Source organism: Xenopus tropicalis, chromosome 3, assembly GCF_000004195.4.
Source record: "Xenopus tropicalis strain Nigerian chromosome 3, UCB_Xtro_10.0, whole genome shotgun sequence".
NCBI lineage: Eukaryota > Metazoa > Chordata > Amphibia > Anura > Pipidae > Xenopus > Xenopus tropicalis.
Window position 1 is genome coordinate 148,491,398 of NC_030679.2, and position 72,089 is coordinate 148,563,486.

Sequence of the window (72,089 nt, forward strand, 5' to 3'; positions counted from 1 at the left end):
CTTCACGTGTATGGCCACCTTTAGTGTGCCTACATCCAGATTTGTGCTACCAGACCTAAGTTGGCCATACATTTCTTGGCTGTAACCTATGCCAATCCAGAAGCCCTGAAACCTCTTTGGCTATTGAAACATACTGGGAACCGGGATTAACAGAGCAGGCCTCCACCTAGTGGGCACTGAGGAGCACACCTCTGGAGAATTGCCCAAGAGCTCTTTTAGTACCCCAGGTAGTGCTACCTGCCCCAGAGTATCTCTCCCTATTGGATAGGCAGTTGCTCCCATGTGGCAGGCAGCTGAGCAGAACCCAGAACAATCTCTTTTTCTATGGCTGGAGCTCAAGGTTGGATCTGGCTGGATGCTGCAGCAGGGGCTCCTTTACAACCTCTGCTGGCCACCCCATGGATTTGGCTCCAAAATCCTCTCTCCCTGGGTCCTCTTTTTCCAGAGGCACATTGGGGCTCCCAGCCAATCAGATTGCTCTCAATAATCTGGTTGGATGATGCCACAGACAGAAAAACAGATGAAAGGTTTGTATGATCCCCTACTTATGATTAGAGGTACCTGTATAGAGGCCTGCCCTTCTTGACCAGTACAGTAAATACTGGTTGGTTTGGGAATGGGGCAGGTTAGACAACACCAGCTGCCACTGCACCATTTTGACCAGTCCAGGAAGTGAGGGTAATCGCATCTTTGAGGCTTGCTAGATGGTTCATTATTTGGCCATTTAACTTATGGTTTGATCAGTCCCATAAAACCAGTAGTGTTGGTGAGAAACAATAAATGAATTATAATCATTATTAGAACCCATAATTAGATCATTGATGGAAAAAAGACAATTGAATGTGAAAATATTTATTAAAGTTGGTGTGGCCAGATGACCAATATATATAACCCCGTCAATTGTCACCTCAATTAATGCAACTTGCTTTATTCCTCAAGCTCTCCCAAAAGGCCACGCAGCATATTGATTGGCTAAGTTATCGAGAATGCTCGGTGGCACGTTGTCCAGTGACTTGTAGGCCCACATGGCTCTTGTCCAATAGGTTTCAAGATATGTTTTGACAATGTTTTTAGATTGGAGGAGCACTCCTGCCTTCAGGAGATGGCTTGCTACAGTAGAACTTTGTTTTTGGGTCTTTATGGACACATGAAGAGTGCTTCAGTTGCACTTCTGGCTAGAAGCTTCTTCTATAAGTGTTATATAAACTTAAGGGTCAATAGGAATTGTCCTCCTAACTTGGGGTCCATCAGGGGCCTTACTCTAGCTGGCCTATCTGACCCATGGCAGGTATATGGCTCTTGCAGATAGATGGTATGCCTTCATCTGGTCTGTAGACCACCTGGCAAACCTGCAGTAAGCACTGGATCTCAGACTTATTTAGTTAGAATTATCTCTCAGCCCACGTGGCTCATCTTGTCCAATAGGATTCAGGATATGTTTTGACAATGTTTTTTGATTGGAGGAGCACTCCTGCCTTCAGGAGATGACTCGTTATGGTAGAACTTTGTTTTGTGGGTCCTTATGGACACGTGAAGAGTGTTTCAGTTGGACAGGAGGACACACTTCTGGCTAGAAGCTTCTTCTATAAGTGTTATATAACCTTATGGGTCAATAGGAATTGTCCTCCTAACTTGGGGTCCATCAGGGGCCTTACTCTAGCTGGCCTATCTGACCCATGGCAGGTATATGGCTCTTGTAGATCGATGATATGCCTTCATCTGGTCTGTAGACCACCTGGCAAACCTGCAGTAAGCACTGGATCTCAGACTTATTTAGTTAGAATTATCTCTCAGCCCACGTGGCTCATCTTGTCCAATAGGATTCAGGATATGTTTTGACAATGTTTTTAGATTGGAGGAGCACTCCTGCCTTCAGGAGATGACTCGTTATGGTAGAACTTTGTTTTGTGGGTCCTTATGGACACGTGAAGAGTGCTTCAGTTGGACAGGAGGACACACTTCTGGCTAGAAGCTTCTTCAACAATTGCAGATGAGTCTACAATGAAGCTACAATGGACTACAAAATGCTATAAGCGTTATATAACCTTAAGGGTCAATAGGAATTGTCCTCCTAACTTGGGGTCCATCAGGGGCCTTACTCTAGCTGGCCTGACCCATGGCAGGTATATGGCTCTTGTAGATAGATGGAGTGCCTTCATCTGGTCTGTAGACCACCTGGCAAACCTGTAGTGAGCATTGGATCTCAGACTTATTTAGTTAAAATTATCTCTCACCATTATCAATTGAGGTTCTCCTGGCCACCATTACATGTGGTCCTTTTCCATAAATTACTTTCTCAATAATTACAATACAGATTATAGATGGAGCTTTTATAGATTGAAGAACGAGGGACCCTGTAGAAAAATAATATACAATGAGTGGGTTCCCTACAGAGAGTTCATAGACAGTCTTGGTTACACGGAGTGTACACTCTAGGGGTGTGTGTCGGGGGTGCCCCTCTGTACAGTGGGCTGGGGGCTGCACTCAGAGCCGAGGGACCCGTAGACAAATCAGCCGTCATTCTGTAGGGAGGAAAGCAAAATGGAATAAAATATCTACTGATCAATGGTTATAAATAAATAATACAGGGATCACGTAATAGATTAAATATCTCATCTCCATATGTACAGCCATGAAATGAGAGTGCTCCTTATAAACAAAAATATCCCAATTTAATTTGTTTATTACAAGCGGCTGAACTGCAGTTCTTTTAGTTACTTCCTTGTCTAGACTGAAGCTCCGCCCCATTTTGCTTTCTGAGCCCTCCTTCTCTCTCTGACTATAAAGACCTCAAAGAGGTGCCAACTGCACATGCCTGATTGATTTCATAGTCAGAGAGAGAAGGAGGGCTCAGAAAGCAAAAGGGGGTGGGGCTTCATGCTAGACAAGGAAGTCAGTAAAAGAGCTGCAGTTCAGCTGCTTGTAATAAAGGTAGGTCATTTTGGGATTCTAGGGTAGGGCTCAGAAAGCAAAAGGGGGTGGAGCTTCATGCTAGACAAGGAAGTCAGTAAAAGAGCTGCAGTTCAGCTGCTTGTAATAAAGGTAGGTCATTTTGGGATTCTAGGGGCTGTACAAAGTTATTGCAGGAGATTTGCTTGGATATTCCTTTACAAAAAAATAAATGAGATGGTCCAGATATAAAGCAATTTGGCCACAGATCTCTAGCCTTAGATACTGTGGCACTTCTGGACAAGAAGCACTACCAATGATCCGCCTCTGCTTTTTTGCCCCGCCCCTAGTTGTGTAGTTTGGAACAGAAAGACATAACCAGTTCTGAATGTTTTTTTCTCAGGTAAACTTACTGTTTGGGGCCTTATTGATCTAAAGTATTGCTCCTCTCAGAACTCTCCATAAACAGGAGTATGGCCTAATCTCACATGGACTGAGCGTTCTTGGTTACTGCTCACGTTTGGGTCAATATACAGGTTTGGGTTACCTTGTTCTTCTTCCTGCAGTCCCCGCACAACACACCCATGAGTCCGTTTACAATCTGGATGGCACAGAGGACAAACTCCAGGGCACCGAACCCAAGGAGCATGGAGAACAGGACAATGTTCCACAGGACAATGTTCTTGGGCTCCTCACAGTCATTCCAAGAAGTCTTATTGAACAGGTAACTCTCACTGCAAACGAAAGAGAGCGGGTAGGTAGTATAGAGAGCGGGTAGGTAATATAGAGAGCGGGTAGGGGTCAGTCGGTAACACGGGGAGGGGTCAGTCGGTAACACGGGGAGGGGTCAGTCGGTAACACGGGGAGGGGTCAGTCGGTAACACGGGGAGGGGTCAGTCGGTAACACGGGGAGGGGTCAGTCGGTAACACGGGGAGGGGTCAGTCGGTAACACGGGGAGGGGTCAGTCAGTAACACAGGGAGGGGTCAGTCAGTAACACGGGGAGGGGTCAGTCAGTAGGGTAATTAGACAGTTGACTTACTTTAGGCTCTTGAAATGATACCTCCACTTCCCATTCATGAGGCACAAAGGTCCATCCGACAGTCCCGTCCCGGCTACTGCCAGGCAGTAGAACCCCCCCAGCGCCCCAAATATGGAGGAGAAGACTGAGCGGAGCATCTGCAGAACCCAACAGAACGGTATTAGGGGTGTCCTATAGCCGGCACAGGGGTCTGCGTGGCATAGGTGGCAGGGGGTTACACAGAGGTATAGGGGGGCACCCAGGGTACAGCCGGCATTGGGGATACAGGGGCACAGGGGGTTACACAGAGTACATTAGATATAGGGGGGCACCCAGGGTACAGCCGGCATTGGGGATACAGGGGGTTACACAGAGTACATTGGATATAGGGGGGCACCCAGGGTACAGCCGGCATTGGGGATACAGGGGCACAGGGGTTTACACAGAGGTATAGGGGGGCACCCAGGGTACAGCCGGCATTGGGGATACAGGGGCACAGGGGGTTACACAGAGTACATTAGATATAGGGGGGCACCCAGGGTACAGCCGGCATTGGGGATACAGGGGGTTACACAGAGTACATTGGATATAGGGGGGCATCCAGGGTACAGCCGGCATTGGGGATACAGGGGCACAGGGGGTTACACAGAGTACATTGGATATAGGGGGGCACCCAGGGTACAGCCGGCATTGGGGATACAGGGGCACAGGGGGTTACACAGAGTACATTAGATATAGGGGGGCACCCAGGGTACAGCCGGCATTGGGGATACAGGGGGTTACACAGAGTACATTAGATATAGGGGGGCACCCAGGGTACAGCCGGCATTGGGGATACAGGGGGTTACACAGAGTACATTGGATATAGGGGGGCACCCAGGGTACAGCCGGCATTGGGGATACAGGGGCACAGGGGTTTACACAGAGGTATAGGGGGGCACCCAGGGTACAGCCGGCATTGGGGATACAGGGGCACAGGGGGTTACACAGAGTACATTAGATATAGGGGGCACCCAGGGTACAGCCGGCATTGGGGATACAGGGGGTTACACAGAGTACATTAGATATAGGGGGGCACCCAGGGTACAGCCGGCATTGGGGATACAGGGGCACAGGGGGTTACACAGAGTACATTGGATATAGGGGGGCATCCAGGGTACAGCCGGCATTGGGGATACAGGGGCACAGGGGGTTACACAGAGTACATTGGATATAGGGGGGCACCCAGGGTACAGCCGGCATTGGGGATACAGGGGCACAGGGGGTTACACAGAGTACATTAGATATAGGGGGGCACCCAGGGTACAGCCGGCATTGGGGATACAGGGGGTTACACAGAGTACATTAGATATAGGGGGGCACCCAGGGTACAGCTGGCATTGGGGATACAGGGGCACAGGGGGTTACACAGAGTACATTGGATATAGGGGGGCATCCAGGGTACAGCCGGCATTGGGGATACAGGGGCACAGGGGGTTACACAGAGTACATTGGATATAGGGGGGCACCCAGGGTACAGCCGGCATTGGGGATACAGGGGCACAGGGGGTTACACAGAGTACATTAGATATAGGGGGGCACCCAGGGTACAGCTGGCATTGGGGATACAGGGGCACAGGGGGTTACACAGAGTACATTGGATATAGGGGGGCACCCAGGGTACAGCCGGCATTGGGGATACAGAGGAACTAGATGGCACAGGGGGTTACACATTGGATATAGGGGGGCACCCCCAGCTAGAACAGGGGGATACAGAGCAGACAGATAACATAGAGGGGTTCCAGAGTACATAAGGGGGGGGGTCACCCTGGGAACAGCTGGTAGAGGGGGTTACACAAGGTATAACTGGCACTGGGGGGGTTACATACCCTGCATCGGTTTCCACAGCACCCAGCCCCGCAGCAGCCCTTCCCCCCCGCACGGATTGCAGCGCAGGACGGACACAGCACCTACAGTACAGAAGAGAAAGAATATTGGATATAGGGGGGCACCCAGGGTATAGGGGGGCACCCAGGGTATAGGGGGGCACCCAGGGTATAGGGGGGCACCCAGGGTACAGCCGGCATGTTTCTGTCACCCTGTAGTGGGATGAGCCACAGTGTCCCATCGCCATCTTCATCCTAACCTGCTTCATTCTGTAGGAGGAGGGGCAGACTCACAGCTCCGCCCACTGCACCCTCCGACCAAGTGCCATGAGTTCTGTACCCAGGGGCCAATAGAAGCCCACGGTGCCCAGGTATAAAGCCTTGTCAATCTGTGGTTCTGCTTGTTCTACTGGATCCGACCTACTCTGGGCCTGGCCCCCCTGCAAAAAAAATTTTCCAGAGGGGTGTGGCACATAGCAGCAAACCCTACCAAGGGGGACACGACCAATGGGGTGGAAGGAAAGGGGCCAAAATACAGGAAGCTGACCTGGAACAATACAGGAATCTGACCATGTGGTCCCCCTGTTCCCTGGGCCCCCCTTCTTCCTCTATGGTTACACCAATGGTAAGGAGATTATAACACTGCAGGAGGGCTAGGGGAGTAGTCAGTCTGGGAACAATGGCAGCTCAGTACTAATGTATTTCTATAAAAAATAGTCTTGGACATGGGGGTTTGGGGGCAGATCAGTGGTGCAATTAAGCATGGTTAGGACTGATAGGGGCAATTAGCTTGAGAAATGTTGACTTCTCTAATCTTTAGATTTCCCATTAGCAAGGCTTGGGGGGGGCAATAGTGCCACCTACATCTGGCTCAGGGCTACAGCAGGGCCATAGGGGCACGATGTGGAGGAACATGGGGCATTGGCACATTCCAGAAATCTTGGAACTTGCCTCCAACAGAACAAATGCTCCAAAAATGACCCAATGACGATTCTCCTCTATGAAACCTATAGCTTTAAGATAAGAAGATGGCAGAGGATGCTGGGAGTTGTGTACACCAGTAGGCTGGGTATGATATTCCTTACCTTCTCTCCCTGGAGAACCTGCTGAGATATTGAAGGACCCAGACTGGCCCCTCCATCTCCAGTTCCCATCACTCCCTGCCAACCACCTTGGTTTCCCAGCTGCCACCCACAGTGAGCACCCATATAACCAAGAGCCGACGGTACTTACCAAGAGGCCACCTCCCAAGATGCCACCCATCAGCCAGACTTGGAGGGTGATGTGGTCGGTGCTGACGACCTTTGCATTAGGGAAGAAGAGGAGGACGTTGGCGATGATGCAGATCAGGGACATGGGGAGCAGGGACAGCCCCAAAAAGCGGGCGCATTTGCCGGTGCACATGGTGGCTCTCGGGGACGGGCGAGTGGAGTGCAGGAGGCTTGGCACCGCTCTGTGGGCGCCCCGGCACGGCGATTGCCTGTTGTTTGAGTGATAAGGAGGGCAAGGTTCACCCCCGTTATCAGTGACAGCCTGGTGACAGGAGCAAATCAATAAGGCGCGGGGGGGGGGGGGGATGGGAACAGAGGGTTGTCCCTTAGAGGGACCGGGAGAGAAAGGTGGGGGGGGGGGGGGGGTGAAACTGGCAGTGACACTACCCTATGGGTGCCCCCACCCTCTGTCTGTCCCATACCTGCCCCCTCCCACCATCTTCTTCTCACCATCCTCTCTTCCCAAGGTTACCCCCCAACGCTCACTCACCCATTCCCACTGCCTGGCACAGTGCCCTATACCTGCCCCCTCCCACCCTCTCTCTCTCATCATCTTCTTCTTCTCACCATCCTCTCTTCCCAAGGTTACCCCCCAACACTCACCCACCCATTCCCACTGTCTGTCCTATACCTGCCCCCTCCCACCCTCTCTCTCTCATCATCTTCTTCTTCTCACCATCCTCTCTTCCCAAGGTTACCCCCCAACACTCACCCACCCATTCCCACTGACAGCCCTATACCTGCCCCCTCCCACCCTCTCTCTCTCTCTCATTATCTTCTTCTCACCATCCTCTCTTCCCAAGGTTACCCCCCAACACTCACCCACCCATTCCCACTGACAGCCCTATACCTGCCCCCTCCCACCCTCTCTCTCTCATTATCTTCTTCTCACCATCCTCTCTTCCCAAGGTTACCCCCCAACGCTCACTCACCCATTCCCACTGCCTGGCACAGTGCCCTATACCTGCCCCCTCCCACCCTCTCTCTCTCATCATCTTCTTCTTCTCACCATCCTCTCTTCCCAAGGTTACCCCCCAACACTCACCCACCCATTCCCACTGTCTGTCCTATACCTGCCCCCTCCCACCCTCTCTCTCTCATCATCTTCTTCTTCTCACCATCCTCTCTTCCCAAGGTTACCCCCCAACACTCACCCACCCATTCCCACTGACAGCCCTATACCTGCCCCCTCCCACCCTCTCTCTCTCTCTCATTATCTTCTTCTCACCATCCTCTCTTCCCAAGGTTACCCCCCAACACTCACCCACCCATTCCCACTGACAGCCCTATACCTGCCCCCTCCCACCCTCTCTCTCTCTCTCTCTCTCATTATCTTCTTCTCACCATCCTCTCTTCCCAAGGTTACCCCTCAACACTCATCCACCCATTCCCACTGCCTGGCACAGTGTCCCGTACCTGCCCCTCCCACCCTCTCTCTCTCATCATCTTCTTCTTCTCACCATCCTCTCTTCCCAAGGTTATCCCTCAACACTCACCCACCCATTCCCACTGCCTGGCACAGTGCCCTATACCTGCCCCCTCCCACCCTCTCTCTCTCTCATTATCTTCTTCTCACCATCCTCTCTTCCCAAGGTTACCCCCAACACTCACCCACCCATTCCCACTGTCTGTCCTATACCTGCCCCCTCCCACCCTCTCTCTCTCTCATTATCTTCTTCTCACCATCCTCTCTTCCCAAGGTTACCCCTCAACACTCACCCACCCATTCCCACTGTCTCTCAATGAAACCTACTCTCTAACCTGCCCCCTCCCATCACCTCTGTCTCGCATCATTTTTGGTGAAAGAAACCACCCTTCTAATCTCGTATCACTTACCAACATCACATTGATGGACCCCTTCCCACTAGTGCTCTACCCGCCGAGCTACTTACCCCCGTACCCAACTTCCATCAACCAAGATGTCTCTCCCACATACACCAAGCCACTTTCCCCATCTTAATCTTAAACCCAATCTCCCACCCACTACCCAGGCTTTCAGCATAATTCTGCCACACAAGGCCACATTCTTCCCACTGTATGTAAGGCTAACCTACCCCCCCCACCTACCTACCATCTCATCCAAGGACATGGCTATTATATTCACCTCTCTCACACACCTACCCACCATCCCTCCCAGCCCGGTTATGTTCCATCTCTAGCTCTCCCACCCTGTGCCTCCCTGCAGTCTCTCAGACATCTCACACTGACTGTCTCTCACACTGACTGTCTCTCACACTGACTGTCTCTCACACTGACTGTCTCTCACACTGACTGTCTCTCACACTGACTGTCTCTCACACTGACTGTCTCTCACACTGACTGTCTCTCACACTGACTGTCTCTCACACTGACTGTCTCTCACACTGCTGCCCATCACTTCATTTCTCTCAAGCAACTTTTTCATATTTACAACCCAACTGAATTTTGGCCTAAAATTGGCCAATGACTCTCTGTAATGGTCCCTGTGTCACATGGTAGGGGGGGGGTTAGGGACAAGGGACAGAGGGAAAGCTGCTAAGGCCCCTCCCACTTGCGCAATAAACAGGTCCTTGATAAACATGGAATAATCCAAGATAAAACATGTCGATAAGATCTATAAATAACTCGTTACAGGCTCCGCCCAGCGCTTTGTGCGTCACACTGTACCATGTTTCTAGCCCTGTATATTGTGCTGTGAGGGGAGGGATCCTGTGGGAGGAGCTATAGGTGCCCCGCCCCCATGGGGATACTGTTAGCGCTGAGCAGGAAATCCCTCCTTATCTGCCTGGAGTTTGGCCGCCGCTCTGTGGGGCAATAAGCGCCTTTATCTGATGGGGAAAAGGAAATGCAGCTTGTGACCCCACTCTGGGAATTCCTGTATGAAACCACTTGTCTGATTATTGTATCCCCCCCCCCTGTGTCACCCTGCAGGGGGAGGGGCCGACTCGCAGCTCCTTCTGTGTCACCCTGCAGGGGGAGGGGCAGACTCACGGCTCCTTCTGTCTGTGTCACTGTGTCACCCTGCAGGGGGAGGGGCAGACTCACAGCTCCTTCTGTCTGTGTCACTGTGTCACCCTGCAGGGGGAGGGGCAGACTCACAGCTCCTTCTGTCTGTGTCACTGTGTCACCCTGCAGGGGGAGGGGCCGACTCGCAGCTCCTTCTGTCTGTGTCACTGTGTCACCCTGCAGGGGGAGGGGCAGACTCACAGCTCCTTCTGTCTGTGTCACTGTGTCACCCTGCAGGGGGAGGGGCCGACTCGCAGCTCCTTCTGTGTCACCCTGCAGGGGGAGGGGCCGACTCGCAGCTCCTTCTGTGTCACCCTGCAGGGGGAGGGGCAGACTCACAGCTCCTTCTGTCTGTGTCACTGTGTCACCCTGCAGGGGGAGGGGCAGACTCACAGCTCCTTCTGTCTGTGTCACTGTGTCACCCTGCAGGGGGAGGGGCAGACTCACAGCTCCTTCTGTCTGTGTCACTGTGTCACCCTGCAGGGGGAGGGGCCGACTCGCAGCTCCTTCTGTGTCACTGTGTCACCCTGCAGGGGGAGGGGCAGACTCACAGCTCTGTCTGTGTCACTGTGTCACCCTGCAGGGGGAGGGGCAGACTCACGGCTCCTTCTGTCTGTGTCACTGTGTCACCCTGCAGGGGGAGGGGCAGACTCACGGCTCCTTCTGTCTGTGTCACTGTGTCACCCTGCAGGGGGAGGGGCAGACTCACAGCTCCTTCTGTCTGTGTCACTGTGTCACCCTGCAGGGGGAGGGGCAGACTCACAGCTCCTTCTGTCTGTGTCACTGTGTCACCCTGCAGGGGGAGGGGCAGACTCACGGCTCCTTCTGTCTGTGTCACTGTGTCACCCTGCAGGGGGAGGGGCAGACTCACGGCTCCTTCTGTCTGTGTCACTGTGTCACCCTGCAGGGGGAGGGGCAGACTCACAGCTCCTTCTGTCTGTGTCACTGTGTCACCCTGCAGGGGGAGGGGCAGACTCACGGCTCTGTCTGTGTCACTGTGTCACCCTGCAGGGGGAGGGGCAGACTCACGGCTCCTTCTGTCTGTGTCACTGTGTCACCCTGCAGGGGAGGGCAGACTCACAGCTCCTTCTGTCTGTGTCACTGTGTCACCCTGCAGGGGGAGGGGCAGACTCACAGCTCCTTCTGTCTGTGTCACTGTGTCACCCTGCAGGGGGAGGGACAGACTCACGGCTCCTTCTGTCTGTGTCACTGTGTCACCCTGCAGGGGGAGGGGCAGACTCACAGCTCCTTCTGTCTGTGTCACTGTGTCACCCTGCAGGGGGAGGGGCAGACTCACAGCTCCTTCTGTCTGTGTCACTGTGTCACCCTGCAGGGGGAGGGGCAGACTCACAGCTCCTTCTGTCTGTGTCACTGTGTCACCCTGCAGGGGGAGGGGCAGACTCACAGCTCCTTCTGTGTCACTGTGTCACCCTGCAGGGGAGGGGCAGACTCACAGCTCCTTCTGTCTGTGTCACTGTGTCACCCTGCAGGGGGAGGGGCAGACTCACAGCTCCTTCTGTGTCACTGTGTCACCCTGCAGGGGGAGGGGCAGACTCACAGCTCCTTCTGTCTGTGTCACTGTGTCACCCTGCAGGGGGAGGGGCAGACTCACAGCTCCTTCTGTCTGTGTCACTGTGTCACCCTGCAGGGGGAGGGGCAGACTCACAGCTCCTTCTGTCTGTGTCACTGTGTCACCCTGCAGGGGGAGGGGCAGACTCACGGCTCCTTCTGTCTGTGTCACTGTGTCACCCTGCAGGGGGAGGGGCAGACTCACGGCTCCTTCTGTCTGTGTCACTGTGTCACCCTGCAGGGGGAGGGGCAGACTCACGGCTCCTTCTGTCTGTGTCACTGTGTCACCCTGCAGGGGGAGGGGCAAACTCACAGCTCCTTCTGTCTGTGTCACTGTGTCACCCTGCAGGGGGAGGGGCAGACTCACAGCTCCTTCTGTCTGTGTCACTGTGTCACCCTGCAGGGGGAGGGGCCGACTCACAGCTCCTTCTGTCTGTGTCACTGTGTCACCCTGCAGGGGGAGGGGCAGACTCACAGCTCCTTCTGTCTGTGTCACTGTGTCACCCTGCAGGGGGAGCGGCAGACTCACAGCTCCTTCTGTCTGTGTCACCCTGCAGGGGGAGGGGCATAACAGCTCTTTCTGTCTGTGTCACCCTGCAGGGGGAGGGGCATAACAGCTCTTTCTGTCTGTGTCACCCTGCAGGGGGAGGGGCACAACAGCTCTGTCTGTCACCCTGTAGGGGGAGGGGCATAACAGCTCTTTCTGTCTGTGTCACCCTGCAGAGGGAGGGGCAGACTCACAGCTCTGTCTATGTCACCCTGCAGGGGGAGGGGCAGACCCTGTGTCACCCTGCAGGGGGAGGGGCAGACCCTGTGTCACCCTGCAGGGGGAGGGGCAGACCCTGTGTCACCCTGCAGGGGGAGGGGCAGACCCTGTGTCACCCTGCAGGGGGAGGGGCAGACCCTGTGTCACCCTGCTCATATCTAAGACAAATACTGATTTGTAGCGACAACTTAAAATCCAATCTTTACTTTTATTCTATAATTTACAGGCCACTCCCAGTCTGCAAGATGATTTCTTGTTGACGGTTGATAAAACCGCCGCCCACAGCCAATCAAGTTCCACGTATGATTCCAGTAGAAACACCTCCTAGTCCCTCGCCAGAAAGCGAATCAAAAACAAGAGATTCTTGGGGCGCCGAGCTTGCAGCGTTTCCGCCTCCGTAACAGTCCGATTCTCAGAATCCCAGGAGGAAAAGCTCGGGAAACCGGGGGGGATGGGCGATATGTGCAAAGGCTCCTCCCCCAAATTCGGGGTCACGCCACAGAACTGGCCCTTTGTGTCCCCATATTGTCCTTATTGTGCAGTTCCAAGGGGGTCAGTGAAAGTTAAATTTAAATTGAAAATTGCCTGAGCCAAAAGGGTTAAACTCGAAAGGCCAATGCTGGTGATGGCCGGACCCCTGCTGGTTTTCTGGGTCCAACGGATCTTCCCCGGCATCCACCTTCTGCCGCATTTCTGAGTGGGAATGATGGGAGTTATTAATAGGGTGGGAGGAGCAATATGTAATGTGCATTTAAGGGGCGGGGCTTGCTGCCATTGGGCATTTGTGTGTACAGAGGGGGCAACGTTCAGGTATGGGGAGTATATGCCAACCCCAAGCTTAAAGGACATGACCAGCCAATCCCTAGACTTTTCTTTTCAGGCCCGTCTAATTATCTCCCTGTTATTCAGCCTACTGCCTGGTTGCTAGGGAAAGTGGCCGTAGAAACCAGACAGGGGTTGTTCACCTTTGAGTCAACTTTACTATGATGCAGAGAGTGATATTCTGAGACAATTTGCAATTGGTCTTCATTACTTGTAGTTTTTTTAATTATATTACTTTTTGTTCAGCAGCTCTCCCGTTTGGAATTTCAGCCGTTATCTGGTTGCTAGGGTCCAATTCACCTTAGTAACCATGGAGTGGTTTGAATGAAAGACTGATATTTGAATAGAAGAAGGGCTGAATAGAAAGATAAGGAATAAAAAGTAACAATAACAATAAAACTGGAGCCTCACAGAGCAATAGGGTTTGGCTGCCGGGGTCAGTGACCCCCATTTGAAAGCTGCAAAGAGTCAGAAGAAGGCAAATAATTCAAACACTATCAAATATAAATAATGAAGACCAATTGAAAAGTTGCTAGGAACAGGCCTTTCTATGACATACCAAAAGTGAACTGCCCCTTTAAACTGCCATTTTGGAATGAACAGGGTCCAATTCACCTTAGTAACCATGGAGTGGTTTGAATGAAAGACTGATATTTGAATAGAAGAAGGGCTGAATAGAAAGATAAGGAATAAAAAGTAACAATAACAATAAAACTGGAGCCTCACAGAGCAATAGGGTTTGGCTGCCGGGGTCAGTGACCCCCATTTGAAAGCTGCAAAGAGTCAGAAGAAGGCAAATAATTCAAACACTATCAAATATAAATAATGAAGACCAATTGAAAAGTTGCTAGGAACAGGCCTTTCTATGACATACCAAAAGTGAACTGCCCCTTTAAACTGCCATTTTGGAATGAACAGGGTCCAATTCACCTTAGTAACCATGGAGTGGTTTGAATGAAAGACTGATATTTGAATAGAAGAAGGGCTGAATAGAAAGATAAGGAATAAAAAGTAACAATAACAATAAAACTGGAGCCTCACAGAGCAATAGGGTTTGGCTGCCGGGGTCAGTGACCCCCATTTGAAAGCTGCAAAGAGTCAGAAGAAGGCAAATAATTCAAACACTATCAAATATAAATAATGAAGACCAATTGAAAAGTTGCTAGGAACAGGCCTTTCTATGACATACCAAAAGTGAACTGCCCCTTTAAACTGCCATTTTGGAATGAACAGGGCCGGGACGCAGTCTCTTTCTCTCATACCTGGATCTGTTAACACTTCTTTGGCCGCTGCGATGTCGATAAATTTCTTTTCCGCTTCTTTCTTCTCTTCCTCCGACTGGAAGTTGTCGGGGTGCCACTGCTGCGCCAGCTTCCTGTACGCTTTGATCACTTCCTGTTTGTTGGCGTTCCTGCATAGACACAAGAATCCCACCCATGATCAATGCCACTTAGTCACGCAGACTGGTATCTAATCGGGGTCCCCGGGGGGGGGGGGGAGGAGTGCATTGTGGGTACCTTTTGACACCCAGTATTTTGTAGTAATCTCGCTTCTTGGACTGTTTGAGCAGCTTCTGAGCCCTCTCTAAACCTTCCTTCATCTCCTCGTTCTCTCCGTCCAGCTCTTTCGCCTGCTGGAAATCCTCCACAGCTGTAAATACAACAGAGAAAGCAGGGGGGGTCAATGAGAATGGAGACTGGGTGGGCATCGGGAGCAGCCAATAGAAACATCCCATATAGCAGCAGGCCCATAAGGGAACCAATTAGTGAGTCTGTTAGTGGGATGGAGGAAATAGGAAGAGGGGCTTTTCACCTTTGAGTTCACTTTTAATATGATTTAGAGTGATATTCTGAGACAGTTTGCAATTGGTCTTCATTTTTTATTATTTGTCGTTTTTTAGTTATTTCATTTTTTAAAGAGTTTTAGCCGCTATTTGGTTGCTAGGGTCCAGGTTACCTTAGCAACCAGGGAGTGGTTTGGATGAGAGGCTTGTATAGGAATAGGGGAGGGGCTGAATAGAAAGATAAGGGATAAAAAGTAACAATAACAATAAAACTGGAGCCTCACAGAGCAATAGGGTTTGGCTGCCGGGGTCAGTGACCCCCATTTGAAAGCTGCAAAGAGGCAGAAGAAGGGAAATAATTAAAAAACCTGTAAGAAAAAAAATAATGAAGACCAATTGAAAAGTTGCTTAGAATTGACCATTTTATAACCTACTAAAAGTTAACTTAAAAGGTGAAAGCTCATTAGGTTGCTAGGGCAGCAGACACCGGCAACCAGGAAGCAGACAGCAAGCAGGGCCAGCTATTGTAGCTCAGGGTTAGAGGCCTGTTCCCCCCATGTAGTTGAGGGATGGAAGATATTCTTGTTGCACCTTTTTCATATTCCTCGTTGAGAATATAGGCCTCGGCCCGGTCCCGCAGGATGAGGGGGTTCTGTGGGTCTCTCTCGTGCGCCTCTGTACATACGGATATGGCTTCTTCTGTGCGCTGGCTCTGGGGGGGGGGAACCGGCAGGGTGTGAGTATAGGGGTACAGTCTGTATTCAGATGAGCACAAATGTAATCCCTACGTGCCCCCCAATCTAGGCTGGAATAATCCCTACGTGCCCCCCAATCTAGGCTGGAATAATCCCTACGTGCCCCCCAATCTAGGCTGGAATAATCCCTACGTGCCCCCCAATCTAGGCTGGAATAATCCCTACGTGCCCCCCAATCTAGGCTGGAATAATCCCTACGTGCCCCCCAATCTAGGCTAGCATAGTCCCTATGTGCCCCCCTAATCCATGATAGCATAATCCCTACGTGCCCCCCAATCCATGCTACCATAATCCCTACGTGCCCCCCAATCCATGCTACCATAATCCCTACGTGCCCCCTAATCCATGATAGCATAATCCCTACGTGCCCCCCAATCCATGCTACCATAATCCCTATGTGCCCCCCAATCCATGATACCATAATCCCTACGTGCCCCCTAATCCATGATAGCATAATCCCTACGTGCCCCCCAATCCATGCTACCATAATCCCTATGTGCCCCCCAATCCATGCTACCATAATCCCTACGTGCCCCCTAATCCATGATAGCATAATCCCTACGTGCCCCCCAATCCATGCTACCATAATCCCTACGTGCCCCCTAATCCATGATAGCATAATCCCTACGTGCCCCCCAATCCATGCTACCATAATCCCTATGTGCCCCCCAATCCATGATACCATAATCCCTACGTGCCCCCCCAATCCAGGCTGGAATAATCCCTACGTGCCCCCCAATCCAGGCTGGAATAATCCCTACGTGCCCCCCAATCCAGGCTGGAATAGTCCCTATTTGCCCCCCCCCTAATCCATGATAGCATAATCCCTACGTGCCCCCCAATCCATGCTACCATAATCCCTATGTGCCCCCCCAATCCATGCTACCATAATCCCTACGTGCCCCCCAATCCATGCTACCATAATCCCTACGTGCCCCCCAATCTAGGATAGCATAATCCCTACGTGCCCCCCAATCTAGGATAGCATAATCCCTACGTGCCCCCCAATCCATGCTACCATAATCCCTACGTGCTCCCCAATCCATGCTACCATAATCCCTACGAGCCCCCCAATCAATCTATGCTAGCATAATCCCTACGTGCCCCCCAATCAATCTATGCTAGCATAATCCCTACGAGCCCCCCAATCAATCTATGCTAGCATAATCCCTACGAGCCCCCCAATCAATCTATGCTAGCATAATCCCTACGAGCCCCCCAATCAATCTATGCTAGCATAATCCCTACGTGCCCCCCAATCAATCCATGCTACCATAATCCCTACGAGCCCCCCAATCAATCCATGCTAGCATAATCCCTACGTGCCCCCCAATCCATGCTAGCATAATCCCTACGTGCCCCCCAATCCATGCTACCATAATCCCTACGTGCCCCCCATGTTGGCTAGCATAATCCCCATGAGGGCTGCCTTTGCCCCTATGTACCCCATTGTTCTGGGCTGCCCAGCTGAGTTCCCTGTACCCCTATGCCTGGGGCCAGTGCAGTTGGCAGGCAGCGCTGTAGTTGGACTATGTACTCCCTGTACTGACTGTATCCCTAGCGTTGGGGAGGCTGAGCGCCCCCTAGTGCCGCCCCGTGGGATTGGCTGGGGCCGCTGAGCAGTGAAACAAGCAGGGAGGGGCCAGACCTTGGACAAGCAGTGGCAGATTCTCTCCTTGGCCCTCCTGCTGTACTCCTCCACTCGGGGTTCCGTTTTTATCGAGGCTTCGTATTTCTCTATGGCATCTTCGTACCTGGAGAGAAGGAACAGAGTCACATGATTACATCCAACCAACAGGAATAGTTGCACACTTGCCTTTAGCTCATCATTAACTAGTAGTTAGGCAGGTTATATATAGGCATTATGGTTGAACTTGATGGACGTATGTCTTTTTTCAACCCAACTTACTACTTAAGGGGAACTGTCACCCTATGAAATAATTGCAAATCCCTTTCTATCAGGTTAGTTGAGCAAAATAAACTTTACTGACACTATATATGTTATTATTTTTCTTTCCCCTTCAGTCTTGGAATTTACAGTCACAGCCGGCAGGCCGGCGCCATTTTGTGAACACTGTTATTAAGGCGGAGCTTTGTATCCCCCCCCCAAAATCTTATACATTTCCCATCTAGGTGATATCTAGGAAGTGCTGAATGGAAAGTTAAAGTCATTGTAATTAAAAATCTGAGCTGTCAATCATACATTGCATGCCCCGCCTCTATGCCTGCGGCATTCATTTATAGAAGCAAGATTTCAACTGGTCTTCATTTTTTTATCTGCCTCCCTCCTCTCTATAAGCACCAACCTCTTGTTGGGGGCCACTCACCCCCAGTGTGATCCATCATTCACAGGCTCCGCCCACATACCAGTGTGTGTCACATGATGTAAGCTCACCTCTGCTCCTGGATGAATTCCTCGGCCATGTCTAGCTGTCTGGAGAGTTTCTTGACTTGTTTGTAATGGGAGAAGCAGTCTTTATCGTCCTGGTCCAACTTCAGGCACTCGCGCACGTGGCTAGGGGCAACAGGGTAGTTTTTTTTAATTATTTGCCTTTCTCATCTGCCTCTTTTCAGATTTCAAATGGGGGTCACTTACCCCGGCAACAAAAAACTATTGCTCTGTGAGGCTCCAGTTTTATTGTAATTGTTACTTTCTATTCCTTATCTTTCTATTCAATCCCTCTCCTATTCATATACCCATCTCTCATATACCCACTGCCTGGATGCTAGCATAAACAAGACCCTAGCAACCAGATAGCTGGTAAAATAATAAGTGTAGGTAGCCATCTCAGTGCATTGTGCCTGAGTCTGAGCTTTCAGCCAGCGCTACACATTAGAACTGCTTTCAGCTAACCTATTGTTTCTCCTACTCCCATGTAACTGGAGGAGTCCCAAGCCGGACTTGGATTTCTTACTATTGAGTCACACAGGACACCCCCCTCTGGGCGCACTCACCTCAGACTCTCTCCATGCTCCCCCATGCTGTAGTACAACTTGCTAAGCTTCAGGAAGGCAGCCCTGTTGTCATTACGCAGCTTTGTTGTAGGTTTCAGATCCTGCACAGCATTGCTCAGCTCTCCCACTAGGAGGTAACACTCAGCCCGCAACTCCCGGGCACTGGGGTCCCACGGGGAGAACTAGAGTAACGGCAAAAACTGTACATAAGAAACTCATAAAAAAAAATATGCAGGATGTGAGTCTGCCCCTCCCCCTGCAGGGTGGCACAGTGACACAGACAGAAGGAGCTGTGAGTCTGCCCCTCCCCCTGCAGGGTGACACAGACAGAAGGAGCGGTGAGTCTGCCCCTCCCCCTGCAGGGTGACACAGACAGAAGGAGCAGTGAGTCTGCCCCTCCCCCTGCAGGGTGACACAGTGACACAGAAGGAGCTGTGAGTCTGCCCCTCCCCCTGCAGGGTGGCACAGTGACACAGAAGGAGCTGTGAGTCTGCCCCTCCCCCTGCAGGGTGGCACAGTGACACAGACAGAAGGAGCTGTGAGTCTGCCCCTCCCCCTGCAGGGTGACACAGTGACACAGACAGAAGGAGCTGTGAGTCTGCCCCTCCCCCTGCAGGGTGACACAGTGACACAGACAGAAGGAACTGTGAGTCTGCCCCTCCCCCTGCAGGGTGACACAGTGACACAGACAGAAGGAACTGTGAGTCTGCCCCTCCCCCTGCAGGGTGACACAGTGACACAGACAGAAGGAGCTGTGAGTCTGCCCCTCCCCCTGCAGGGTGACACAGTGACACAGAAGGAGCCGTGAGTCTGCCCCTCCCCCTGCAGGGTGACACAGTGACACAGAAGGAGCCGTGAGTCTGCCCCTCCCCCTGCAGGGTGACACAGTGACACAGACAGAAGGAGCTGTGAGTCTGCCCCTCCCCCCGCAGGGTGACACAGTGACACAGACAGAAGGAGCCGTGAGTCTGCCCCTCCCCCTGCAGGGTGACACAGACAGAAGGAGCCGTGAGTCTGCCCCTCCCCCTGCAGGGTGACACAGTGACACAGACAGAAGGAGCCGTGAGTCTGCCCCTCCCCCTGCAGGGTGACACAGTGACACAGACAGAAGGAGCTGTGAGTCTGCCCCCCCCCTGCAGGGTGACACAGACAGAAGGAGCTGTGAGTCTGCCCCTCCCCCTGCAGGGTGACACAGTGACACAGACAGAAGGAGCCGTGAGTCTGCCCCTCCCCCTGCAGGGTGATACAGTGACACAGACAGAAGGAGCTGTGAGTCTGCCCCTCCCCCTGCAGGGTGACACAGACAGAAGGAGCTGTGAGTCTGCCCCTCCCCCTGCAGGGTGACACAGTGACACAGACAGAAGGAGCCGTGAGTCTGCCCCTCCCCCTGCAGGGTGATACAGTGACACAGACAGAAGGAGCTGTGAGTCTGCCCCTCCCCCTGCAGGGTGACACAGACAGAAGGAGCTGTGAGTCTGCCCCTCCCCCTGCAGGGTGACACAGTGACACAGACAGAAGGAGCTGTGAGTCTGCCCCTCCCCCTGCAGGGTGACACAGTGACACAGACAGAAGGAGCTGTGAGTCTGCCCCCCCCCTGCAGGGTGACACAGACAGAAGGAGCTGTGAGTCTGCCCCTCCCCCTGCAGGGTGACACAGTGACACAGACAGAAGGAGCCGTGAGTCTGCCCCTCCCCCTGCAGGGTGATACAGTGACACAGACAGAAGGAGCTGTGAGTCTGCCCCTCCCCCTGCAGGGTGACACAGACAGAAGGAGCTGTGAGTCTGCCCCTCCCCCTGCAGGGTGACACAGTGACACAGACAGAAGGAGCCGTGAGTCTGCCCCTCCCCCTGCAGGGTGACACAGTGACACAGACAGAAGGAGCCGTGAGTCTGCCCCTCCCCCTGCAGGGTGACACAGTGACACAGACAGAAGGAGCCGTGAGTCTGCCCCTCCCCCTGCAGGGTGACACAGTGACACAGACAGAAGGAGCTGTGAGTCTGCCCCCCCCCTGCAGGGTGACACAGACAGAAGGAGCTGTGAGTCTGCCCCTCCCCCTGCAGGGTGACACAGTGACACAGACAGAAGGAGCCGTGAGTCTGCCCCTCCCCCTGCAGGGTGATACAGTGACACAGACAGAAGGAGCTGTGAGTCTGCCCCTCCCCCTGCAGGGTGACACAGACAGAAGGAGCTGTGAGTCTGCCCCTCCCCCTGCAGGGTGACACAGTGTGAGACAATGCCCTGGACCAATAGGGAGACAGACTTTGGACCCGACAGTACAGCAGTCAGTACCTCAATGACTTTCTCTAGAAGTGCGATGGCTCCATAGTAATCTCTCCTCTCATAGGCTTCCGAGGCTCCTCCCATACTGCTCTCCACTTCCTTCACGCGCTCCAGCTGGTTCTGTGCTTCCTCATTGGTCGGGCTACTCTGCAACTGGAGTAACATACGGTTATTGCACCGGCGAAATCTCACCCGCGTTAATTTCATTGGGATGAACTCGATTGCTAAGATAAAGAAGACCCTAGCAACCGGATAAGCTAGTGAAATTCCAAAATGGGAGCAGCTGCTGAACAAAAAGCTAAATAACTGGAAAACCACAAAAAATACAAAATGAAGACCAATTGCAAACGGTCTCAGAATACGGATTTCTACAATATATTAAAAGTTAAGTTAAAGGTGAACTACCCCTTTAACTACCCCTTTTAAAGGGGAACCTGTCACCCTAAGAAATAATTCCAAATCCCTTTCTATCAGGTTAGTAGAGCAAAATAAACTTCACTTCCACTATATAAATTATTTACATTTTGTTTCCTTCAGTCTTGGAATTTAAAATCACAGCCGGCAGGCCGGCGCCATTTTGTGGGCGGAGCTTTGTATCCCCCCAAAACCTTGTTTATGCGCCATCTAAGCAACATCTAGGAGGTGCTGAATGAAAGGTTATTGATATTAATAATCTGATCTGTTAATCATATCTTGCCTGCCCCGCCTCTCTAAGGCATAGAGGCGGAGCAACCGATATATGATTGACAGATCAGATTTTAAAATGCATTTATACCAAGTATGGATGATTTAATAAAAAAAAGAATTTGGGTTTCATGTTTAAGATGAACAGGACTTTTATTATACAGGTTTTTACGTCTGGGCGACAGATCCCTTTAATGAATACATATAGGAATGACCGTCCCTTTAAGAGTATGGCGGTACTTACCACTGATAGGAAATCTTCCCGGGCCTCCTGCACATCTCCCTGCTTGAGGAGGATATTGCCCCTCTGGAGCCGCGCCTGGGCAACAAGATAAAGTGGGAAGAATTGCACCAATGAAATAAGAATAAGCCCCGCCCCCTTTAGCCATGTTTAACCCATTCAGAACCAAATCACAGTGCTTACGGCCAGGAAGTCCGGCTTCAGCTGGATGGCCCTGCTCAGGTCGGGGAGGGCGGATCTGAACTTGCCCATCGCCAGGTACACCGCCGCCCGCTTGTAATACGTCAGGTAATTATTGGGGTCTCCATCTGCACAGGAAAAGAGAGGGTTAATTTAAAGTGGCAAAACCCATTTTCATTTATTTTTTAAAGGGATAGCGACGCTTTTTATTTCTATCAGGAAAATATGGGGCAGATTTAGGAATAGTAGGACCCTGACCCACCCAGACCTGCCCAATCTCTGTCCCCCGGCGCCCTCTAGCTTTGGCCACTGGGCAACCTAGGACTTGCATGAACCCGCCCACAATTTCCAGCCGGCCAATGGGGTGGAAGTTGTGAATGTAAAGTCTCTGCCCGAGTTAAAGGCGATGTTCACCTTTGAATTAACTTTTAGAACGATGTAGAAAGTAATAATCTAAGACAAATTGCAATTGGTCTTCATTTTTTATTATTTGTGCTTTTTTTTTTTTCAACTATTTGACTTTTTGTCAATGTTGAGTTTAAGCAGTTGAACTTATTGAAACCACTCCCTGGTTGCTAAGGTAATTTGAGCCCTAGCAACCAGGGAGTGGTTTCAATAAGAGATAAAGAAAATAGGGATGCACCGAAAAACCAAAAAACCTAACAGTAACAATGAAATTGGAGACTCGGGAAGCAATAGTGTTTTGGCTGCTGGGGTCAGTGACCCCCGTTGGAAAGAATCAAAAAAGGCGGCAAATAATTCAAAAACAGTAAATAATAAGGACCAACTGAAAAGCTGCTTAGAATTATACATTCTTTAATATACTAAAAGTTAGCTTAAAGGTGACCTGGCCCTTTAAAGGGACATCTCTGTATAACTGGGCGGTCACATTATCCATCTCTTTTTCTCTCTCTCTCTCTCTCTAAGGGCCGCCCATCTCAATGCCGGAGCACTCACCCACAGCAGCATGGTAGTGTGAAAGGGCCTCGGCCAGCTGCCCGGCGGCTAACAGCTTGCGCCCCATCTCCAGGTGCCCCTCGATTTCTGCATGGTTTGCAGCCAATAACCCTGTAACAGCAAACACATTAGTATAGTATTATGGTATCTCTCTGTACAGGCTATGAGCAAACTTAGGGGGCTGTTCCTGCTGAATTGTGCTTAGTACAGGGGAATCCCTATGTGCCATAGTTTTATGGTATCTCTCTGTACAGGCTATGAGCAAACTTAGGGGGCTGTTCCTGCTGAATTGTGCTTAGTACAGGGGAATCCCTATGTGCCATAGTTTTATGGTATCTCTCTGCACAGGCTATGGGCAAACTTAGGGGGGTTGTTCCTGCTGAATTGTGCTTAGTACAGGGGAATCCCTATGTGCCATAGTTTTATGGTATCTCTCTGTACAGGCTATGGGCAAACTTAGGGGGCTGTTCCTGCTGAATTGTGCTTAGTACAGGGGAATCCCTATGTGCCATAGTTTTATGGTATCTCTCTGTACAGACTATGAGCAAACTTAGGGGGCTGTTCCTGCTGAATTGTGCTTAGTACAGGGGAATCCCTATGTGCCATAGTTTATGGTATCTCTCTGTACAGGCTATGAGCAAACTTAGGGGGCTGTTCCTGCTGAATTGTGCTTAGTACAGGGGAATCCCTATGTGCCATAGTTTTATGGTATCTCTCTGTACAGGCAATGAGCAAACTTAGGGGGCTGTTCCTGCTGAATTGTGCTTAGTACAGGGGAATCCCTATGTGCCATAGTTTTATGGTATCTCTCTGTACAGGCTATGAGCAAACTTAGGGGGCTGTTCCTGCTGAATTGTGCTTAGTACAGGGGAATCCCTATGTGCCATCGTTTTATGGTATCTCTCTGTACAGGCTATGAGCAAACTTAGGGGGCTGTTCCTGCTGAATTGTGCTTAGTACAGGGGCATCCCTATGTGCCATCGTTTTATGGTCTCTCTCTGTACAGGCTATGAGCAAACTTAGGGGGCTGTTCCTGCTGAATTGTGCTTAGTACAGGGGAATCCCTATGTGCCATAGTTTTATGGTATCTCTCTGTACAGGCTATGGGCAAACTTAGGGGGCTGTTCCTGCTGAATTGTGCTTAGTACAGGGGAATCCCTATGTGCCATAGTTTTATGGTATCTCTCTGTACAGGCTATGGACAAACTTAGGGGGCTGTTCCTGCTGAATTGTGCTTAGTACAGGGGAATCCCTATGTGCCATAGTTTTATGGTATCTCTCTGTACAGGCTATGAGCAAACTTAGGGGGCTGTTCCTGCTGAATTGTGCTTAGTACAGGGGAATCCCTATGTGCCATAGTTTTATGGTATCTCTCTGTACAGGCTATGGGCAAACTTAGGGGGCTGTTCCTGCTGAATTGTGCTTAGTACAGGGGAATCCCTATGTGCCATAGTTTTATGGTGTCTCTCTGTACAGGCTATGGGCAAACTTAGGGGCTGTTCCTGCTGAATTGTGCTTAGTACAGGGGAATCCCTATGTGCCATAGTTTTATGGTATCTCTCTGTACAGGCTATGGGCAAACTTAGGGGGCTGTTCCTGCTGAATTGTGCTTAGTACAGGGGAATCCCTATGTGCCATAGTTTTATGGTATCTCTCTGTACAGGCTATGGGCAAACTTAGGGGGCTGTTCCTGCTGAATTGTGCTTAGTACAGGGGAATCCCTATGTGCCATAGTTTTATGGTGTCTCTCTGTACAGGCTATGGGCAAACTTAGGGGCTGTTCCTGCTGAATTGTGCTTAGTACAGGGGAATCCCTATGCTGGGAGGATATTATGGGATGCGGTACTGACCATCCAGCTGCAGATCCAGGATGACACAGAAGAGGGAGAGGGATGACAGGACCCCGCTGAGCCGGCGTTTCTCCCTATCCATTCCTGCTGTACCTGCAGTGCCAGGGGGAGGGGAGGGTTAGCGCTGTATCTCTCACACACACACAGCGGTACATACTCACTATTACATACCGCCCAACAGCGCCGCTTCCTGCGGGACACTCCCAAGTTCCTCCCTGCCCGCTGCGGTACCGTCCAGACACTCAGTTCCGGCAGGGAAACGGTTCCGGACATGCCAGCTCTCATCTCGCGAGAATGTGACGTCACCACTTCCGTACGGACAGCCGTATAGGAGCGCAATGACGCCGAAACCGAGTAAGAACGGTTTATACCAGCGATGGGGATATAAGCGCTAGTGTGTGCAGTCAGTTGACAAACTTTTGCTCATTCTAAATCATACCAGCGGCTCCCGTCGCTCAAACCGGAAGTGTCCGTACAAGGAACAACACTTCCGGGTTCCATAATCAAGCCTCTGCCAACTGTTATCCCACACGCAGCTTCCATCCCTGCCAGGGCGTACCGGCCAATCAGCGGAGGGCTAGTAAAAGCGTGGGCCCCGCTCATTGGCGAACTATTGCCGTTTGGGCGCGGCCAATGTCTGCGGTGCTTTCAATTCTGCCTTGTTTACGTACGGTTGCTAGGCACCGCCGGGGGTTTCTATTTGTGGGCGGCACCAGTAGGGCGTGGCTCCCAATTCTCCTGTCTATAATCTAACGTAACAAGGAACAGTCGGAATCGTGCTTGTCTCTCATTGGCTAGTTGCGTTTGCCGCCCTTTTCTCACACGCTGACGTTATATAAACTTTCTGTCAGTCTTCCTGGCAGTTGTTCTTCATGAAAGTTCTTATTAACCCTCCATTAGGGTCACAGTGTAATGGAACCCCTTTCCCACTAATTCCATTGTGAACTAATAGGTTATGGGAAATCCCTCTGCTTTACCCGATAGGGCTGTTCTGCCCCCAATAAGGGGTAATTATATCTTAGTTGGGATCAAGTACAGGTACTGTTTTATTATTACAGAGAAAAGGGAATCATTTAACCATGAAATAAACCCAATAGGGCTGTTCTGCCCCCAATAAGGGGTAATTATATCTTAGTTGGGATCAAGTACAGGTACTGTTTTATTATTACAGAGAAAAGGGAATCATTTAACCATTAAATAAACCCAATAGGGCTGTTCTGCCCCCAATAAGGGGTAATTATATCTTAGTTGGGATCAAGTACAGGTACTGTTTTATTATTACAGAGAAAAGGGAATCATTTAACCATGAAATAAACCCAATAGGGCTGTTCTGCCCCAATAAGGGGTAATTATATCTTAGTTGGGATCAAGTACAGGTACTGTTTTATTATTACAGAGAAAAGGGAATCATTTAACCATGAAATAAACCCAATAGGGCTGTTCTGCCCCAATAAGGGGTAATTATATCTTAGTTGGGATCAAGTACAGGTACTGTTTTATTATTACAGAGAAAAGGGAATCATTTAACCATGAAATAAACCCAATAGGGCTGTTCTGCCCCAATAAGGGGTAATTATATCTTAGTTGGGATCAAGTACAGGTACTGTTTTATTATTACAGAGAAAAGGGAATCATTTAACCATTAAATAAACCCAATAGGGCTGTTCTGCCCCAATAAGGGGTAATTATATCTTAGTTGGGATCAAGTACAGGTACTGTTTTATTATTACAGAGAAAAGGGAATCATTTAACCATTAAATAAACCCAATAGGGCTGTTCTGCCCCAATAAGGGGTAATTATATCTTAGTTGGGATCAAGTACAGGTACTGTTTTATTATTACAGAGAAAAGGGAATCATTTAACCATTAAATAAACCCAATAGGGCTGTTCTGCCCCAATAAGGGGTAATTATATCTTAGTTGGGATCAAGTACAGGTACTGTTTTATTATTACAGAGAAAAGGGAATCATTTAACCATTAAATAAACCCAATAGGGCTGTTCTGCCCCAATAAGGGGTAATTATATCTTAGTTGGGATCAAGTACAGGTACTGTTTTATTATTACAGAGAAAAGGGAATCATTTAACCATGAAATAAACCCAATAGGGCTGTTCTGCCCCAATAAGGGGTAATTATATCTTAGTTGGGATCAAGTACAGGTACTGTTTTATTATTACAGAGAAAAGGGAATCATTTAACCATTAAATAAACCCAATAGGACTGTTCTGCCCCCAATAAGGGGTAATTATATCTTAGTTGGGATCAAGTACAGGTACTGTTTTATTATTACAGAGAAAAGGGAATCATTTAACCATGAAATAAACCCAATAGGGCTGTTCTGCCCCCAATAAGGGGTAAAAAGGGCAATATTTACTGATATATATATTAAAGTTGGGCAAGATTGTTTAATAGGTCACTTATATAGGGATATATACGTACGTGCGTGGTTACATATTCATTTTGGGGGTATAGTTTTCCTTTAATAAGGCAGTCCGCTGGGTCCTTTGTTCATGCCATGCTGCTTTGAACAATTGCTTCCCAATCTCGAAACCCAAATGTACTCAATTGTGTTTAATAAAGAGATAAAATACAATGATTTTATTGCAAAACAAGAACATTTGGTACAAGCAATCAAGTTCTCTGAAGTGGAAAACATATATACATACAGATTCGCTCTAACGTCACTTTTTCTTGTTAAGTGCTAGCAAATGGCAAGATGCAAAAAATGTTGTGAATCATAAAATAATTATGTTTCCCTCATTTCAAAGAGCGCCCTTGATCATTTCCTGGTCAAGCATTTTGCAAAACCAATCACATCGGAATAAGATTTTTCCTATTTTTTTTTTTATTAACGTTTTACAGCATCAAACGGCCTCAAACTACTCGCTGAAGTCTTCAACTGTCATAGAAGCCGAAGAAAATGGATAGTTTGTTTAAAAAAAAGGAGCAGAAAATGTTTTTGTGAGATAAAGTACGCCTTGATAGAGTCCAAATATCTCTAGCGGGAAGCTTTTTGGATACTTTGTGCCGCTCCCGTCTCTTCTTTCTTCTCATTGAGGCCATGGACTTCTCCGGCAACGTTCCCAAGGTTTCCCGTCATAGAAATGCCATTCACTGTGAATGTTTTTTTGGTTTCTTTCAGAATAGTGCAAAACTATTTACAAATACGTAGAATGACAATGCCGGTGGACCATGAGCCAAGGGCGTTGGAAGCACTGTCGTGATAGGATGTAATATGGATGGAATATCCTCATTGGCCGAGCCTGGAAGAAGCCAGCGATGGTAAAGCCCTTCCAAGCCTCGGAAGTTCTATACATAAGCGTTCTTTCCGTATTTACAAATACTGTTGCTGGATTCGTATCGAGGTAGAGTAGCTTGAGGTGCGGCCTTAGCAGAGGACACCGTCATTGGCGCTCGATAGTTGTACGTGTATTTACTGTTAAAGAGAAATAGAGAACATATTCATTAAAGAGCTGTACAAAGTGGGTGATGTCTGGCACTTTATGGCTTTGGAGAGAAGACTTTTGGGTGAGTTTTAATACTAATCAGCTCAGGCGAAGAGATGGTTGACAAGTCTTTACTGCAGCGGTCCTCAAACTTCTGACCCAAGGGGCCGGATCAAGGGCCCCTCAGACTGTTGGGGGGCCGGACTGCCATCACCGGGGGGGATTGCTGGTGAATTAGCCCACATCCTCTTTCATATCCTGCCACCACCATCAAACCAGACTGTTCACATTACCTCCCAACTCCTCCCCCCCCGGTGCTACGTTCATTAACGCTGATGAGTCCCACCTGTACCAGTCCCCCCGGTCCGCAATCCGTCCCTCATCTCAGCTCCCCTGTGCCGCTCCCCGCTGAGTCCTCTCTCTCCACTGCCAGGTTGGAGGACGCAGCGGGGGGCCGGGTAAATTCCTCTGGGGGGGGCCGTAGTTTGGGGACCGCTGCTCTATTGGTTCAATACAGGCAATGTGAAATACTGCACCCATAAACCATATTTTAGAACTGATTGAAACCCCCCGCCCAATGGAAAGCTTCTTGATATATACATATATCAAATAAATATCACTTACTTTTTGGCTGCAGACACCTGAGTCTTGTAGGAACAACAGAGTATAGCTCCACCAACTATATCCAAAAGCGCCCCTGACCAACCAAGGTAAAGTGCAGGCCCGATCTCATACCTGCAGGGGGGGTCAAAACACGTTAAATAACTGAATATGTAATTGAAAATTTGTTTACTGAATATATAATTGCTTCATCTTAACGCTGCTTAGATGTCCATGTTGCCCAATGGATCGATAGCTTGGGATGCACAGTGCTTCTTTACATAGATTTAAGTACAGTTACCCATAATATACAATGAAAAAATGAGCTGGCCTAAAGATGGCTGAATATATAAAGATACGGGAATCTGGTCTGATGGACATATCTTGGATGCTTTGCCAACGTGACTCTGAACTTTTGGTGCTTGACCCAAAGATCTGATCACATAATATGATGCATATACAGGATTATGTGGTCTTCAACCTACTGGATTTCCACCCAGCCCACTGCATTTTCTTCCCAACCTGATTAATATATCAAGACTTGGTATCCTTTTTCGAATACCTAGACCACAAGAACCAGTAGCCTGCAAGTCATGAAGGCTAGATAGCTTCATGTTGCTTCCTGCAATTGTGATTGTTGCCGTTATGTTAACACATATGTTGTCCCTCATTTTGTCGCACTTACTTTGTTCCTGGGTAAAGAGGGTTGAAGAAATCCTTAGTGATGTTGAACGCATACCATGAAACAGCGATACCGGCACAGAGTCCTAGTGGGAAAGAAACAGAAAGTTCAGATGAGAAGCTTGTGATCGAAGGGTCACATTGGTGCTTTATCTCCCTTCCCTCAGCAGTCAGCCATGGATAGCCTATTGAGATGTCTTCTACACACAAGGGCTAAGGTATCCTCTACAGGCAGATAGATCATCAGAAACAAACTAGGGCCATGGGGTTGGTAGCTCTTATTTCTCTTCAGAGCTGACTATTCAGGTGGAGACCTGACCTTCATGGTCAGTCTTGTGGAAAGACAAATCAGACAATATTCAGCTCCATCAGGACCAGGACCCATCAGTTGTACTAAATGTTATGGTTACCTTTTTAAATTGTAAGCTTGCTGCAGACAGAACTAAAGAAAGTAATTGGCCAGCAAGAGATGAGCAAGCCCAGTCAACCCATAGGATCGGAGTATTCCCATGACTAGACCAACCTGAAGCCAATCAGAGCGTTAGGATGTTAACAAGACAGTTTTGACTCCATGTACCTCCTCCTGAGATCAAAGTGACAGAATGACCAGAAGACCCATGCATAAAGAATTGAACCATGTGTAACCTCTGTTCAATCTAATTAACTTCCAAGATCAATCCACATGGTGGTTCACCTTCATATTACATCTTGAACCAAATGAACATTGAAACCATAAAACGTTAACTAAAGTGAAAGTTCCAAGTTCTAACCTTGTGGATTTATCACTTCAATATTTCTTTGGTTCTAAATGACCAGAAGACATAATATCTTACCTCCGAAAATTGAGATTGCTCCTGCTGCAGTAGCCAGCTTGCCCTTTACCACGGGGTTGTCTTCTGCAACCTTGGTGCACTGCAACCCGATCATCCCCAACAGGCAGGAAAAAAATCCAAAAACCAGCGATGTGATCATCAGTGCCCGAGAGGCTTGAAGATATCCTAAGGAAAGAATTGTCACCGTTACTTCTCAAACCTTCTACCAAGTCACGTGGCAAACTTCAACTAGTGTGGGCCGCTCTGAAGGAACATCGAAAAACTACAGTATGTACAAATGGATATATATGCAGCAGTTTTTCAAGTTTTTTTAGGAACTTCTACCATCACATGGATGCCATTTTATCACAGTGATATCGGTCATTAGCTGAGGGTTTTCTAAGACTAGGCAGTTAGAGATCTGGCTATGGATATCAGTCATGTTTTCCGGATTAGGGTTTTTTCCCGTAATTTGGATCTCCTACCATAACTCTGCCCAATAGGGCTGTTCTGCCCCAATAAGGGGTAATTATATCTTAGTTGGGATCAAGTACAGGTACTGTTTTATTATTACAGAGAAAAAGGAATCATTTAACCATTAAATAAACCCAATAGGGCTGTTCTGCCCCAATAAGGGGTAATTATATCTTAGTTGGGATCAAGTACAGGTACTGTTTTATTATTACAGAGAAAAGGGAATCATTTAACCATGAAATAAACCCAATAGGGCTGTTCTGCCCCAATAAGGGGTAATTATATCTTAGTTGGGATCAAGTACAGGTACTGTTTTATTATTACAGAGAAAAGGGAATCATTTAACCATTAAATAAACCCAATAGGGCTGTTCTGCCCCAATAAGGGGTAATTATATCTTAGTTGGGATCAAGTACAGGTACTGTTTTATTATTACAGAGAAAAGGGAATCATTTAACCATTAAATAAACCCAATAGGGCTGTTCTGCCCCCAATAAGGGGTAATTATATCTTAGTTGGGATCAAGTACAGGTACTGTTTTATTATTACAGAGAAAAGGGAATCATTTAACCATTAAATAAACCCAATAGGGCTGTTCTGCCCCAATAAGGGGTAATTATATCTTAGTTGGGATCAAGTACAGGTACTGTTTTATCATTACAGAGAAAAGGGAATCATTTAACCATGAAATAAACCCAATAGGGCTGTTCTGCCCCAATAAGGGGTAATTAGATCTTAGTTGGGATCAAGTACAGGTACTGTTTTATTATTACAGAGAAAAGGGAATCATTTAACCATTAAATAAACCCAATAGGGCTGTTGTATCTGTTGCTGCCACTAGGTGTCAGTGTTTGTAACTATTACAGATCAGTACATGGGTTTTGGGAGATTCCTTCCATTGAGATGATGAAGCCTTGGCATTGGGAAGGGACAGTATTATTCCATTCCATACACGATGGCAAAGGGCAGCAGATATGTTAGATCAGAAGGGATCGCTGGCTCGGGTAGCGGTACAGCGGCGCCGGAGAGGAGTTTCCGTAACTTTACTGTACTTTGCCCAGCATAAAGCAATAGAAACATGTTTATTACCCAATACTGAATAGAACTATAAAGCTGTCAGGGAATTAAAGCGCTTCATTATAAATAAAACGTGATAAATTGTGTCTAGAACTAAATATTATTAATCAGTTTAACATTTGTCTTGGAATATTAACTTCTAATGACAGCAAGGTGTTTGCTTAATACTCTTGGAGTATGTGAACTGTGTAACGGCATCGGCCTTGTGCCTTTATATGGGGGGCACAGAACCCCTCAGTGACTGCTAATATCCTTATCATTTACAGTAGGGGGTACATTATCCCTTATAATACATGAGTGATACTCAGAGTTCCCTGTATAACTCAGCCTGCAGCCTTGTGCCTTTATATGGGGGGCACAGAACCCCTCAGTGACTGCTAATATCCTTATCATTTACAGTAGGGGATACATTATCCCTTATAATACATGAGTGATACTCAGAGTTCCCTGTATAACTCAGCCTGCAGCCTTGTGCCTTTATATGGGGGGCACAGAACCCCTCAGTGACTGCTAATATCCTTATCATTTACAGTAGGGGGTACATTATCCCTTATAATACATGAGTGATACTCAGAGTTCCCTGTATAACTCAGCCTGCAGCCTTGTGCCTTTATATGGGGGGCACAGAACCCCTCAGTGACTGCTAATATCCTTATCATTTACAGTAGGGGGTACATTATCCCTTATAATACATGAGTGATACTCAGAGTTCCCTGTATAACTCAGCCTGCAGCCTTGTGCCTTTATATGGGGGGCACAGAACCCCTCAGTGACTGCTAATATCCTTATCATTTACAGTAGGGGGTACAGTATCCCTTATAATACATGAGTGATACTCAGAGTTCCCTGTATAACTCAGCCTGCAGCCTTGTGCCTTTATATGGGGGGCACAGAACCCCTCAGTGACTGCTAATATCCTTATCATCTACAGTAGGGGGTACATTACCCCTTATAATACATGAGTGATACTCAGAGTTCCCTGTATAACTCTTGGGGCAGAGAAAGAGATATTATCAGGCTGGATTTTTATGAGACCTTTGCCACTCTGCTTTCTAGAAGACCAATTAACATTATCAACTCTGGTTGGACTTTAGGCCCGTGGAACAGATACCAATACTTGGCTTAGATTCCAAGTGAAATTAAGAAATAGTCGGCCCCAAACTCCATTTTGAATTAAGAACCACAGAACTATCTTTAGGTATGCCTTTCCCTGGTCACATTTTTGACTTCGGACTTTCCTTGTCTTTTAAATGGGGTTGTTCCCCTTTGAGTTAGCTTTTAGTAGGATGTAGAGAATCATATTCTGAGACAATTTGCAATTGGTCTTCATTTTTTATTATTAGTAGTTTTTTAATTATTTTACTTTTTGTTCAGCAGCTCTGCAGTTTGGACTTTCAGCAGTTATCTGGTTGCTGGGGTCCAATTTACCTTAGTAACCAGGGAGTGGGTTAAGAGAGAGACTGATATATAAATAGGAGAGGGGCTGAATAGAAAAATAAGTAGTACAAGATACCTGGGGGTCCCACAGGTTGGGCGGGTTTGGGGCCCACCTTGGCACATCACTTGGGGGTCACCGCCCGTCACCTAACATTGCCGGCTGCCTCTTCCGGCTTCTGAATATACAGGCACATGGCCGCAAGGCCCCGCCCCTTTTGTCACATCATTGCGGTTGTTTTGCCTTCCTCCATTACAGCTCTCTTAGCAGTCAGTAACCAATCAGTGACATGAAGGGTGGCCATATGGGTCATAACTGTCAGTTAGTTTGCATTTGAATCTGACTTGCAGGCTCATAAACTAACTGACAGTTATGTCCCATGTGGCCACCCTTCATGTCACTGACTAACTAAGAGGATAGAGAGCTGAAAGCAGGAAGGAGTGTTCTGGCTATTATGTTAGACTCCAGCCTTTATAGATGAGAGTTTTGCCTAACTAACTACTGTATATTAGAAATATTTTTTATTTTGCGCAGTCTGTCTGTTTAACCCAGTTTAATTTTTACACTGAACTGTCCCTTTAAGTGTTTACATTTCCACATCACCTAGCGATATAAAGTCACCTTCTCGTACATCGTCTTAACACCACTCGGGCCCATAAACATTTTATTGCTCTGTGCATCTTCACTAACACAACAATTGCTGTTTGTTCACGTATCAGTCATACACAAGAGCTTGCTCACACCATTATATCTGTAGTCGTGCCAGTAGGTATCAGAATAGCACTCAATAGTAAGAAATCCAAGTCCGGCTTGGGACTCCTCCAGTTACATGGGAGTAGGAGAAACAATAGGTTAGCTGAAAGCAGTTCTAATGTGTAGCGCTGGCTGAAAGCTCAGACTCAGGCACACTTTACTGCTGCGCTGCAAGTTGGAGTGATATCCCCCCCTCCCCCCCAGCAGCCGATCAGCAGAACAATGGGAAGGGAGCAAGATAGCAGCTCCCAGTAGGTATCAGAATAGCACTCAATAGTAAGAAATCCAAGTCCGGCTTGGGACTCCTCCAGTTACATGGGAGTAGGAGAAACAATAGGTTAGCTGAAAGCAGTTCTAATGTGTAGCGCTGGCTGAAAGCTCAGACTCAGGCACACTTTACTGCTGCGCTGCAAGTTGGAGTGATATCCCCCCCCCCTCACCCCCAGCAGCCGATCAGCAGAACAATGGGAAGGGAGCAAGATAGCAGCTCCCAGTAGGTATCAGAATAGCACTCAATAGTAAGAAATCCAAGTCCGGCTTGGGACTCCTCCAGTTACATGGGAGTAGGAGAAACAATAGGTTAGCTGAAAGCAGTTCTAATGTGTAGCACTGGCCCTACCCCTTTCTTTAGAGGCCAAATTTTGGTCAAGGCCCTCTTAGCTCAGAGTCCTCTTAGCTCAGCTTAGCATCAGGGCCCTCTTTGAACAGCTTCTTAGCTCCAAGAAGGTTACAGAGATATGAAACCATTGTTTTTACTGGCCAATGAAACATAGTTGCAAGGATATTTAGGTCTACAGATATGTGTCCACCCTGAACAGGCTTTGGGCTGGGTTTCCCAGCTACTACCACTGCTCCCCAAACCCCTAGTTGGGAACCTTAGGGGATGGTCCCTCAAGAGCTGAAAAAGTCTAAATACCATTGCTCAAATAGGACCTCCTACAACCGCGGAACTGGTTCAAACTAAACAAGGTCTACAAAGAATAATGCCATACAGACAGAAAAATAGGCCTAGTAGTCCTAGTCCTAAAGGGGAACCTTAGGGGATGGTCCCTCAAGAGCTAAAAAAAGACTAAATACCATTGCTCAAATGGGACCTCCTACAACAGCAGAACTTGTTCAAACTAAACAAGGTCTACAAAGCCATAAACAGAAAAATAGGCCTAGTAGCCCTAGTCCTAAAGGCCGTTCCCCATGATTATGTATCTCCACTTGGCATTCTACCGAAGAGCAACCCACCAAGGGGGCCATGCCAACGCTATAATCATTATCTCTGCAAGACAATCGTCTCAGCAGAGCGTGTCCAACTCCTCCATAGGCCGGCCCGGAGCATGTGAAATAGTTTATGAGATAATAAACATTGCAGACTCACTAAAACAATTTATTTTATTGCAGGTTATAATAACGCTCTGCGTTTCGCCGCTCGTGAAACTTTATGTGCTTATTCTAGAGTTTCACTGATATCAGCGTGTACCCGGCCAAGGTCACAGGCCTGTAACAGCTGGTGGGAAAAATTAAACATGCCTCACTCTAAAATGACTTGCAAAAAACAGGGCATTTATTGGTGGCACACATAAAAAAATCCCCATCGCGTTTCGGCCCAAAACAGGGGCCTTCTTCAGGGAAACATGCAAAAAGGTGCAGGCCCTGTTTTTTGCAAGTAACTGTATAATATATGGAGGCTTTCAGGTATCTGCACCTTTTTGCAAGTGCCCCAGATGAAGGTCCCTGTTTTGTTAGGGCCGAAACGCGTTGAGTTTTTTTTATGTGTGCCACTAACACATTTTGAAAGGTTTTTCTAAGCCTCCGTATTAGCTACAGTTACTTGCGAAAAACAGGGCCAGCGTGTACCCGGCCAAGGTCATGGGCCTGTAACAGTTGGAGGGGAAAATAAAACATGCCTCACTCTAAAATTACTTGCAAAGAAACAGGGAATTTATTGGTGGCACACATAAAAAAAACCCATTGCGTTTCGGCCCAAAACAGGGGCCTTCTTTAGGGGACATGCAAAAAGGTGCAGGCCCTGTTTGCAAGTAACTGTAGCTAGTATGGAGGCTTTTAGGTATCTGCACCTTTTTTTGCATGTCCCCAGATGAAGGCCCCTGGTTTGTTAGGGCCGAAACTTTATGTGCTTATCCTAAGGCTTTTAGAGTTTCACTGATATCAGCGTGTACCTGGCCAAGGTCATGGGCCTGTAACAGCTGGTGGGGAAAATGAAACATGCCTCACTCTAAAAATACTTGCAAAAAACAGGGCACGCATTAGAAAAACTTTTTAAAATTTAATGGTGGCAGACATTAAAAAAAAACCCATCGCGTTTCGGCCCAAAACAGGGGCCTTCTTCAGGGGAAAACATGCAAAAAGCGCAGGGCCTGTTTTTTTTTGCAAGTAACTATAGCTAATATGGAGTTGTTCAGGTATCTGCACCTTTTTGCATGTCCCCAGATGAAGGCCCCTGTTTTGTTAGGGCCTGAAACGCGTTGACTTTTTTTTATGTGTGCCACTAACACATTTTGAAAGGTTTTCTAAGGAGGGTTTTTTCTAAGCCTCCATATTAGTGACTTGCAAAAAAACAGGGCCTGCACCTTTTTGCATGTGCCCTGAAGAAGGCCCCTGTTTTGGACCGAAATGCGTTGTTTTTTTTATGTGTGCTACTAACACATTTTGAAAGGTTTTTCTAAGCCTAAATATTATCTACAGTTACTTGCAAAAAACAGGGCCTGCACCTTTTTGCATAGCCCCTGAAGAAGGCCCCTGTTTTGGGCCGAAACTTTGGGCCGAGCTTTTTTATATGTGCCACTAACACATTTTGAAAGGTTTTTTTAATGCGTGCCCTGTTTTTTGCAAGTAATTTTAGACCGAGGCGTGTTCATTTTTCCCACCAGCTGTTATAGGCCCATGACCTTGGCCAGGTACAAGTTTCAGCTTTCTATAATAAGACTCTGGGTATCTGTAGACTGATTAGCAATGTTGGTATTACAACACTACGGGCACATTTAATAATCAAATTTTCAAAAAAAAAGTTGATTTTTTTCACTTCTAGATATTTTAGAGATTTACGAATAGGTTTTTTTTGCCAGTACTCGATTTCTCTGATATTGTTTCTCGAAAAATTTGAGTTTTTTGGAAATTTTTCCTAAAAAAAATAACAAACAATTCGACAGGTTTGATCTGTCGAGTACCATTGAGCCCTATGGAGGCTCAGAATAGTAGAGGAGGGACAGCCTGTCCTGGACACATAATGGAAAAATAAAGAGTATTCATGAAAACGAACGTGTGTTGAAACTCGAAATTTTAAGATTTTCGAATGTAAACTCGTAATTTTAGTACGAACGATTCAAGCATTATTTTATAAATACAACAATGACCAAGTTTAATTGAAATTTACATCATGTCGAGTTTATACGACTTTCAAGGCAAAAAAAACCCCTAATTTTAGTAAATCAGCCCCCAAGTCTATGGGTCCCATTTATCAAAGTACGATCGCTTCCGAATACAAAAAAATCGTATTTTTTCAAAGTTTTCGTACCTTGCATATTTTTTGCAGTTGGAGCTGCAGAGTGCCATTGAGCCCTATGGGAGACTTTCCTTGGGCCGGGTTGGAGCTGCAGAGTTCCATTGAGCCCTATGGGAGACTTTCCTTGGGCCGGGTTGGAGCTGCAGAGTGCCATTGAGCCCTATGGGAGGCTTCCCTTGGGCCGGGTTGGAGCTGCAGAGTGCCATTGAGCCCTATGGGAGACTTTCCTTGGGTCGGGTTGGAGCTGCAGAGTGCCATTGAGCCCTATGGGAGACTTTCCTTGGGCCGGGTTGGAGCTGCAGAGTGCCATTGAGCCCTATGGGAGACTTTCCTTGGGCCGGGTCGGAGCTGCAGAGTGCCATTGAGCCCTATGGGAGACTTTCCTTGGGCCGGGTTGGAGCTGCAGAGTGCCATTGAGCCCTATGGGAGACTTTCCTTGGGTCAGGTTGGAGCTGCAGAGTGCCATTGAGCCCTATGGGAGACTTTCCTTGGGCCGGGTTGGAGCTGCAGAGTGCCATTGAGCCCTATGGGAGACTTTCCTTGGGCCAGGTTGGAGCTGCAGAGTGCCATTGAGCCCTATGGGAGACTTTCCTTGGGCCGGGTTGGAGCTGCAGAGTGCCATTGAGCCCTCTGGGAGACTTTCCTTGGGTCAGGTTGGAGCTGCAGAGTGCCATTGAGCCCTATGGGAGACTTTCCTTGGGCCGGGTTGGAGCTGCAGAGTGCCATTGAGCCCTATGGGAGACTTCCCTTGGGCCGGGTTGGAGCTGCAGAGTGCCATTGAGCCCTATGGGAGACTTTCCTTGGGTCGGGTTGGAGCTGCAGAGTGCCATTGAGCCCTATGGGAGACTTTCCTTGGGCCGGGTTGGAGCTGCAGAGTGCCATTGAGCCCTATGGGAGACTTTCCTTGGGCCGGGTCGGAGCTGCAGAGTGCCATTGAGCCCTATGGGAGACTTTCCTTGGGCCGGGTTGGAGCTGCAGAGTGCCATTGAGCCCTATGGGAGACTTTCCTTGGGTCAGGTTGGAGCTGCAGAGTGCCATTGAGCCCTATGGGAGACTTTCCTTGGGCCGGGTTGGAGCTGCAGATTGCCATTGAGCCCTATGGGAGACTTTCCTTGGGCCAGGTTGGAGCTGCAGAGTGCCATTGAGCCCTATGGGAGACTTTCCTTGGGCCGGGTTGGAGCTGCAGAGTGCCATTGAGCCCTCTGGGAGACTTTCCTTGGGTCAGGTTGGAGCTGCAGAGTGCCATTGAGCCCTATGGGAGACTTTCCTTGGGCCGGGTTGGAGCTGCAGAGTGCCATTGAGCCCTATGGGAGGCTTTCCTTGGGCCGGGTTGGAGCTGCAGAGTGCCATTGAGCCCTATGGGAGACTTTCCTTGGGCCAGGTTGGAGCTGCAGAGTGCCATTGAGCCCTATGGGAGACTTTCCTTGGGCCAGGTTGGAGCTGCAGAGTGCCATTGAGCCCTATGGGAGACTTTCCTTGGGCCGGGTTGGAGCTGCAGAGTGCCATTGAGCCCTATGGGAGACTTTCCTTGGGCCGGGTTGGAGCTGCAGAGTGCCATTGAGCCCTATGGGAGACTTTCCTTGGGTCGGGTTGGAGCTGCAGAGTGCCATTGAGCCCTATGGGAGACTTTCCTTGGGCCGGGTTGGAGCTGCAGAGTGCCATTGAGCCCTATGGGAGGCTTTCCTTGGGCCGGGTTGGAGCTGCAGAGTGCCATTGAGCCCTATGGGAGGCTTTCCTTGGGCCGGGTTGGAGCTGCAGAGTGCCATTGAGCCCTATGGGAGACTTTCCTTGGGCCAGGTTGGAGCTGCAGAGTGCCATTGAGCCCTATGGGAGACTTTCCTTGGGCCAGGTTGGAGCTGCAGAGTGCCATTGAGCCCTATTTATTGGCCAGGTTGAAGTGCCATTGAGCCCTATGGGAGGTTTCCAAAATCATGCACTGAAGGTTCAACGTCAGAAAGATTTTCCCGCTATTTATGATTGTTCGGATATGAAAATTTTGTGACTTTCGGATCGCCGATACGATATTATCGTGACTAATACGATTTTTTCATAAGCATTTTTGTGACATTTCCGATCATCAGAAATTATCGGATCTAATCCGAATTTTACCCATTTCGGGATTTAAACTCTGTGATGAACCAACCCCTAGGTATAGGGATAATGGTGTCTATCAGTGTAACACAAACATGTCCTTAGGGCACCCATGAAAACCAGGGCATCTTTATCACTTTGCTTCTGAACTGGTTGGCACCTACTGAATAGCTGGAAGACTCCCATTGACACCCAAGCACTTGTTCCCACTTGTAGAGAGGGTTACACACTGTAAGCACACACTGACGAACGACTTGCCTTTTGAGGCTTCCGGAAAAAGATGCTTGAGTTCTAGGTTGGGAAAATACTTACAACTAATAAACTACAGTTCCTATGTTAGTCATGGACTCCAAAAATATTAGCACCGTAAATAGAGATGGCTTCAAACAAAATATGCGGGTTGGGCATTTCAATGCATTGTGCTAGCGCGAGAGAATAACACAACTAGATCATCATTATTCTATGCACAATACACACAGTGAAAGTGCTCTAATGAAATGTTATTGGAACGAGTTCTGGCCCAGATCCAGCCATTCATCTGCAAAGAAACACGTGGAAGCGTAGGGTGAATTGGTTGAGCGTGTATAGGCTAATAATGTTCTTTCTGTATAACAGAACTGGTATTGGATGTGTTATCTGGAACGCTTGGGACCTTGAGTTTAAGGGGGTCGAGTTCTTGATTTGACTTTTCCTAAGCGTAAAAAACCTAAAATATGGTTATGGTTCAAAAACTCAAATGTCTAGTATTTATTGAATGCAAAAAACACCAAAAACTCAAATGTAAAATGTTCTTTCCTTTCTGTATAACAGAACTGGTATTGGATTTGTTATCTGGAATGCTTGGGACCTTGAGTGTGAGGCGGTGGAGTTTGATTTTTTTTTTCTTGATTTGACTTTTCCTGTGCATAAAAAACTCAAATTATGGTTATGGTTTGAAAACTTGAATGTCTACTATTTATTAAATACAAAAAAACCCCCAAAACTCCATTGTAAAATGTTCTTTCCTTTCTGTAAAACAGAACTAGTATTGGATGTGTTACCTGGAATGCTTGGGACTTTGAGTTTTATAAGGGGGTTGAGTTCTTGATTTGACTTTTCCTGCGAGTAAAAAAACTCAAATTATGGTTCGAAAACTCGAATGTCTAGTATTTATTGAATGCAAAAAACACCAAAAACTCAAATGTAAAATGTTCTTTCCTTTCTGTATAACAGAACTGGTATTGGATGTGTTATCTGGAATGCTTGGGACCTTGAGTTTAAGGGGGTCGAGTTCTTGATTTGACTTTTCCTTCACGTAAAAAACTCAAATTATGGTTATGGTTCGAAAACTCGAATGTCTAGTATTTATTGAATGCAAAAAAAACCAAAAACTCAAATGTAAAATGTTCTTTCCTATCTGTATAACAGAACTGGTGTTGGATGTGTTATGTGGAATGCTTGGGACCTTGAGTTTAAGGGGGTCAAGTTAGATTTTTTTTCTTGATTTGACTTTTCCGTCACGTAAATAACTCAAATTATGGTTATGGTTCAAAAACTCGAATGTCTAGTATTTATTGAATGCAAAAAACCCAAAAATTCAAATGTAAAAGTTTGCCATCTAAATGCTTGCGAGTTTCAATAGAAGTCAATGGGAGTTGTCATAGGCAAAGTCAAGCCACATTCTCAAAATCAAATTTTTTCGAGCTCATAAACTCGAAAACTGAAGCCTTCTTATAAAATAAACATCTACATGCGAGAAAGTCTACCAGGAACTTCATACCCAATGGAAACATGATTAAAAGCAGAAAACACGCCAACAAATTACTCCAGATGCACAAACCCCTTAGAGCAGGGGGTCTTCAACCCTTTTTACCAGTGAGCCACATTCAAATGTAAAAAAAGTTGAGGAGCAACACAAGCATAAAAAAGTTCCTAAGATGCTGTTATTGGTTACTTGATAGACCCAATATGGACTGGCAGTCTACATGAGGTTCTGTTTGTCAATACACCAGTTTTTACGCAACCAAAACTCTGCCTCCAAGCCAGATTTAAAAAATAAGCACCTACTGGGAGCAACATCCAAGGGATTGGTGAGCCACCGGTTACGGATCACTGCCTTAGAGAATCAATTAAAGACTTTTGGTGCTGCAAAAACGTCACCATCTATACCGAAATGCAATGTTGGAGAAACTCTGGTAGCACAGGAGACTACCTGCATGTACCAGTCAGTAGCCATAATTATAAGCTAAAAGAAAAGTCTCTAAATAAAATGCCCAGTGATCCCTTAATAAGCACAATGAGTAAAGAATATAACTATAGGCTTAGCCCAAAACGTTACAGCAGATCAGCAGAAGGTGAAAGAGAGGATGTAATGCCTCATGATTCACCGTTCCAGATTATTATGATATTTTCCGGTACATTGTGCAGTACAGCCCTATATAGTAACATAGTAACATATCCCAATCCCTATATATGGGCGATCTCTGCCACTGCCTAATCTAGAAAAAAGGTGCCCGATGTTGTCCTTTCTAGGTGAAGGCAACGTTTTCTTCTGCTTTGTTTGTGAATGTGTTGCTCTGTCTCCACCAGGAAAGAGGGCCACATTTTTTCTTGTAATTAGTGCCGTTGCACGGACTTGCACTAAAATCTGGCACTGTCGTGCTAACCCCAATTACGCCTCCATGCTGAGCATCCCGAAAATAGAGATAGCCAAGGCTTAGCAATGATGAAAGATGACAAGTTAATGCATTATATGAAGTGAGCAAAACATCGACCATGCTACGTAGGGATTACTTCCGTCAAGGCAGAAGAATGATTAATGTTCCATAGCTACAGCCAAGAAAATAGGAGCATTCTAAGGAAGGTCGGAATTATAATAAGCCTGATTTAGTAGAGTTCCAACTTGGCCAACAAATAGATATGGAATGCTTTTCAGTTCCAGTAGTAAATATATGAATTGACGATAGTAGTGATTAACGTGTTTAGTTGGGTCACCACATCTCAGAGGCCTACTATCTCATCATCTTCTTGCAAGAAACTAGCAGTAGGTATGAGCGAGATATCAGTGGTAACGTTGGCCGCTTAGAACCTTGAGTCATGGTTCATGCTCAACGTGACTAGTTGTGTCACCACATCTCCGAGGCCTACTATCTCATCATCTTCTTACAAGAAACTAGCAGTAGGTATGAGCAAGATATCAGGGGTAACATTGGCAGCTTAGAACCTTGAGTCATGGTTCATGCTTAACGTGTCTAGTTGTGTCACCACATCTCAGAGGCCTACTATCTCATCATCTTCTTACAAGAAACTAGCAGTAAGTATGAGCAAGATATCAGGGGTAACGTGGCCACTTAGAACCTTGAATCATGGTTCATGCTTAATGTGTCTAGTTGTGTCACCACATCTCAGAGGCCTACTATCTCATCATCTTCTTACAAGAAACAAGCAGTAGGTATGAGCAAGATATCGGTGGTAACGTTGGCAGCTTAGAACCTTGAGTCATGGTTCATGCTTAACGTGTCTAGTTGTGTCACCACATCTCAGAGGCCTACTATCTCATCATCTTCTTACGAGAAACTAGCAGTAGGTATGAGCAAGATATCAATGGTAACATGGCAGCTTAGAACCTTGAGTTATGGAAGAGGGACATAACCATCCTAAGAGGAACGGAGAGAGCAAGAGGCCAGTAGAGATTAGGAAGATGATACGGAAGATAATCAAAAAGGCAAAGAAGAAATACAAATATGTTGCGGTGTATAAGCCAGGCTTCCATAATCAGTAAAATAAATATAAATGCTGTGAAGTGCAGAGCAATGAGAACCACAATGTTTCCAGCAATGCAAACTACTGCTAAATGAACACTCATAGGGCTCAGTTACTACGGTAATAATGGACAAATTTACCACGTGCAGTAATGTGTAGAAACACGCTTGCACCTTGCACTTGGTACCTGCCTCCTGTTCCAAATCATGCACAAGTGGGCCTACTGACGCGGGTTGTGTCAATGGGCGCCGTCTACTTGCACCTAAAGAATCAGGCACAGATGTCGAGCAGCAGAAATAATAAATTGCCCAATTAAATTTTCAGGACAGTTGGGTCCGATGCGCACCAAAGCACAGTTGCACAGGTTTTGACACATTGGACACAATTGAGTCAGGTTGTGGTCACAATTACCCTGGAAATCTGGGGAAAATGCTGCATTCTGAGTAAAAAAAGATGGCAACTAGTGTGAAACTGAACCCAACCATCAACAACTGGGGCATGTATAGAAAAGGCATAAGTACTCCATTCATCTGAGGTGCAAGAAGAACTAGCCTTAACCTTTTCTTACGGAATAAAAATGCAGCATTGTGGAGAGGCCACACAGTCCCAAGGGTGAAGGCAGCGGTTCTCAACCTGTGGGTCGGGGCCTCTTTGGGGGTCGACCGACCCTTTCACAGGGGTCGCCTAAGACCATCGGAAAAAACATATGTCCCGCGGTCTTAGGAATAATTTTATGGTTGGGGGTCACCACAACATGAGGAACTGTATTAAAGGGTCGCGGCATTAGGAAGGTTGGGAACCACTGGGTTAAGGGGTCTTGAAGAGTGCTGGAGTGGTGGAGCTAATTGTGCCCCAAAGTTTATGGGCTGTTATGCAGAAACTGATGCATAGGAACTAAAGTGTGGCTATTTAAGAAGTGGCAGATTTCCTTCAAGATGTAGGAGCACTGAGCTAGGCTGGAGAAAGCTGCCCTACCTTTAAGATCTTGGTGTAGAGTGGGAATCCTGATAAAGCTCTAAGTAAGCTCCATCATATTAAATACACGCCAGAGCTGCTTTCTGCCCAAGTGTTTCTGTTCAAATGATTATTTAGTGCATGAAATGTGTGAGAACTGTCAAGGCCTGAGGGCCCTTACCGGGTTAAAGTGATTTCTAAGGGGGTTAAGAAGGCCCTTAGTCATATTCAGACAAAGGTTGAAGGTAGGTCGCAACCAATCATAAGGTGGCCATACACGTTAAGATCCGCTCGCTTGGCAGATCTTCTCCCGATATCCCCACCTACGGGTGGGCGACATCGGGGTAATTTAGGCTAATTCGGTCATTTGGCCCTGGGGCCAAACGATCAAATTGGAACGCCGTAATAGGCCGTAATAGGCGCAGTTGGTTGGGGGACCGCATCAATGAGATAACATCACATGGGACGTCGATGTGACAGTGCGGCCATGGGTGCCACCATCTTGATGAAACAGTGCACTCCTAACTGGAGCTCTTCTGACAAGAACATACTGAGATCCCTTCTTTGGCTGCTCATTCAAACTAGTTAGGACCAATCAGTTCATAAAGCAGACCCTCAGCCCGATATCGATCAGGGAGGCTTGTCAGAGTGCCCCATACAGGGGCAGATAAGCTGCCAAGTCGCTCTTAAGGACCCGAACTGGCAACTAAATTCTGCTCAGGTATGGCCTAAACTCTATCATTTCTAATTTTTTCAAATTCGACTCAACTTATTTCCTCGAATGTCTAACATTTACTAAAAAAATCCGACATAGAAAAGTCCTTACAAGAAAAAGTCACAAAAAACAAGAATTTTTCAAGTTGATGCTCCGAAACCGGGCCTTTTCCGAATTGTCGAACAAAAACCAACGTCAAAAACAAAAGAAGGATCTTCCAGGAAGATGGCCCTCTATATCGTGATGTTGTAATACAAGGTCTGTTCTAAGTTGCCACCAGTTACACATTAGTCCCAGAGAAAAAGGACGAGAGCAAAGGAGATAACATGGCCGATATACAAGTGAGATATTCCTGATTAACTGATATGAAGACAGATGCAAAGGTTACTTATTGATCCTTTGTTTCTATGGCAACGCTGAAACAGATACAAAGCCTTGGGCAATCCAGTGAAAGCACAAGTCCAAGGGGCAGTTTGAATCCCGAAATGGGTCAAATCGGATTAGATCCGATAATTTCTGATGATCGGAAAAACGCTTACGGAAAAATCGTAATAGTCACGATAATATTGTTTCGGTGATCCGAAAGTCACAACATTCTCGTATCCGAACGATCTTAAATGGAGCAAAACCTTTCTAACTCTAACCCTCAGAGATCAGCTGACAGGAAGTGATGCAGCTCTAACTGTAACAGGAAGTAGCGTGGGAGCAAAAGGCAGAACTCTGCCCTTTCATTGGCTGATGGGGCCTAGCATGTATGTGTGCCTTGGCTTGTTTGTGTGCACTGTGACTCCTATGATCCCAGGGGGCGGGGCTTAGTACATAAAATGGCAGTTTCCTATTTAGGATTACCCAATGGCACATACTGCTAATAAAGTATATTTATATGAAAATGGTTTATTTAGATGAAGCAGGGTTTTACATATGAGCTGTTTATGAATTATATTTTTACAGAGACCTGGGGTATAGTTTCCCTTTAAATAACCAGCACAAATGAACCCCATCAGGGTTTTTTCACTCACTCCGTACCTACTTCAGTAGAGCATTTTTCTTTTTAGATGAAATGTGTTTCGATAAAGGTTTTTCAGGTCGACGTCTATAAAATACGTATATTCATTAACAAACTGCTGTATAGGTTGCGTTACAACTCCTTTCATAAACCTGATCCTGATTGCTCAACAGCTGCAGTTCCTTATTGCCTAAGGCAGTACATCCTATGGTGGCCTAGCACGATAGGCACAGCTTGCCCCAGTAATGGGGCATGGGTTCTCAAGAAACGATTTGGCCACTTTATAGAGGATTGGATTTATATGTTCTCTGGGTTCTCGAGTGGCATGGGTTCTTGAGCTTGGCGAGAAGAAGAGAAACGATTTGGTCACTTTATAGAGGATTGGATTTATATGTTCTCGAGTGGCATGGGTTCTTGAGCTTGGCGAGAAGAAGAGAAACTATTTGGTCACTTTATAGAGGATTAGATTTATATGTTCTCTGGGTTCTCGAGTGGCATGGGTTCTCGAGCTTGGCGAGAAGAAGAGAAACTATTTGGTCACTTTATAGAGGATTGGATTTATATGTTCTCTGGGTTCTCGAGCTTGGTGAGAAGAAGAGAAACGATTTGTTCACTTTATAGAGGATTGGATTTATATGTTCTCTGGGTTCTCGAGTGGCATGGGTTCTCGAGCTTGGTGAGAAGAAGAGAAACAATTTGGTCACTTTATAGAGGATTGGATTTCTATGTTCTTTGGGTTCTCGAGTGGCATGGGTTCTCGAGCTTGGCGAGAAGAAGAGGAACTATTTGGTCACTTTATAGAGGATTTATATGTTCCCTGGGGTGTTAGAGCCGACAAGGTGCATAGCTCTGGGCTCCCTGCCTAATTCGTTGCAAGCTCATTACACACAGAACAATGAAGTGTCAGCTCTGGGGCGAGCCACACCTGGCACCTTTGCCTGATGAATAATGCCCAAGAGAAGTGTCTCATTTCCTGGGCGCTGATGCCTACAGACTGCCCTAGGTGCGCCCTATTCTGCCTCTATTGAAAGGCTGCCTCGTATCCACAGAGAATCCTAAATTCCTTTGGGGTTAACAGGAATGCCAGCAGAATTCTTAGTGAATTCTTGTTTCCTGATCAGCTTTTTATACGCACAAAATAGTGCAGAATGTTTTACGAGGGGAATCCAGAGCCGGGCCGAGTAGTATGGGCACCCAAGGTAATCTCACACTCACCCTACTGGCTGACCCTAACGTCACTTCCCAGGACACTCAATTTAAAGCTGCATCCTCCAATACGGTGGTAGGTTGTGGGCCCAGACTGTAAAAATGGTTCTTTATTCTAATGTTATAAATAAATGGAATGTTTGTTTTGTTTTTTTTTTTAAAAAAGGGTGAGAAATCTAGTCCAATAGAAATCTAGTCCAATAACCCAACAACCAATCCAATAACCCAACAACAACATATCCAATAACCCAACAACTAATCCAATAACCCAACAACAATCAATCCAATAACCCAACAACCAAGCCAATAACCCAACAACAACCAAGCCAATAACCCAACAACCAAGCCAATAACCCAATAACAACCAAGCCAATAACCCAACAACCAATCCAATAACCCAACAACCAAGCCAATAACCCAACAACAACCAAGCCAATAACCCAACAACCAAGCCAATAACCCAATAACAACCAAGCCAATAACCCAACAACCAAGCCAATAACCCAACAACCAAGCCAATAACCCAATAACCAAGACAATAACCCAACAACAACCAAGACAATAACCCAACAACCAATCCAATAACCCAACAACAACCAAGCCAATAACCCAACAACCAAGCCAATAAACCAACAACCAAGCCAATAACCCAACAATAATAAATCCAATAATCTAACAACCAAGCCAATAACCCAACAACAACCAATCCAATAACCCAACAACCAATTCAATAACCCAACAACCAAGCCAATAACCCAACAACCAAGCCAATAACCCAACAACCAATCCAATAACCCAACAACAATCAATCCAATAACCCAACAACCAAGCCAATAACCCAACACCCAAGCCAATAACCCAACAACAATCAATCCAATAACCCAACAACCAGTTCAATAACCCAACAAGAACCAATCCAATAACCCAACAACCAATCCAATAACCCAACAACAACGAATAATACAACAATCAATTCAATAACCCAACAACCAATCAAAAGCTATCACTAGTTTGAAAGGCCCACTAGGTCATTGGTCAATAAATCCAATAATCTAACAACCAAGCCAATAACCCAACAACAACCAATCCAATAACCCAACAACCAATTCAATAACCCAACAACCAAGCCAATAACCCAACAACCAAGCCAATAACCCAACAACCAAGCCAATAACCCAACAACCAAGCCAATAACCCAACAACAATCAATCCAATAACCCAACAACCAAGCCAATAACCCAACAACCAAGCCAATAACCCAACAACAACCAATCCAATAACCCAACAACCAGTTCAATAACCCAACAAGAACCAATCCAATAACCCAACAACCAATCCAATAACCCAACAACAACGAATAATACAACAATCAATTCAATAACCCAACAACCAATCAAAAGCTATCACTAGTTTGAAAGGCCCACTAGGTCATTGGCATGGATGGAAACTGTCAACTGGTGTTGAAATGTACAGAGCATTGAACACATCTTGTCTGGAGTGGTGACAGTTTCCATTAATGTCAATTACAGGAGCCATGGGAACGGTATTGAGCATCCCTCTGCTGGCAGAGAAGAGATATCTGTAGAGGAGACAGTGGCCAAGGTGGCCACCACTGGGTAGTACCAAGTTGTTAGCCCCCCCCTGTGATTCTAGTTACTTTCCTGCTACCCATGGGTAGCGCTACTCTTCTTTAGTGATGAGTGCATTTTTTTCTCCAGTTATGCAGTCACACAGATTCGCTCATCACTATTCTTCTTAAAAAAACAAAACACCAGTCCAGGGAACTGTTGGCTGAGCACCATACCCACATCCTTTTCTGGTCTTCCAGGTGTCCATATTGGCAGGGTCAGACTGGGCCCTGCTGACCCAGACCCGATTCCTGCTGCGGGAGGAGGGCCAGGGGGATCAGGTCTGGGCCGGTGGTGCTCAGGGACACCTGGAAGACACTCTGCCTATTGGGCAGAAGGAGATGTACCTACTGAACTATACTGAGATTTCTGTATCGCCCATGTTCCATACTACAAAAGAAAAAAGATGGCGGCAATGTCTTCAGCAAACAGTTCCTTGGGCTGATGCATTTTTTAAAGAAGAAAATCCAGGGTGCCAGGTAAGTGACTAGGAACACGGGGGGGTGCCTAACAACCGGTGCCCCCGATGATTTTACCCTTTCCTACTCCTGAAGGTTGGACAGAAAGTTGACACTCAACCAGGCAGAGTCCAAGTATATTTTCTTTCCGACTCTATTCCCTCTTAGTGGTAGGCAAAGCTTTATCTTTTGAGGGCACTGTCCCTTTAAGTTGTTTAGGGACTGGAAGAAAGTGCTCCCTTTGTGTCGCTTTTTTTGGCACAGACCTCCGTAAGGGCACTTTGAGGAAATCCACACCGCAAAGCAGATTATGTTTGTTTGTTTTTTTCTGTTTCCCCCATTGTTGGCGTTGGGAAACACAAGCAGCTGTACATCGCTGAGCCTCCTCCATAATGCGCCGAGGCAGCCAAAGCATCTCAATGTGGTCTTTATTTAGCTTCCGCAGTCTTCCTTTTGGCTGCAGCTATACACACCGTAAGCTTCCGAAGCTTAACCGCGTTAACCTCTTGTTGTGTGGATTATCCCTTCCCATAGAAAAGAACATTACACTGCACTGTCTGTGCAAGCCAGACAAATATGTTGAGCAAATAATGGAATAACATACTGGGAACAATGGGTAACCCTTTGGCCCTGGGGGAGGAGGTACCACCACTTTCTCCCCTAGTCTATGGAAAGAGATTGGTTGGCCACATTCTCCAGGAGAGGTCCATAATGATCCTAATGGATCACTTAGCTCTCCACAGATGCACCATGAAAGTTCTTCCTCTGTGGGGGGCAATAGGAGAGGCCGAGGCATCTCTGCCTGAAGGTGAAGGTACACGGATGTTTTGGATCTGCGATCCTGAGTTGGCTGGCACAAGTCCAACGCTCTTCTCTCTCTGTGGATCGGTTATGACTCCATTGCTTTCTCCCTTAGTCTGTGGAAAGAGATTGGTTGGCTACCTTCTCCAGGAGAGGTCCATAATGATCCTAATGGATCACTTAGGTCTCCACAGATGCACCATGAAAGTTCTTCCTCTGTGGGGGGCAATAGGAGAGGCCGAGGCATCTCTGCCTGAAGGTGAAGGTACACGGATGTTTTGGATCTGCGATCCTGAGTTGGCTGGCACAAGTCCAACCCCTTCTCTATCTGCGGCTGCTTCCCGATGACCTGAATGGGAAAAATGTGGCTTTTCTTGATGTTGCCCTGGGCCGTTGGAGTAAAGTTGGACCTTGCCAAGGATATAACCATATGAGTGTTTGTGCCGTGCCAACTCGCTACTGTGTTTACCCAAATAGAAGGGCAAGGGGGGATGTCAAGTTCCAGTAGGGCTGTAGTTCCTACCAGATAGATTAGAATCCACAGTTTGGGGGTTTGAGGGAAGGTAAACAGGGATTGGTTATGACTCCACTGCTTTTTCCCCTAGTTCTTGGAAAGAGATTGGTTGGCTACCTTCTCCAGGAGAGGTCCATAATGATCCTAATGGATCACTTAGCTCTCCACAGATGCACCATGAAAGTTCTTCCTCTGTGGGGGGCAATAGGAGAGGCCGAGGCATCTCTGCCTGAGGGCGATGGTACACGGATGTTTTGGATCTGCGATCCTGAGTTGGCTGGCACAAGTCCAACGTTCTTCTCTCTCTGTGACTGCTTCCCGATGACCTGAATGGGAAAAATGTGGCTTCTCTTGATGTTGCCCTGGGCCGTTGGAGTAAAGTTGGACCTTGCCAAGGATATAACCATATGAGTGTGCCGTGCTGACGCGCTACTGTGTCTACCCAAATAGAAGGGCAAGGGGGGATGTCAAGTTTCAGTAGGGCTGTAGTTCCTAGCAGATAGATAAGAATCCACAGTTGGGGGGGTTTGAGGGAAGGTCAACAGGGATCGGTTATGACGTACCTACGGGATCATCTCATACATGATGCTGCCCATGCACTAAGCAAGACGAAGCACAAGAAGATATTTGGCACAAGAGCTCGATGCCGAGAGAGTCGGTCTGGGCAGGAACTAAGTGAGACTTTATAGGAGCTTTTTACACAGAGACCATGTGTGGGCAATTATTGCCCCGATTATTCTCGTACCAAGGCGATCGGTCGCTTAGACAAACGGACAGGTTAGAAAATATGGGTCGGATAAGGGTAAAATCTGTACATGCATAGTAACATAGGTTGAAAAAAGACATACGTCCATCACGTTCAGCCATAATGCCTATATATAACCTGCCTAACTGCCAGCTGATCCAGAGGAAGGCAAAAAACCCCATCTGAAGCCTCTAGAATTTGCCGCAGAGGGGCACATTGTGTAAGTGCCGATACCCTCGGGGGACCTACAGGGAGAGTCCTTTCCTGTGATTGGTGCCTGTAACTATTTCATGCTCAGAACAGCCCCCCATTGGTTATATTTAGGGCTTAACCCTACAGTTTCAGGCTGAATGTGAGATTGTTGCATCGATATCCAAACATTTGTCGAAAGACTAAAATCTATATTGATATTTCTCCTGTTATTCCATTAAGAGAAACTACCCACCCCCAGGCCTTGGTACTCAGTTTGCCCCAGGGCCCTCCATTCTACATGCCACCCAGTGTTCTGCCAATCAGCACAGCCCCTGCACTAAGTGCCACCCCCATGGGGACCCAGATACCTCTCAGGATGTACATGGAGCACTATAGCAGGGGGGGCAATTAATACAATGTTTTATACACAGTGACATCCCTATTGCAAATACAAAATGAACCTGAAAAAGCAACTAATTCTACTTTTATATTGATTAGTGAATTGTACTTATTATCCCATAGTGTCCCCAAGGCATCTCCATTCACTCTCCAACCATGTGTCACAACTTATACCCCACTGTCACCCACCGTCCAACCCCACTGTCACCCACTGTGACCCACTGTCACCCACCGTCCAACCCCACTGTCACCCACTGTGACCCACTGTGACCCACCGTCCAACCCCACTGTCACCCACTGTCCAACCCCACTGTCACCCACCATCCAACCCCACTGTCACCCACTGTGACCCACTGTGACCCACCGTCCAACCCCACTGTCACCCACCGTCCAACCCCACTGTCACCCACTGTCCAACCCCACTGTCACCCACCGTCCAACCCCACTGTCACCCACTGTGACCCACTGTCACCCACCGTCCAACCCCACTGTCACCCACCGTCCAACCCCACTGTCACCCACCGTCCAACCCCACTGTCACCCACCGTCCAACCCCACCGTGACCCACCGTCCAACCCCACCGTGACCCACCCTCCAACCCCACCGTGACCCACCGTCCAACCCCACCGTGACCCACCGTCCAACCCCACCGTGACCCACCGTCCAACCCCACCGTGACCCACCCTCCAACCCCACCGTTACCCACCGTCCAACCCCACCGTGACCCACCGTCCAACCCCACCGTGACCCACCGCCCAATCCCACCGTGACCCACTGTCCAACCCCACTGTGACCCACTGTCCAACCCCACTGTGACCCACTGTCCAACCCCACTGTGACCCACCGTCCAACCCCACTGTGATCCACTGTCCAACCCTACTGTGACCCACTGTCCAACCCCACTGTAACCCACTGCCCAACCCCACTGTGACCCACTGTCCAACCCCACTGTGACCCACTCTCCAACCCCATTATGACCCACTTTCCAACCCCACTGTGACCCACTGTCCAACCCCATTATGACTCACTTTCCAACCCCACTGTGACCCACTGTCCAACCCCATTATGACCCACTTTCCAACCCCACTGTGACCCACTGTCCAACCCCACTATGACCCACTGTCGAACCCCACTCTCAAACTCCACTATGACCCTGTTTTCAAACCCCACTGTGACCCACTGTCCAACCCCACTGTGACCCACTCTCCAACCCCATTATGACCCACTCTCCAACCCCACTGTGACTCACTGTCCAACTGCACTGTGACCCACTGTCCAACCCCACTGTGACCCACCGTCCAACCCCACTGTGACCCACTGTGCAACCCCATTATGATCCACTTTCCAACCCCACTGTGACTCACTGTCCAACCCCACTGTGACTCACTGTCCAACCCCACTGTGACCCACTGTGCAACCCCATTATGACCCACTTTCCAACCACTGTGACCCATTCTCCAACCCCATTATGACCCACTTTCCAACCCCACTGTGTCCCACTGTCCAACCCCACTATGACCCACTGTCCAACTCCACTATGACCCAGTTTTCCAACCCCACTGTGACCCACTGTCCAACTCCACTATGACCCAGTTTTCCAACCCCACTGTGACCCACTGTCCAACTCCACTTGACCCACTGACCAACCCCACTGTGACCCACTGTTCAACCCCACTGTTCAACCCCACTGTGACCCACCCTCCAACCCCACTGTTACCCACTGCCCAACCCCACTGTGACCCACTGTTCAACCCCACTGTGACCCACTGCCCAATCCCACTGTGACCCACTGTCCAACCCCACTGTGACCCACTGTCCAACCCCACTGTGACCCACTGTCCAACCCCACTGTGACCCACTGTCCAACCCCACTGTGACCCACTGTCCAACCCTACTGTGACCCACCATCTAACCCCACTGTAACCCACTGCCCAACCCCACTGTGACCCACTGTCCAACCCCACTGTGACCCACTCTCCAACCCCATTATGACCCACTTTCCAACCCCACTGTGACCCACTGTCCAACCCCACTGTGACCCACTGTCCAACCCCACTGTGACCCACTGTCCAACCCCACTGTGACCCACTGTCCAACCCCACTGTGACCCACTGTCCAACCCTACTGTGACCCACCATCCAACCCCACTGTAACCAACTGCCCAACCCCACTGTGACCCACTGTCCAACCCCACTGTGACCCACTCTCCAACCCCATTATGACCCACTTTCCAACCCCACTGTGACCCACTCTCCAACCCCATTATGACTCACTTTCCAACCCCACTGTGATCCACTGTCCAATCCCATTATGACCCACTTTCCAACCCCACTGTGACCCACTGTCCAACCCCACTATGACCCACTGTCCAACCCCACTCTCAAACTCCACTATGACCCTGTTTTCCAACCCCACTGTGACCCACTGTCCAACCCCACTGTGACACACTCTCCAACCCCATTATGACCCACTCTCCAACCCCACTGGGACTCACTGTCCAACTGCACTGTGACCCACTGTCCAACCCCACTGTGACCCACCGTCCAACCCCACTGTGACCCACTGTGCAACCCCATTATGATCCACTTTCCAACCCCACTGTGACTCACTGTGCAACCCCATTATGACCCACTTTCCAACCCCACTGTGACCCATTCTCCAACCCCATTATGACCAACTTTCCAACCCCACTGTGTCCCACTGTCCAACCCCACTATGACCCAGTTTTCCAACCCCACTGTGACCTACTGTCCAACTCCACTATGACCCAGTTTTCCAACCCCACTGTGACCCACTGTCCAACTCCACTATGACCCAGTTTTCCAACCCCACTGTGACCTACTGTCCAACTCCACTATGACCCAGTTTTCCAACCCCACTGTGACCCACTGTCCAACTCCACTTGACCCACTGACCAACCCCACTGTGACCCACTGTCCAACCCCACTGTGACCCACTGTCCAACCCCACTGTGACCCACTGTCCAACCCCACTGTTACCCACTCTCCAACCCCATTATGACCCACTGTCCAACCCCATTATGACCCACTCACTATCCAACTGCACTGTGACTCACTGTCCAACTCCACTGTGACCCACTGACTAACCCCACTGTGACCCACTGTCGAACCACGCTGTGACCCACTGACCAACCCCACTGTGACCCACTGTCCAACCCCACTGTGACCCACTCTCCAACCCCATTATGACCCACTGTCCAACCCCATTATGACCCACTTTCTAACCCCACTATGACCCACTGTCCGACCCCACTGTGACCCACTGTGCAACCCCATTATGACCCACTTTCCAACCCCACTGTGACCCACTGTTCAACCCCATTATGACTCACTTTCCAACCCCATTATGCCCAACCCCACTGTGACCCACCGTCCAACCCCACTGTGACCCACTGTGCAACCCCATTATGAACCACTTTCCAACCCCACTGTGACCCACTGTCCAACCCCATTATGACCCACTTTCCAAACCCACTGTGACCCACTGTGCAACCCCATTATGACCCACTGTCCAACCCCACTGTGACCCACTGTGCAACCCCATTATGACCCACTTTCCAACCCCACTGTGACCCACTGTCCAACCGCACAGTGACCCACTGTTCAACCCCATTATGACTCACTTTCCAACCCCGTTATGACCCACTTTCTAACCCCACTATGACCCACTGTCTGACCCCACTGTGACCCACTGTCCATTTCCACTTTGACCCAGTTGCCCAACCCCACTGTGACCCACCGTCCAACCCCACTGTGACCCACTGTGCAACCCCATTATGACCCACTTTCCAAACCCACTGTGACCCACTGTGCAACCCCATTATGACCTACTGTTCAACCCCACTGTGACCCACCGTCCAACCCCACTGTGACCCACTGTGCAACCCCATTATGACCTACTGTTCAACCCCACTGTGACCCACCGTCCAACCCCACTGTGTCCCACTGTCCAACCCCACTATGACCCACTGTCCAACCCCACTGTCCAACTCCACTATGACCCAGTTTTCCAACCCCACTGTGACCCACTGTCCAACTCCACTATGACCCAGTTTTTCAACCCCACTGTGACCCACTGTCCAACTCCACTTGACCCACTGACCACCCCCACTGTGACCCACTGTCCAACCCCACTTTGACCCACTGTCCAACCCCACTGTGACCCACTGTCCAACCCCACTGTGACCCACTCTCCAACCCCACTGTGACCCACTCTCCAACCCCATTATGACCCACTGTCCAACCCCATTATGGCCCACTCACTATCCAACTGCACTGTTACTCACTGTCCAACTCCACTGTGACCCACTGACTAACCCCACTGTGACCCACTGTCGAACCACACTGTGACCCACTGTGCAACCCCACTGTGACCCACTGTCCAACCCTACTGTGACCCACCGTCCAACCCCACTGTGACCCACTGTGCAACCCCATTATGACCTACTGTTCAACCCCATTGTGACCCACCATCCAACCCCACTGTGACCCACTGTGCAACCCCATTATGACCTACTGTTTAACCCCACTGTGACCCACCGTCCAACCCCACTGTGACCCACTGTGCAACCCCATTATGACCCACTGTTCAACCCCACTGTGACCCACTGTGCAACCCCATTATGACCTACTGTGCAACCCCACTGTGACCCACTGTGCAACCCCATTATGACCTACTGTGCAACCCCACTGTGACCCACTGTGCAACCCCATTATGACTCATTGTTAAACGCGACTGTGACCCACTGCCCTGCCAGGTTACAGAGAAGCTTGGAGCCTGAGGGGCAGGTAACTGTTGCTTGCCCACCCTCGCTACTTACCTGAGAGAGCCAGCAAGGATGGGAATTCTCGGCAGTTGTAGACCCCGGTGGAGTCCGTGGCGCAGCTCATCCAGAGGTTCTCAAAGAGCGTGGAGGTGGTTATGACATTGCCATCGACCGATGACACCCGCCAGTTGGCATTGAAGAGGGTGATCCCCAACATGGTCGATCCTATCACCCCAAAGAAGAAACCGATTGTCTCCAAAATGACCGACATGTCTTTGAGTTGAGTTGAAGGGTGCAAGTCAGAAGTTCTCTCTTGCCCAGCTGCTTGCACTCTCTTGCCCAGGTGCCTCTCACTCTCTTGCCCAGCTGCTGGCAGTCTGTTGCCACGTTCCCTCGGCTAATCCTGCTATTCAGTGGCCACTTTATCCCAACCTTGTGCCTTCCATGCCTCTCTCACTGCCTGTACGTCTCACTGCCGCTTCTCTAACCTGTCCTGTTTGTATCTTATCAGACTGCTCTCTTCTTTATCTGTCTCGCTGTGATCTCTGATGTCAGTGCTCTGTGACTCTCTCCTTGCTCTCCGTATCTGCCCCAGCCTCTCTGCTCCTCACTCATCCAATGCTGTGTGGCAGCTGGTGTAGGTGTGCGCTACCTCCGCTCCTTCCCTCCCTCCCCTCCCCTTGCATAATGTTCCCGTCAGCTTCATAAATACCCAGCCGGCAGCTCACACAACTATGGGCAGCACAGGTCTTGCCAAACAGCTCACACTCTATTATTATTACTCTCTATTGCGCTCTGATTGATTCATCAAACTGATACACATAGCTGTGGGATTCTGGGTAAGTCTCGTGTAGCCAAAATGAACGCAAAATGGTAAAAAAAAGTGCTTATAAAGTGCGAGACGTCCATTAGTTTATTTAACACAGTTAATAACAATTACCCACAGCAGCTAAATATCTATGTCTGTGAGTAACTCAGCCCTGTACTATAATGAGCTACTAATCTGTTCTTTGGTGTAAAGGGCAAGTCTCAAGGGAAGATTGTGGTATTAAAGAATAAACTGGAGTCAATTTTTTGACCCCCACTGTGACCCACCGTCCAACCCCACTGTGACCCACCGCCCAACCCCACTGTGACCCACCGTCCAACCCCACTGTGACCCACCGTCCAACCCCACTGTGACCCACCGACCAACCCCACTGTGACCCACCGTCCAACCCCACTGTGACCCACCGACCAACCCCACTGTGACCCACCGTCCAACCCCACTGTGACCCACCGCCCAACCCCACTGTGACCCACCGTCCAACCCCACTGTGACCCACCGTCCAACCCCACTGTGACCCACCGCCCAACCCCACTGTGACCCACCGTCCAACCCCACTGTGACCCACCGTCCAACCCCACTGTGACCCACCGTCCAACCCCACTGTCACCCACCGTCCAACCCCACTGTCACCCACCGCCCAACCCCACTGTGACCCACCGCCCAACCCCACTGTGACCCACTGTCCAACCCCACTGTGACCCACCGTCCAACCCCACTGTGACCCACCGTCCAACCCCACTGTGACCCACCGTCCAACCCCACTGTTACCCACCGCCCAACCCCACTGTGACCCACCGTCCAACCCCACTGTGACCCACCGACCAACCCCACTGTGACCCACCGCCCAACCCCACTGTGACCCACCGCCCAACCCCACTGTGACCCACCACCCAACCCCACTGTGACCCACCGTCCAACCCCACTGTGACCCACCGTCCAACCCCACTGTGACCCACCGTCCAACCCCACTGTGACCCACCGACCAACCCCACTGTGACCCACCGGCTAACCCCACTGTGACCCACCGCCCAACCCCACTGTGACCCACCGACCAACCCCACTGTGACCCACCGTCCAACCCCACTGTGACCCACCGTCCAACCCCACTGTGACCCACCGACCAACCCCACTGTGACCCACCGACCAACCCCACTGTGACCCACCGTCCAACCCCACTGTGACCCACCGTCGAACTCCACTGTGACCCAATGTCCAACCCCACTGTGACCCACTGTTCAACTCCACTGTGACCCACCGTCCAACCCCACTGTGACCCACCGTCCAACCCCACTGTGACCCACCATCCAACCCCACTGTGACCCACTGTCCAACCCCACTGTGACCCACTGTCCAACCCCACTGTGACCCACTGTCCAACCCCACTGTGGCCCACTGTCCAACCCCTTTTGACCAACCTTCCTGGACTCTGTTCATTGTCCCCTGCTATCACCTTTGCTCACCAGTAACCCTACCCAGGGTGCCATAATGAATTCTGCATAGGGCTCATTCGATCATTTGGCCCTAGGGTGGGCATATGGGTTGCCGGACCGAGGACTGCATCAATGAGCTGAAAATCAAACCTGCCCAGTCAAAATCTGCCCAGAAGGCACAGCCAAGTATCTCAGATCCATTTGCTACTGGCCAACGTCCTACACTTTTCCTGCTGCCCTACCAAGAATATCTGCTGCCCTCCACACTTATCTCATATAAGCATTTGTTAAGGCTACATTTCTTCAACCCAAACTTTAAAGGGGCACTAAACCCAACCGTAAAGCTGCCCCTAGTTCTCTATAGGAGTTGATGAAAAACATAGTTAGACATGGAAACCAATTCACCAATGAGAATTCTACTGACTCAAAAACTCAAAACTTAATTAAACTTCATTAAAGATGGAAAAGAAATGACCAATGAGAATGCTGATGTTGCTAGTATCTTACATAGTATTTTCCCTTCATTATATTGCATTATATTAAGCTTTCTTCAGTGATTTGCTGACAACTTGTGATTTGCCCTCTTATCCCAAAGATAAGGAGATGTGACCATTTAGCTTAATCTGGACAGAGGAATCTATAATCTGTTTCCTTAATGACACTTTGGCAAAATCCTAAGTAGCTGGCAGTCTGTCCCTAAACTGACAGCTGGGAGCTCCGACTCCCCTATGGGATCAATGGATCCCTCCCCAGCAGGGGGAGTTATGGGATTGTTTCTCCCAGGGAAAGGCTGAAACAGAAGGAGCTGCCTGTATCTGTCAGGACGGCCAAAACAAAGACCATTAATGGCTAACTGTCGGCTGTAACTGTTACATAGTGAAGGTCAAAACCAAGGAGAATAGGTTGGCACTTAAACAGGACCAAAAAACAAATGATATATATATAAATATTAGGCTTTATTCAGATGTTTAGACAAACATCTCAAACACAGGCAGCCTTACGCGTTTCGTGCCAAAAGGGGGCACTTAATCGTAGTGAAGTTTCCTGGGGTATTTGCTGTTCCTACAGTGGATTTTTGAAGTTCAAGGGGGTTGATGAGACCATTTAATATGCCCAATACAGCTGGCAGGGCTGCATTAGGTGTAAATGTAGATCCTGATGAAGGGCCTTTCCACTATTTCTTGCACAGGGGACCTCTGCCGACCCCGGGGGCCATACACGGGCAGATTTAAAGGAGAAGGAAAGCTATGAAAGCCCCCCTCCAGCGATTGTAATTGCTTAAGTTTTACCCCTGGCTGGAGAAAACTGCCCCAACCCGGGGTAGCTGTGAGACAGGGATTCTCTTCTTTCTTCACATGTAGGGTTGCCACCTCCCCTGCTTAGGAACTCTGGGTATGGAGGCGGGACGTGATGTCACTGGGCTTGGTAGTGACATCATGGGGGTGGCCGGCTGCCATCACAGGGAGGGGCTATGACACCGCAATAGGTGATTGGTCGATCGCCATGGTGGGGGTTGCTGTACAGGAGTTTGCTGGGGGTCACAGCACTTGTCCTACCCATGGTCAGACTGGGCGGGGCAAAGGGAAAAAACCCGTTGGGCCCAGACCCGATCCCCGGAGCTGCTGTTCTCCCTCCCCCTGTGCACCCACAAGTAACTGTATTGTACGAGTGCTCGGGCGAGGGGGTTGAGTGGGCAGCAGGGAGTCCCTTGGGGGGTGCAGGGGCCATGACGGGGACCCCTTTGGGGGGCGTGGGGGCCCTTGGGGTGGCAGTGAGTTAGTACTACCAGCAAGTATGTCAGCCCCACAAGCAGTGAGTTAGTACTACCAGCAAGTATGTCAGACCCACAAGCAGTGAGTTAGTACTACCAGCAAGTATGTCAGCCCCACAAGCAGTGAGTTAGTACTACCGGCAAGTATGTCAGCCCCACAAGCAGTGAGTTAGTACTACCAGCAAGTATGTCAGCCCCACAAGCAGTGAGTTAGTACTACCGGCAAGTATGTCAGCCCCACAAGCAGTGAGTTAGTACTACCAGCAAGTATGTCAGCCCCACAAGCAGTGAGTTAGTACTACCAGCAAGTATGTCAGCCCCACAAGCAGTGAGTTAGTACTACCAGCAAGTATGTCAGACCCACAAGCAGTGAGTTAGTACTACCAGCAAGTATGTCAGCCCCACAAGCAGTGAGTTAGTACTACCGGCAAGTATGTCAGCCCCACAAGCAGTGAGTTACTACTACCAGCAAGTATGTCAGCCCCACAAGCAGTGAGTTAGTACTACCGGCAAGTATGTCAGCCCCACAAGCAGTGAGTTAGTACTACCAGTGAGTATGTCAGCCCCACAAGAGGTAACTTATTGCCACCATTAGTGTATGTGCCCCACGTGCCCCCATTGCCGTGCCTAGAAACCACTGAGTAAGGACATGTAGTAACCTATGGGGATGGAGATGAGTTGGAGACTAAGGTTAAAATGACACTTTTTGTCCAAGTTCAGTAAAACTCTAAACTCCTTTTCCGGTTCTGCACGGGAATTTGCACATCCTGCACCTTTTTTTTGCCTTCGGAGGAGTAAAAACGCCGTGAGTCAGCCGATAAATTTCCCATGAAATCCAAAGGTCGCTATCAATTATATGGGCTATTGTTTAACCGACAGTTGGTAATTGAAGGCCGGCTCGGCTATTTCGCCATGTAATGCTTGGTACATCCATTACCTCTGACATGAATTACTCGCCTCCTTGGTCCTTGGTCAGCCGTCTGACCCACCGGGCCGCACCGACCCAATCGCCCGCTTTACGGGCCCCACATATAATCTAATGTCTAATCTCGTTACTCTCGTTATTTGTTCGTGAAATGCAGATTCCACAATCCCGTATGGGCACCGGGCCCAGCATTAAGGATATCCTTGTGTTTATTGGTTCCCCGGCCTGGGTACTTATGAACAAAGAGAGTTGACACAACTGACAGTTACATGTGAAGACACGAGGATCACCGTGTGATGTCCCTTAGGCAGAATTCATGTGTAGACTGGTACGATGAGCTACGTATAAAAAAAATACTAGCCCATAATGGTTTTTTTGTGGTGGGGGGGGGGGGGGGGGGGGAGGAGAGGGTGTAGGTGTCACTATGTATCCACGAGTCTCCGTGCCACTGGAAGCCCCACTAGTGAGTTTTTACTCCATCCCCCATTCATGGACAAAAGGGCAGGGTGGGCGCAGGTAGATAAATAGTTTAATTTATATAGTAACACAGTAAGTTAGGTTGAAAAAAGACACTTGTCCATCAAGTTCAACCATAATGCCTATATATAACCTGCCTAACTGCCAGCTGATCCAGAGGAAGGCAAAAACCCCATCTAATTTGCCGCAGAGGGGAAAAAATTCCTTCCTGACCCCAAGATGGAAATCGGACAATTGTACTTATATCTTTTACTTAGTCTCGGAGTGCTCCCACAAGCCATCTTGTTGTGTACCACCATAATTGTGTCAATCAAATATGGGTCTCAGTTAACTTCTGCTTCTCATCAAGCCCCATTTGTGGGGCTCCAACTTGCCAGTTATTCACCAGTTACCCTACCTGCCTGGTCCCATACATAAGATATATAGATGAGAGGACAAGGAGGACCTCATAGTCAGGAGTGGAGAAGACCCCATAGTCAATAAACATACCAGGACTTCCCAAGAGGATCAAATAAATAAAGATGTCAAGTCCGGAACGAGGTGAAGCAGAATTGAGCTCAAGACCTTTGATATCAGGGCAAGTCTATTGCCCCGAGTGTCCAACTGCCAGCTACAGGTGCCACCAATGTGTTTATCAAGGCTCAGGAAGGACACATTGGCTATTGGCTTCTCCTGATTCCATGTAGAACCCAAATGTCGATGGATTTCCCTTTATATGGGAAGTTCACCATAAAATGGTATTTCAGTAGTATTCTAAGAACTTGCTGTTTTACCTTCAGACGGATTTGGCAGCTTATCTGCCCATGTATGGGCACCCCAGGTGGGCCTAGCTGACCTATATCTGGCCTAAAATTGGACACACCTCCATTGGGCAGGTTTGATTTTCCATCAGGAAAAGTTCTTGGACTGAGGACTGCATCAACAAGCCAATGTGGACCTCAGTCCGACGACTAGGGATGCACTGAATCCCGGATTCGTTTTGGGATTCGGGCTGAAACGCGCAGAAACGAGGGGCCTGCCCGACCGATATCTGGCCTAAAATTGGCCAGATATTGATTGGGCAGGTTAGAAAATTCAGTCGGATCAGGGACTGCATCGGCTCATTGATGCGGTCCCCGAACCGACTGCCCCATTGACGCCAATATAATTCGATCGTTTGGCCCCAGGGCCACCCGTAGGTGTATGGGGGCCTTTAATGGTGAGCGTTCAGCGATTTTTAACCCCTTCCAATCCTAATTAACATATGTTAATTCGGATTCAGTTCGGGATCCCTCAAGGTGGGTTTGGGGGTTCGGCCAAACCCAAAAAAGTGGGTTCGGTGCATCCCTACCGACGATGCCTATGCCTGCCGGTGTAATTCGATCAAATTAGCCTTATTCCGCCCAACTCTAGGTGGACATATCGGGAGAAGCGAATCAACAAGCGAATCTTAAGGTGGCCATACACGGGCAGATAGTAGCTGTCGATATGGGTCCCTTGGAACGATTCTGCAGCTTATTGGACCATGTAGGGGCAGAACCGAGAGGCCTGGCCGACCGATATCTGGCCTGAAATTGGGCAGATATCGATCGGGCAGGTTAGAAAGTCCAGTTGGATCGGAAACCGCATCGGCTCATTGATGCAGTCCCCGAAACGACTGCCCCATTGCCGCGAGAAGAATTCGATCGAATTTGCCTACATGCCCCCCAATATCGCCCACCCGTAGGTGGGGATATCGTGTGAAGATCCGCTCGCTTGGCGACACCGCTCACTTGGTGGATCTTATAGTGTATGGGGACCTTTATATAAGATGTTATTCCTTTGTAACCCCACTCTTTCCCATAGTGAATGTGGATATACCTTGGCAGGTTGGGGTTTGTTGAACCAAACATCTCTGCTTAGAAGAGATTACCATCTTGGCCCCTTTACATCTGATCCCTAAGAAAATGTAAATACACCTTTGTTTTGTTTTTGTGTTTGTTGTGTCTCTATGCAGATAATTAAACAGGGGCCAATGCACCTCTTGTTCCCATCTGTGTGTGCGTTTGTAGCCCTATTGAGAAGAGCTACGCCATTGGCTGGCACATTATAAATACAATATAATAACAGTAATCCGCACAGCACACATCAACTTGTGTTCCTTTATCTATCTGCCTTTCCTGGGATGGCCTTTTCGCACGCAAAGCTCAGTGTACAAACTAAAATTGTGTAGTCCTTCTCACTGGAACCTAATAAACCTTACGAGATTTCCGTCAGTTCATTTTCCTTCAGTCGATACATGTTGATTTATTCTGCTGTACAAGAAGGCAGCGAGACTGGGGTAGAACTTGGCTGAAGGTAATAGAAAGAATCATACAAAACAAAAGTCAGAGGATGCTTCTTTACGAGAATCTCAATATAATAACTATATAAAGTAAAAATAAAAAATAAAGAACTGATTGCTTCACATGCAAAGAATAATTCCAAAAAATGTAGTAGAAAAAGAAGCAAAAAAAGTGGCTCCATTAGGAAACAAAAACATTTTGATTATTATTTTCTTTGATGTATAGCATAGAGTAGAGTCAGCATTTCAGCAATGGCTCGGCTCAAAAGAGCTGTCATTGGCCGACACAGGATATGGTTTAAAAAAAAAATAAAAAAGGTCCCAGGCTAGATGGAATACAAAGTGAATACTAGAGCTGGCCATGCATGTATAGTATCATATGAAACATCATTTCAAACGATATTCGGTGTGTGTATGGCGGATCAATGAGATGACCGATATCGCAAAAGCTTTGGACCAATGGTCGCAGGAAAGATCGTTATTGGTACGTGTATGGCCAACTTTTAGAGAGATTAGTTTAGTTGTAGCCAGTCTACTTTTTCTCAGGATTCCTTTTATATGGCATGATTGTAGCTGCCGATATCGGTCCCTTAAGGTGGCCATACACGGGCCGATTGTAGCTGCCGATATCGGTCCCGTAAGGCGGCCATACACGGGCGGATTGTAGCTGCCTATATCAGTCCCTTAGGGTGGCCATACACAGGCCGATTGTAGCTGCCGATATTGGTCCCTTAAGGTGCCCGTACACGGGCCGATTCTAGCTGCCGATAATGGTCCCTTAAGGTGGCCATACACGGGCCGATTCTAGCTGCCGATATCGGTCCCTTAAGGTGGCCATACACGGACCGATTCTAGCTGCCGATATCGGTCCCTTAAGGTGGCCATACATGGGCCGATTGTAGCTGCCGATATCAGTCCCTTAAGGTGGCCATACATGGGCCGATTGTAGCTGCCGATATCAGTCCCTTAAGGTGGCCATACATGGGCCGATTGTAGCTGCCGATATCGGTCCCTTAAGGTGCCCATACACTGGCTGATTGTAGCTGCCGATATCGGTCCCTTAAGGTGCCCATACACTGGCCGATTGTAGCTGCAGATATCGGTCCCTTAAGGTGCCCATACATGGGCCGATTGTAGCTGCAGATATCGGTCCCTTAAGGTGGCCATACATGGGCCGATTGTAGCTGCCGATATCGGTCCCTTGGACCGGTTCAGCAGCTTATTGGCCCATGAAGCGGAAACAACGACGGGCCTGCCCAACCGATATCTGGCCTGGATTCGGGCAGATATCGATCGGGCAGGTTAAGAAACTCAGTCGGATCAGGGCCCCCTCGGTTCGTTAATGCGGCCCCTGAACCGACTGCACCTATTCCAGTCGTTATAATATGATCGTTTTAGCCTAAATTCCCCCGATAACGCCCACCTGTAGGTGGGGAAATCGAGAAAAGATCTGCTCGCTTGGCAACCGGATCTTTACATGTTTGGCCACCTTTAGACCAATTCGGCAGCTTATCGACCTGTGTAGGGGCACTAACGACGGGCCTGCCCGACCGCCATCTGACCTGGAATCGGCCAGATATCGATCGGGCAGGTTAAAAAATGTAGTCGGATCGGGGACCGCATCAGCTTGTTGAAGAGGTCCCCGAACCAACTGCGCCTGTTCCAGTCGTTATAATTCAATCGTTTGGTCACAGGGTGGGGATATCGGGAGAAGATCCGCCCGCTTGGCGACCTTGCCAAGCGAGCAGATCTTTAGGTGTATGGCCACCTTAGGACAGTTACCCACAACAACCAATCAAATATTTCCTTTCAATGTTTTATGTACCCTAGGGCGGTTACACATAACAACCAATGAGAAATTAGCTTAACTGATTCTGTAGTATCGTACAGAAACTCATTGCTTCCATTATTTTACATTTAGTGCACCAGTAAGACCTTACACCGAGATGGAGAGCCAACTGTGTATCTATGGCCCCGTGTACCCAGTTTGGGTTTATCAGTAATACTCCTATCATAGTTTGGCTCGTTAGACGTTCGGTTCCAGCAATAGAAATATTAATATCTCATTGAAGCATTAACGAAACAGCCAAAAATTTATGGAAGGGCTTCAAGTTATTTGGCACTGACAGATCTGCAATGATTTATATATCTGGAGGGAAGAGACGCCGGCTGAACCAATGCCCAGGGCAGGCAGTCCTGAATCAGCCTTGGCACCCAGCGCCCTTCCTGCCCTCACTCTACTCCCCCAACCCGCTGCTCAGTCTGCACAGTTACATAGTTAAGATGGGTTGAAAAAAGACCAACGTCCATCAAGTTCAACCCTTTCACCGGGTTGATTCAATGTGGTCCCCTGATCCAGCAGGAAAATCAAACTTGCCGATCGTCACCCAGATATCAACAGATAATGTGGTCTATAGGACTCAAATTGGTGGCTTGAATCTGCCCATGTATGGCCTCCTTTACTGGCTTCCTTTATGCAGAATATCACACTAGTTTAATGTAGTTGGAGGAGATAATGGAGGCTGTAACCAGACAGTGGACTATTGAGTCCAAGTTGTTGAGGTCGCCAAACGAGCTAATCTTCTCCTGATATGCCCAACTAAGGTGGGAGATATCGGGGTAATTCGATAGTTTGGCCCTAGGGTTAATTCAATGGTTTGGCCCAGCAACAGGTGTAGGAGCTGATATGGTCCCTGATCCGATGGGAAAATCAAACTTGCCGATCATCACCTGGCCAATTTTCGGCCAGATATCGATCAGGGAGGCCCGTTGAGGTCTAAAGAACTGGAATTGGTGGCTTGAATCTGCCCATGTATGGCCTCCTTTACTGTCTTCCTTTATGTAGAATATCACTCTAGTTTAATGTAGTTGGAGGAGATAATGGAGGTTGTAACCAGACAGTGGACTATAGAGTCTTCTACATAGCTAAAGTTGTTGAGGTCGCCAAACATGCGGATCTTCTCCTGATATGCCACCTAAGGTGGAAGATATCGGGCTAATTCGATAGGGTTAATTCAATGGTTTGGCCCAGCAACAGGTGTAGGAGCTGATGTGATCCCTGATCCGATGAGAAAATCAAACTTGCCGATCATCACCTGGCCAATTTTCGCCCAGATATCGATCAGGGAGGCCCGTTGAGGTCTAAAGAACTGGAATTGGTGGCTTGAATCTGCCCATGTATGGCCTCCTTTACTGTCTTCCTTTATGCAGAATATCACTCTAGTTTAATGTAGTTGGAGGAGATAATGGAGGTTTTAACCAGACAGTGGACTATTGAGTCTTATACATAGCTAAAGTTGTTGAGGTCGCCAAACGAGCGGATCTTCTCCTGATATGACCACCTAAGGTGGAAGATATCGGGATAATTCAATAGTGTGGCCCTAGGGTTAATTCAATGGTTTGGCCCAGCAACAGCTGTAGGAGATTATGCGGTCCCTGATCCAATGCAAAATCAAACTTTCTGATCATCACCTGGCCAATTTTTGGCCAGATATGGACAGTTAGGCCGCCGATTCGTTCTAAAGGACTCAAATTTGTGGCTTGAATCTGCCCATGTTTGTCCTCCTTTACTGTCTTCCTTTATGCAGAATATCACACTAGTTTAATGTAGTTGGAGGAGATCATGGAGGCTGTAAACAGACAGTGGACAATTGAGTCCAAGTTGTTGGGCCACCAAATGAGCGGATCTTCTCCTGATATGCCCAACTAAGTTGGGAGATATCGGGCTAATTCGATAGTTTGGCCCTAGGGTTAATTCAATCATTTGACCCAGCAACAGGTGTAGGAGCTGATAAGGTCCCTGATCCGATGGGAAAATCAAACCTGCTGATCGTCACTTGGTCAATTTTCGACCAGATATCGACAGATAAGCTACCGATTCGGTCTAAAGGACTCAAATTGGTGGCTTGAATCTGCCCATGTATGGCCTCCTTTACTGTCTTCCTTTATGCAGAATATCACTCTAGTTTAATGAAGTTGGGGGAGATAATGGAGGTCGTAACCAGACAGTGGACTATAGAGTCTTCTACATACGAAGGCATTCTTCCCAAACCTCACCATTAATTGTTCTTCAGGCTGGACCTCCAGTCACTGCTTTGGAGTCTCTATATTGAACCCAAATCTCCTTTCCCTCAGTTTCCCCTTTAGTCACATTTAGTATAAAAGCCAATTAAGTAGGAATAGTAAACACGTCGAGAGGTGTAGCTGGAATGGATGTGGCTTTGCAAACACTTTAGGGATCGCTCAGTAAGTGAGTCAATAATATTGTCACCCAGGTATTTAACATTAAGGGCTATTGACTCAAACGTGTTATAACTTCTGCCCTATTTATAACTTTATTTAAGGTGGCAGTCAGTCATTCCTATGGGAATGGGCTAAGGGGGCCCAGCCTGAAGGCCAGTTAGGGGGGGATTTGGGGTGAGTGCTTATTTGTGCCCTGGGTACCCCTGGAACTATAGCAGGGTGACTGTTACCCCAATGTTTCTATATATCTGTAACCTTGTTATGGGCTAAGGGGGCCCAGCCTGAAGGCCAGTTAGGGGGGGATTTGGGGTGAGTGCTTATTTGTGCCCTGGGTACCCCTGGAACTATAGCAGGGTGACTGTTACCCCAATGTTTCTATATATCTGTAACCTTGTTATGGGCTAAGGGGGCCCAGCCTGAAGGCCAGTTAGGGGGGGATTTGGGGTGAGTGCTTATTTGTGCCCTGGGTACCCCTGGAACTATAGCGGGGTGACTGTTACCCCAATGTTTCTATATATCTGTAACCTTGTTATGGGCTAAGGGGGCCCAGCCTGAAGGCCAGTTAGGGGGGGGATTTGGGGTGAGTGCTTATTTGTGCCCTGGGTACCCCTGGAACTATAGCGGGGTGACTGTTACCCCAGTTTCTGTAATACATTCCTAGTACAGCAGGGAATCTGTATTATTTACCGACAGTAAAGCCATAATTACAAGCGGAAGCGGCCGTTGGACGTATTACTGGAAGCGCTTTATAATGATATTTACCTTTTCCCAACACGAGGGGTTCGTTTCTTGGCAGGGGCAGAAATGCCGAAAATTTCCATGAACTTTTGCTGTTTGGGAATAGAAAGATGCCATTGAGCGCTCCCTGTATCAGCGAGAGGGATCGGTTAATTCAGGCAAACAACCGGCGTTTTGTTTTTAATAAAGAGCTCGGGACGCCAGCTTCCTGGATTACAGAAATGTAAAGATAATTACACTTCATTTTTGTTTAAGTGCAAAAGCAAAGCAAACAAGAACCACTCGACATTAAAGGAGAACTTAAGCCTACAGCTCTCATTGTGTTCTCAGCATAAAGGTACAATGAAGCCTCACTTCTATTAGGGGTGGGCTCATATAAATGTCTGGCTGTTATTGGTGGAGACAGTAGACTCTTTGCAGCTTTCAAATGGGGGTCACTGACCCCGGCAGCCAAACCCTATTGCTCTGTGAGGCTCCAGTTTTATTGTTATTGTTACTTTTTATTTCTTATCTTTCTATTCAGCCCCTCCCCTATTCATATACAAGACTCTCATTCAAACCACTCCATGGTTGCTAAGTTAATTTGAAGCCTAGCAACCATATAGCTGCTGAACAAAAAGTGAAATAACTAAAAAAAACACAAATAATAAAAAATGAAGACCAACTGCAAACTGTCTCAGAATGTTACTCTCTACATCATACTAGAAGTTAAACAACCCCTTAAGCCCATATACTGTAGGCCTGGGTTAAGCATAAGCTCCTCAATATGGATGGTCACATTGGTACATCCATTAAAAGTACCCCCAAATCACCCCCTATCGATACTTCACTTACAACCCTAAAGCAGTTTGTAGCACTGGCATTGGCTGCTCACTCTTCAAGATCCTTCAGCCACTTCTCTTTCCATGTACAAATAATCTCCCCAAGAAGAAAACAATTCAACCTCAACAGCAAGCATCAGAAGCCTTGGCAAAAACCAAGTATATCCCATCTACTATAGCCCCCCCATTCCAACTTCCTTCTCAACTTCCTACTCAACTTCTTATTCAGCTTCCAAATCAACTTCCTACTTAACTTCCTACCCAATTTCTTACTCAACTTCTTATTTAGCTTCCTACTCAACTTAACTTCCTACCCAACTTATTACTCAACTTTCTACACGTCTTACTCAACTTCCTACTCAACTTCTTATTCAGCTTCCTACTCAACTTCCTAATCAACTTCCTACCCAACTTCTTACTCAACTTTCTACTCAACTTCTTACTCAACTTCCAACTCAACTTCTTATTCAACTTCCTACCCAACTTCCTACTCAACCTCTTACTCAACTTCCTACTCAACTTCTTACTCAACTTCCTACTCAACTTCTTATTCAACTTCCTACCCAACTTTCTACTCAACTTCTTACTCAACTCCTTACTCAACTTCCTACTCAACTTCTTATTCAACTTCCTACCCAACTTTCTACTCAACTTCTTACTCAACTCCTTACTCAACTTCCTACTCAACTTCTTATTCAACTTCCTACCCAACTTCCTACTCAACCTCTTACTCAACTTCCTACTCAACTTCTTATTCAACTTCCTACCCTACATCCTACTCAACCTCTTACTCAACTTCCTATTCAACTTCCTGCTCAACTCCCTACTCAACTTCCTACTCTGTACATCATGAAAAGCAAAGATATTGGGTGGACCTGGTCTATCTTTCATAAATCCATAATTTCTACTTTTTAGTCATCTTCAATGTGATCTTATAGTGACCCTTGTGATGGACCTGTGGGAAACACTGGAGAAAATAATTTGATTTATTTGTAGCGAGATTGATACCTAATACCCCAAAGGCTCCAGCAAGACTGCACCAGCCTGATTAGGAACAATAGGCAGAGCCAACAGGGGCAGATAATCCAGTTACCCCAGCATCATGATGTCTCCACCCCCCTGCATAATAACAATAGGGACCTGCTCGGAGGCTGGGCCAACAGGGGCGTAAAAAAATCCCCAAAGAGAGTTTGGGAGGCCAACCTTCGGAGAGAGAGATGAAAGGTCTGCATTTCAGATCTACTGCTTCAGCTACCCTTCGGAGGTTTCTTTGGACCATAGATAGACTTTTTATGGGACTTTTTGTTATCCATAGAAGGATTTGTTGCTGCTTCTCTTACTATTGGATGTTGTTACTCTCCAGTGTTCCTTAATGCTCCTGTTAGGTCATTTTCATGACAACCCTTAGATAGCGTCCCCTCACAAATGCCAAATATGAATTGCTTACTATGTATAAGTAAATAATGGGACCCTACAATAACCTGCCTTGAGGCTTATTGACCATTGGACCATATATTAATAATAAGCAACTGGACCAACATATATCTGTGCAGCCATTGGTCAGAGTGTTGGAATTTGCCATAGCAAAATGAAATGTGTTTTTCCTCCCATCATTTACTTGATGTTGTACAAGTGTGGGCTGGAGTCGGTTC

The 72,089-nt window shown here is 48.1% G+C and overlaps 3 protein-coding genes across 3 annotated transcripts; all 3 read right to left on the bottom strand.

The window, feature by feature from the left end:
* Positions 1–836: 836 nt before the first annotated feature.
* On the bottom strand, positions 837–7,315 carry tm4sf5 (transmembrane 4 L six family member 5). The gene is made up of 5 exons (XM_002940666.5): positions 7,008–7,315; positions 5,778–5,858; positions 3,931–4,067; positions 3,437–3,623; positions 837–2,522 (listed from the first exon to the last, which is right to left on the bottom strand). Exons 1-5 carry the CDS (start codon positions 7,176–7,178, stop codon positions 2,511–2,513), a joined length of 588 nt encoding a protein of 195 aa, XP_002940712.1. The 5' UTR covers positions 7,179–7,315; the 3' UTR covers positions 837–2,510.
* A 5,238-nt stretch (positions 7,316–12,553) lies between these two features.
* On the bottom strand, positions 12,554–25,276 carry LOC734020 (dnaJ homolog subfamily C member 3 like). Its single transcript, XM_002944596.5, has 13 exons — positions 25,045–25,276; positions 24,874–24,966; positions 23,024–23,134; positions 22,070–22,194; positions 21,890–21,964; positions 20,971–21,114; positions 18,681–18,862; positions 18,121–18,240; positions 17,374–17,479; positions 15,562–15,682; positions 14,705–14,837; positions 14,450–14,598; positions 12,554–13,058 (listed from the first exon to the last, which is right to left on the bottom strand). Exons 2-13 carry the CDS (start codon positions 24,953–24,955, stop codon positions 12,919–12,921), a joined length of 1,488 nt encoding a protein of 495 aa, XP_002944642.2. The 5' UTR covers positions 24,956–24,966; positions 25,045–25,276; the 3' UTR covers positions 12,554–12,918.
* Positions 25,277–27,710: 2,434 nt separating this feature from the next.
* cldn15.1 (claudin 15, gene 1) lies at positions 27,711–57,493 on the bottom strand. The gene is given in 5 exon segments (NM_001102909.1): positions 27,711–28,310; positions 28,945–29,055; positions 29,606–29,687; positions 30,435–30,599; positions 56,957–57,493. Coding segments are annotated over 5 exon segments (702 nt in total). The 5' UTR covers positions 57,174–57,493; the 3' UTR covers positions 27,711–28,183.
* Positions 57,494–72,089: the final 14,596 nt, after the last annotated feature.

Excerpts from the sequence above, each read along its gene's own strand:
- tm4sf5 (XM_002940666.5), bottom strand. The coding sequence starts at position 7,178 with ATGTGCACCGGCAAATGCGCCCGCTTTTTGGGGCTGTCCCTGCTCCCC. Across the intron at positions 5,859-7,007 it reads TCTTGGGAGGTGGCCTCTTG|GTGCTGTGTCCGTCCTGCGC; the intron begins GTAAGTACCGTC and ends TCTGTACTGTAG. Across the intron at positions 4,068-5,777 it reads GCTGTGGAAACCGATGCAGG|ATGCTCCGCTCAGTCTTCTC; the intron begins GTATGTAACCCC and ends TGGGTTCTGCAG.
- LOC734020 (XM_002944596.5), bottom strand. The coding sequence starts at position 24,955 with ATGGATAGGGAGAAACGCCGGCTCAGCGGGGTCCTGTCATCCCTCTCC. Across the intron at positions 22,195-23,023 it reads ACACTACCATGCTGCTGTGG|ATGGAGACCCCAATAATTAC; the intron begins GTGAGTGCTCCG and ends TTTCCTGTGCAG. Across the intron at positions 21,965-22,069 it reads TGAAGCCGGACTTCCTGGCC|GCGCGGCTCCAGAGGGGCAA; the intron begins GTAAGCACTGTG and ends CTTGTTGCCCAG.